This window comes from Onychostoma macrolepis, chromosome 03 (genome assembly GCF_012432095.1).
Source record: "Onychostoma macrolepis isolate SWU-2019 chromosome 03, ASM1243209v1, whole genome shotgun sequence".
NCBI classification, from domain to species: Eukaryota; Metazoa; Chordata; class Actinopteri; order Cypriniformes; family Cyprinidae; genus Onychostoma; species Onychostoma macrolepis.
This window is the reverse complement of record NC_081157.1, coordinates 3,018,518-3,078,385: the sequence shown is the minus strand read 5'-3', so window position 1 is coordinate 3,078,385 and position 59,868 is coordinate 3,018,518. Positions and strand designations below refer to the sequence as shown.

At 36.9% G+C, this 59,868-nt stretch overlaps 4 long non-coding RNA genes across 14 annotated transcripts; 3 read left to right on the top strand and 1 right to left on the bottom strand.

The window, feature by feature from the left end:
- The first annotated feature begins 23,515 nt into the window (after nt 1-23,515).
- Nucleotides 23,516-32,441, top strand: LOC131536790 (uncharacterized). 3 transcript variants are annotated; one of them, XR_009270079.1, is made up of 7 exons: nt 23,516-23,593; nt 23,999-26,017; nt 26,470-26,559; nt 26,810-26,867; nt 28,818-28,891; nt 30,130-30,230; nt 30,318-32,441. It is a non-coding gene; the product is annotated as an uncharacterized LOC131536790 (long non-coding RNA). The 3 variants fall into 3 exon arrangements; XR_009270080.1 differs by lacking the exon at nt 23,999-26,017 and having other exon boundaries at nt 23,539-23,593; nt 30,318-32,437; XR_009270078.1 differs by lacking the exon at nt 23,516-23,593 and having other exon boundaries at nt 23,618-26,017; nt 30,318-32,436.
- Nucleotides 32,442-41,267: 8,826 nt separating this feature from the next.
- On the top strand, nt 41,268-44,507 carry LOC131536793 (uncharacterized). Its single transcript, XR_009270085.1, has 3 exons — nt 41,268-44,102; nt 44,218-44,396; nt 44,494-44,507. It is a non-coding gene; the product is annotated as an uncharacterized LOC131536793 (long non-coding RNA).
- Nucleotides 44,508-44,511: 4 nt separating this feature from the next.
- On the top strand, nt 44,512-47,701 carry LOC131536789 (uncharacterized). 9 transcript variants are annotated; one of them, XR_009270073.1, is made up of 9 exons: nt 44,512-44,623; nt 44,726-44,779; nt 45,060-45,096; nt 45,204-45,250; nt 45,336-45,521; nt 45,649-45,756; nt 45,943-46,024; nt 46,209-46,343; nt 46,539-47,701. It is a non-coding gene; the product is annotated as an uncharacterized LOC131536789 (long non-coding RNA). The 9 variants fall into 9 exon arrangements; XR_009270074.1 differs by having other exon boundaries at nt 45,209-45,250; nt 46,539-47,700; XR_009270070.1 differs by lacking the exon at nt 45,204-45,250 and having other exon boundaries at nt 46,539-47,621.
- Nucleotides 47,702-55,996: 8,295 nt separating this feature from the next.
- LOC131536794 (uncharacterized) lies at nt 55,997-58,707 on the bottom strand. Its single transcript, XR_009270086.1, has 3 exons — nt 58,332-58,707; nt 58,031-58,242; nt 55,997-56,895 (listed from the first exon to the last, which is right to left on the bottom strand). It is a non-coding gene; the product is annotated as an uncharacterized LOC131536794 (long non-coding RNA).
- Between the last annotated feature and the right edge of the window lie 1,161 nt (nt 58,708-59,868).

Genomic DNA, 59,868 nt, shown 5'->3' with positions numbered 1-59,868 from the left:
TTAATATATACACTGCATTTATTCGCATTAGCATTATTTCTTAACCCTCATAAGACCTGTTTTTCCTGTTTACACCTGTGTCCTTTGGGGTCAATATGACCCCAAAATTGAAAGAGTAATTGTTAAATATTTATAAATTTTTAATCATAAAAATAATATTTCATTTTCTTTGTTTACTTCTCATCTATACATTAATGCTGTGTTTTGGGAGATATGAAGTACTTTTGTACCTGTTTACCACAAAAATCCTCAACTACACCATTAGCTTGCATGTGAAATATTACATTTTTATGAATAAATCTCTTAAATGATGATCTAAATTGAATTTAAACTGTTTCTTGATATTGATCTAGGTGTTAGGTGTACAATACTGCCATCTGGTGGTTAGAGAAAAACTTGTAGAAATCACAGTTTTTGAAAGAATAGTGTAATGACCATATATATCCAGCAGAGGCCCATAGACAGCCATTCATTTTTCTGGAAGTGGTCAACTGCTCCTCTCACAAATTTTCTGATATATATTTTGTAATTATATATTTAAACATTATAAAATACATTAAAAACTGTATAAGTGCTCGCTTTTGCAGTAATGCCACATAAATGTGCAGAAATGCCACTCAAGTTGTCACTAAAACTTGATTGCAGGTATATATTTATTTCAATCCAAAAAGTAAAATAAAATATATATATATATTTTTTTTTTACATAAATGTAAATAAAATCAAAACGGAAAAAAAAAAAAAACTAAACTAAAAAACAACTGCAATAAGCAGATAGGAATGGTGGGTATGTGTGTAAGAGAGAGTGTGTGTGTGTGTGCATGTGTACGTACGTGAGTGAGTATGCTCGTTCCACATTGCATTTGTGCTCTAGTATCAGGCTTTAATTTTGTTGTGTGGACATTTTCAGATTTATGCAGAATTTATTGATTTTATTTGCCAATTTCTATAAAAATGCTCTTTGTTGCAGTCACACATGTGTGTTTTTGTATGTGTGTGTGTGCGCATCTTTTCTACATTGCATTTGTGATCTAGTACCAGGCCTTCATTTCTGTGTGAAAATTTTCAGACCTATGCTGGATTTATTATTATTTTTTGACAAATTAAAAAAAAATATAGAGATTTTTTCGTATTTCCCATTCATTTTCAAATGGGGTCATATTGACCCCAAAGACCATATTAGTAAAAAAAATAAATAAATACATACCTTCAGAACAACCGAATCAAGCCCTTTTTTTTTTAAATGTGAATACAGATAGAAAATGTTGAAAAGTCACAAAATCTTATTCCACTGAGATGAAGGGAAACATTTTTTAACTAAAGAAAGTTGACTGAGGTCATACTGACCCCAATACTATTTCTAATCCATTCAAACTCATCTATCTAATGTTTCTCATCTATCTATCTATCTATCTAAAGTCTATCTGTCTTTCTGTCTATCTATCTATCTATCTAAAGTCTATCTGTCTTTCTGTCTATCTATCTATCTATCTAAAGTCTATCTGTCTTTCTGTCTTTCTGTCTATCTATCTATCTATCTATCTACAATCTGACTCTATCTATCTATCATGCTAAACATGCTAGCGACATGCTAGTAACTTGCTAATCATGCTAGAAACATGCTAGTAACTTGCTAATCATGCTAGCAACATGCTAGTAACTTGCTAATCATGCTAGCGACATGCTAGTCACTTGCTAATCATGCTAGAAACATGCTAGTAACACCTTAGCAACCACCCCGGGTACCACAGCTATCGCGTAGCAGCCACCACAGGTACCCTAGCAACCACGTAGCAACATCCTAGCAACCACCCCGGGTACCCTAGCAACCGCATAGCAACACCCTAGCAACCACCCTGTGTACCCTATCAACACCTTAGCAACCACCCCAAGTACCTTAGTAACCGCATAGTAACACCTTAGCAACCACCAGAGTTAGCCTAGCAACCATCATAGCAACCACACTAAGTACCCTAGCAACCACTCTGAGGTCCTAAGAATCTATCTATCTATCTGTCTATCTAATCTATATAATCTATCTATCTATCTAAAGTCAATCTGTCTTTCTATCTATCTATCTATCTATCTATAATCTGACTCTATCTATCTATCTATGTATCAAACTTTAAGCTTTTAAAACTACTTTAAACTTCAAACTATTTCAGACTGAAATCAATAAATTTTCAAACTTTTCTAACTTTCTGGTCCGGCTTTCTCAAGCCAACTTAAAGTTTGTCTCGACAAACTTTTTTATCTAGTTAGTGGTGCTTGCCAAAGGCAAGGCATCACTATTGTTATCTTGCATACTTATTAGTGGTGCTTGCCAAAGGCAAGGCATCACTATTGTTATCTTGCATACTTATTATTATTCTGCTTCTTCTTCTTCTTATTCTTCTTCTGGACAAAACTTCGGTTCGCTACTCCTCCTGCACCATTTGTCACAGAGCCATGAAAGAGGCGTCAAATCGACCGGCTCATTGAGGAGATGTGGGCTATATCTTTTCTAAGCGATCGGACCTACGATCACACAAGCAGGCCCTTAGGAACCCCTTCTCTCTCTCTCTCTCTCTCTCTCTCTCTCTCTGTAACTCACACACGCTCATTTGACTCCTCTTTTAAGTAACCAATAAGTAATGACCTATGACCTTCATAGCCACACCGTAGCAACCACTTAAAGCACCCTAGCAACCAGCCCATAGACCTCCATTGAAAACAGATCAAAAAGGATATCTTTGGATAAAAGTGTCATATAAACATGCAGGTTTTGCTCTTTTGACTCGTGATCGCAAACAGGACTTCCCTCATGCATGCTACACATGCTAGCAGTGAATAGCTACATGCTAATAGTGATTAGCTAAGTGTTAAATCAGGCTAAGAACATACGAATAACTCTAAAAAACTACATAGTAATGATGTGTGACATCTACCAACCGCTTAACAACACGATAGTAACCACCCAGTTATAGAGGTGTGCTACATCTTTATAAGTAATTGAGTGTACGATGTTCGTCTGGTGGACGAAAAAATTTGGGCGAAAAAGTCCCATAGACTTAACATTGGCACAGAATTAGTGAGATTATATCTTTGGATCAGGAGGTCACAGAGACTTGGGGGAGGGCTCATTTGACTCGGCCTATCAAGCAGCCAATAAGTACTGACATGACAACTTCATAGCTATGCCCTAGCAACCACTTACAGCACCCTAGCAACCGTAAAAGGACATTAACAAACCATTTTTCAGCACCAAAACACTGTAGAAACATGGGGTTGGGCTCTGTTGATTCAGACTGTCAAATAGTCTTTAAATATCATTCCATAAACTGTATAGCGCACCATAGCAACCATTTAAAGTACCTTAGCAACTGAACAAACACATGAATAATCAATTTCTCAGCACCAGAAAGTGGTATAGATATGGGGCTGGCCTCTTTTGTTTGGGCTGAAAAACCAGTCAGTAAATATCACCATGACGACTGTGCAGCTACACCCTAGCAACCACATAGAGAACCCTAGCAACCGTATAGCAACATAAAGAAGCCATATCTCAGCTCCACAACATCATACAGACATGGGAGTTGGCTCTCTACAATCGCGCAGAACACTGTAGTATCTGCCCAGCGCCGAGTTTTGCCACGGCAAGCACCACTCACATTTTCTTCAGGAAATGTATATTCTAGTTATTCTTCTTCTTCTGGACAAAAACTTCGATTCGCTACTCCTCCTGCACCGTTTGTCACAGACCTATGAATGAGGTGTCAAATCGACCAGCTCATTGAGGAGATGCGGGCTATATCTTTTCTAAGCGATCGGACCTACGATGTTCGCACAGCGGACGAAAAAGCGGGCAAAAAATCCCATTGACTTACAATGGTGGAAAGTTCGTGAATTTGAATCTCAACTGTCACTTTCTCACACACACACACATGGAGGCCCTTAGGAACCCCTTCTCTCTCTCTCTCTGTAACTCACACACACTCATTTGACTCATCTTTTAAGTAACCAATAAGTAATGACCTATGATCTTCATAGCCACACCCTAGCAACCACTTACAGCACCCTAGCAACCACCCCATAGACCTCCATTGAAAACAGATCAAAAGGGATATCTTTGGATAACTAGCAGTGAATAGCTACATGCTAATAGTGATTAGCTAAGTGTTAAATCAGGCTAAGAACATACGAATAACTCTATAAAACTACATAGTAATGATGTGTGACAACTACCAACCGCTTAGCAATACGCTTAGTAACCTCCCAGTTATAGAGGTGTGCTATATCTTTTATAAGTAATTGAGTGTACGATGTTCGTCTGGTGGATGAAAAAATTTGGGCGAAAAAGTCCCATAGACTTAACATTGGCACAAAATTAGTGAGATTATATCTTTGGATCAGGAGGTCACAGAGACTTGGGGGAGGGCTCATTTGACTCGGCCTATCAAGCAGCCAATAAGTACTGACATGACAACTTCATAGCTATGCCCTAGCAACCACTTACAGCACCCTAGCAACCGTAAAAGGACATTAACAGATAATTTTTCAGCACCAAAACATTGTAGAAACATGGGGTAGGGTTGATTCAGACTGTCAAATAGTCTTTAAATATCATGCCATAAACTGTATAGCACACCATAGCAACCATTTAGAGTACCTTAGCAACTGAACAAACTCATGAATAAGCAATTTCTCAGCACCAGAAAGTGGTATAGATATGGGGTGGCCTCTTTTGTTTGGGCCGAAAAACCAATCTGTAAGTATCACTATGGCGACTGTGCAGCTACACCCTAGCAACCACATAGAGCACCCTAGCAACCGTATAGCAACATGAATAAGCCATATCTCAGCCCCACAACATCATACAGACATGGGAGTTGGCTCTCTACAATCATGCTGAAGGCTCTACTGATGGCCTAGTGCCGAGTTTTGCCACGGCAAGCACCACTCACATTTTCTTCAGGAAATGTACATTCTAGTTATTATTATTCTGCTTCTTCTTCTTCTTCTTCTTCTGGACAAAACTTCGGTTCGCTACTCCTCCTGCACCGTTCGTCACAGACCCATGAATGAGGCGTCAAATCGTGCGGCTTATTGAGTAGAGGTGTGCTATATCTTTTATAAGCAATTGGGCGTACGATAATCATACAGTGGGCGAAAAATCGGCCAAAAAATCGGCCGAAAAATCCCATAGACTTAACATTGCGGCCAACTTTGACGAGTCGTAGCTCAGAGCGAGAATTTCGTAGAAACATATGAATCACCACATTTAGAGAGGCTATCAAGCTGTGCGAGAACATACCCCGCAATGGGGCATAAATTGTACCCCTGGGGCACAAGAGCGCCCCAAAATTGCCCCATTGACATACTATGGTGAGGGACGGCCCATGAAACAGCTCACGCTTTTCCTACTATGGTAATTTACATAGGAATTTTGCATTGAACATAACTCTGCATCACAATATCATAGAGACATGGGGGAGGGCTCATTTTACTCAGCCAACCAATCAGACTCTCAGGATCATTATGAAGCTATCAAACCACGCCCTAGCAACCATTTATAGCACCCTAGCAACTGATCCCATAGACTGCCATGTTAAAAGCCCAGATGGATATCTTCGGATCACAGTGTCATAGAGACATGGGGGTGGGCTCATTTAACTCGGGGCAGCAAACAGCCAATCATGGATCACCATAGACACTTCCTAGCCACGCCCTAGTAACCATTATCAAGCACCCTAGCAACCCAAACCCAAATAGCCATATCTTTAAATCTGAATATCACAGAGACATGGGGGTGGGCTCGTTTGACTCGGGGCAGCAAACAGCCAATCATGAATCACCATAGACACTTCCTAGCCACTCTGTAGCAACCAATGTCGAGCACCCTAGCAACCCAAACCCAAACAGCTATATATTCAAATCTGAATGTCACATAGACATGGGGGTGGGCTCGTTTGACTCAGGGCAGCAAACAGCCAATCGTGAATCACCATAGACACTTCCTAGCCACTCCGTAGCAACCAATGTCGAGTACCCTAGCAACCCAAACCCAAACAGGCATATCTTCGAATCTGAATGTCATAGAGACATGGGGGTTGGTTTATATTATTCATACTGGCAAACAGCCTTTGGAGTATCATCATTGGCAGCTGCCAAGCCACTTCCTAGCAACCAAACAGAGTACCCTAGCAACCATTTATCAAGTCCTATATCTTTGCATCAGAATGTCGTATAGACTTGGGAGTTGGTTCTTTTGACTCATGCTAACAAAAAGGACTTCCAAACATGCTACACATGCTAGCAGTGAATAGCTACATGCTAATAGTGATTAGCTAAGTGCTTATTCAAACTAAGAACTCTATAAAACTCCATAGTAGTGATCTGTGACAACTAGTAACTGCCTAGCAACACCATAGCAACGACCCCAGGTACCCTAACAACCACCCCAAGTACCATAGCAACTGCATAGCAACACCCTAGCAACCACCCCATTTACCTTAGCAACCACCCTGGGTACCATAGCAACGGCCCTAGCAACCATCCTGGGTACCCTAGCAACCGCATAGAAACACTCTAGCAACCACCGCAAGTACCCTAGCAACCACATAGTAACATCCTAGCAACCATCATGGGTACCCTAGCAACCACCCTGAGTACCCTAGCAACCGCATAGCAACACCCTAGCAACCACCCCAAGTACCCTAGCAACCACCCCGGGTACCTTAGCAACCACATAGCAACCGAGGGGCGAGTTTTGCCACGGCAAGCACCACTCACATTTTCTTCAGGAAATGTACATTCTAGTATTATTATTACTATTCGCCCTGACAAAATTTCGGCATGCTACTCCTCCTACACCATTTGTCATAGACCCATGAATGAGGTGTCAAATCGACCGGCTTATTGAGGAGATGTGTCCTATATCTTTTCTAAGCGTTCAGGCGTACGATGATCATACAGCATGCGAAAAATTTGGGCAAAAAAATCCCATAGACTTAACATTGGCATAAAATTTGTGAGATCATATCTTTGGATCAGGAGGTCACAGAGACTTGGGGGAGGGCTCATTTGACTAGGCCTATCAAGCAGCCAATAAGTACCGACATGACAACTTCATACCTATGCCCTAGCAACCACTTACAGCACCCTAGCAACCGTAAAAGGACATTAACAGATAATTTTTCAGCACCAAAACATTGTAGAAACATGGGGTAGGGTTGATTCAGACTGTCAAATAGTCTTTAAATATCATGCCATAAACTGTATAGCACACCATAGCAACCATTTAGAGTACCTTAGCAACTGAACAAACTCATGAATAAGCAATTTCTCAGCACCAGAAAGTGGTATAGATATCGGCGTGGCCTCTTTTGTTCGGGCTGAAAAAACAGTCTGTAAGTATCACCATGGCGACTGTGCAGCTACACCCTAGCAACCACATAGAGAACCCTAGCAGCCGTATATAGCAACATATCTCAGCTCCACAACATCATATAGACATAGGAGTTGGCTCTCTACAGTCGCGCAGAACACTGTAGTATCTGCCCAGCGCCACTCACATTTTCTTCAGGAAATGTACATTCTAGACGTATTAGCACAAATGTAATTCTATAGAACTATTGGCGTTAGTTCCCAGTTTTTGGTGTGTTCGCACCGCAGGAACTAGGAACGGTTTCAGTTGTAGGGACGCTGTTTGGGGGAACTACTTCAGAGTAGGGGTGGGACAATAAATCGATATGGCGATATATCGCGATTCTTCTCAGTGCAATACGATAATCGATATCTGGCGCCAAATATCGATATTTTAATTATTATGATAAGGTGCTCTAAATAGGTTTTCCTGTTCACAGCTCTAAAAATGTGTGAAAATCGCGGCATTTCCAGCTTCTATCCAAAAGCGCTCTGAGCAACCATGATCCGCGTTCTCTATGAAGATGGGCAAGCACGAGGAACCGAAGGATAAACAGATTTCCAGCCACTGCTAAATATATATGTTTATGGAGATGAAAACTAGCTGCCCCAGAACAGCTATCAGCGTGGACCATAGGCACCGATCACGTTATTATTGCAGAGCGCATATTCAGCTAAAGAGTAGCTCGGATCGCGGGTGGATTTCCGTCACTATACGAGTATATGAGAGCGCGCCGCCGGTGCGTCCAGTTTTATGTGAACAACACTGGATGCTCTCCCTCTCTCTCAGATATTACAAGTGTGCGTTATGCAGTGTGAACAGTGGGCACCGACCGGCAGAAACATAAATCTGCACCCTATGGCATGGAGGACGAAACAAAACCTTGTCAGAGACGTAATGTGGCGCAGAAGTGTGCAGTGTGTACGCTTGCCGCGCATCTACATTTGAAATAACGAACCTGAGCAAAAGACGCGATGTGAACGGCTAATTTCTTCGTGTGGGTCTCCGTTTTTATGATGAGAGGAGTAAAGGTTGAGAAAGCACTCCAGGTAAATTTTGAAATGCACCAGGTTTATATTATATCGATCTATCTATCTATCTAGTTTTTTTTTTCTGTTTGATAAGCACATTGAGTCACACATTAGTCACATTGATAAAATGTGTTTCTTTACACACAGAGAAAAAGATAAGTGTACGCTTTTAATAAGTACAAGAATAAACTGATTCATTTAGCCTACTCAACATGTTAAAATTGATTTACATAACTTTTTTTTCTGTTTTCTAACAGAAAAAACTTGGACTTGAATAAAGAAAGAAAACTTGCACTTAACCTTTTCACAGGCATTTTGTTAGACAGATATCGTTATGTATCATTATAGGATTTTCTAGAAATATATTGATTATCGCAAAATTGCTGTATGGTGATATTATCGTTATCGTGAGCCATGTATCGTGATTATATCGTATCGTGAGGTACCCTGCGATTCCCACCCCTGCGATTTCCACCCCTACTCCTACAGAGTAGGGTCTAAAACAGTTCTACAGGAAGTGTTGTGCATCTCTGATCAATACAGCAGCGTTTGGTTTCTAAATGAATCAAAAAGAAGAGTGCTTACTAATGTAGAGAAGACCTTCCTTTCTTCTCTTTTTTCATGCTCAAACAGTAACTTTACACATATCATTTCTATATGATCTATACCTATATACATTGACACTTTTTACAAAAAATATATTATTGTTATGACCCAAACATCTTGTGATCCATGACCCTGAATAGCAAATTATTTGAATACTTAAAAATAATCACCATCTGAACAAACAAGACAACAACAACAACAAAAAAAAGACGACTTTGGACATCAAATTTAGCTGCAATTATAAAATCACCCATGTGTTTCCCCTTTGAATTAAGTTGGCACATATTTGTTCCTATAAGATATTACTAATATTTTCACCTCTTCACTATGACCTCCACTTGTGCTACGATGTCTTTGATCCACTCTTTGGCTTTCATCAGGTAACTCTTCGCCAAAACGGGTTTGTTCTTCTCCACAGCTTGTTGCAGTATTGGAAACAGGGAGGTGACCAGGTTGGAACTCGTGCCGACACACTGCGAGAAAACATCGATCACCAAGTTAATCATGTGATAGACTAGTAAGTCATGACAATTCACAGTGACTACACAACCGTACATAGTTAAAGACATCACCTGTCAGTACAGCGAATCATAACAGTATAGTAACTTCTGAAGTTATGTGACGCTGTCATGACTAATTGTGGTCATTTCTTATTTTCTAGTTTTCTCTTCGTGTTCAAGATCAGTCGTGTTGTGAAAAGTTTGAGTCCAGATATTGTCCTTAGTTCTTCTGTTAGCTGTGCGTTACTGTGTTGTCTTGTGATACAAAGCTGTCATGTTTAAGTTCAACAGTTGGATTATTATTATCTTCATGCATGGATCACATTGTTTTTAGACTGCTTCTCAAAGTTTCCCACCCAATTCTATGGCTCGCCTCCTCTGCTGATACTGTGTTTTATTCTAGCTTTGCCTTCTCTGCTACATATCATACATGATGATACAAAATGTCTTGGGGGTAAAGCTTTCGCTGCGTTCACCCCTCATCACACCGCAGCTGATTCCTCCAGCGAAAAATGTAGCGTTAGCCCTTACACATATGAATGCATACTTTATAAAACGATTTGTTGCCATTTCTATTTGAAAATGTAACTTTCAGTATAAAACATATTACAGTGCATGTGGCATTAACTAGGAAAGTTAAAGACTCAGAAATGATTAAAGACAGTGACAGAGAGCACCTTTTGAAAGTTAATCACAGCATTCACACAATCCACTGTCCAGCCTCATAGCTGAAGTGTTAATGCGGGAAAGACTCTTTTAGAAGAAACATTTAAATCAGAGGGCAAATAGCTGACATTGATGTTATGATGAATTAGGCCTCATACCTTCATCAGAAGGGCTTCAGAGGATCTGAACAGCAGTTGTGTTTCAATAGCTTGATCTCTGATCAGACGCTCCAGCTTTGGGAATCCTCCCAGACTCAGGAAAGCCAGGTGATAAAGGAGAGCCGTTCGCTCCGCAGATGGAAGAAGCTCCTGAATGAAATCCGCTCTCAATGTACAGTTGTCATCGACAATCTCTGAAATATTTCAAACATTTGTGATGGTTAACAACCTTTGGCATTTGGATGAATGATGCTAATGGATGAAAAAGGAGACTGTACAAATAAAAGGCTATTTTGGTTTGAACTTGTTTTAATTAAATCAATACACTCTAAAAAATGCTGAGTTGTTTTCAATCCATGGCTGGGTAACAGCAACCCAGCACAGGTTACATTTATAATCCGATGTGTGTTTTGTCCAATATTTACCCAGCCATGCATTTACCCAACCACTGTCTTAACATTTTAAAACTCACCCTATTTCCAAGGCCCTGGTTACGCCTGTTATTAAGATGCATTTTGGTCAATCGAATCACAGGTGGACGAAGGAGACGCATACGTGTTAACACCTGCTGTCTCTTTTGTCCACTTTCAACCACTTCTGCCCTGATTTCTTGGAGGAGAGGATTTATGGGTGAGCAAATGAATGGGCGCATACAATTTACATATAAACGTGACCGGAGACGGCAGAAAAACATACTGACAGCAGCGGTTTTCATTTCTGCAATGTGTTAGAAACCCGGAATGGTGAGAGAACGTGGCGCTTGGTACGTTTATCCTTTCCAAAACAAACTTTTATCTCTTAGCTGAAATGTTGAAATCCTGTCTGGCTTGCGTGCTTTCCATAATGTTTACGCGTTAAATCTGTAGGCGGTCTTTTGTGGCAGTTTGAACACATTCGACCACATGAGCATCTACTCCATGAACACAATCCCGTCGAATGCGTTTTCGACTACCTCTGGAAGCAGTTGAAAGTGGACAAGCTCAAAACGTTTTACACCCCGTGTTTAGCGTCGTCCACTTGTGATCTGATTGACCAGGTGTAAACAGAAAAACCAGAAAATGCTCAAATACTTCCTCTGTCCACTGTCGCCACTGGATTGACCATTCGTTTTTAATGAACTCTTCCTTTCATACAGCTGCTTTGAAATGCATTATGATTTGTGAGATAAAGTTTAAAACATGCCAGATAATGTTAAATTCATGTTTATATTGGGAACACAAACCTTTAAGAAACATATTAGATGAGTGTGAACTGATATTAGGCTAATATTGACCTAGCGTTATCGATGTGTTGGGTTTTGCTCAATATGATGTTAAGTGGCAGATCAGTGGGCTTGCTGTGCTTGAATATGTAAATAAGAGACGTCCTCAGTCCCAGACCAAACCTAAAATACTATCTGGAGGACACAAAATAATTTAATAATTATAATATGACCGTGTGGTGAACCTACGATCCGAACTCATATTTAAACATGGTCTCCGTGCTATGTACACATATTTATTTAACCTTACAAGTACAATTTTGCTATTATTTGTGTCCTCTTCAGAAATTGCTCGAGAAATTTTCTGTTTATTACCCCCACTGTTAGATTAAATTTATGCCCTTGATATTAAGTAATGATTAGTTAAACATTTTGATTTATTAAAGTTATTATAAAGTGTTATCGATGACATTTGTGATTGTGTTTGCTTTGTTTCAGAATAAACGTACCTAACTCAGCCTTTACCAGCTCTCCAGAGGATTCTGCAATAAAAAGAGAAAATCCAGAGTGGCATCAACAGTGAAATTAACAGCTATAGCTACAAATAGCACATATTCATAACTACCAAAAAGAGACTACCATCAGAGTTTCTAAATGAGCAGCATGCACTGCAGCACTGTCGTCTTATATATGTTTATCAGCCCAACGCAACATAGCTGTAAGGTCTGTGCCAAGGTTTCCGCACCAAAAGACCACATTTTATGTAAACAAAGAATCTATATTTTCAGGTTTCATGTCATTTGATGTGATTGGTAAAATAATCTCATCTCAACAGTAGAGCAGATCATAATAAAGTTGATTTTGAGGGTGTGTCCTTCCTGAGGTCTTTCATGTAAATACTGATTTGTGACCTGATCAGGTCCAGGGTCCCTTTTAATAATGTCTTAATGTGGAGGAAAGGGTATTTAAAGGAAGTTTGCAAAAGATTCAGAGGGGTTCTGTATAGGCACATGAAGCCCATAGTGCTGTGTGTTCTTCATAAACACCATATTTCCCTATTTTCAATGGGAATCTGTAGCCAGATCTGCTGTGTCTCATCTCTTGCCAGGTATGCAATATTTCTCATTTCTGTATTCTGTAATTGGACGTATAAAACAGCTGTTTGTTTTGAAATGGCAGGAGTTAACAGATGTTCTGCCCAAGCCATCAAACTGACATCAGAGAAGGATCTCCATGAAAAAGTGCATCTTCCGGTTTTGATTAAAGATTATGGGGGCACTTATATATATAAAAATAATGATACACACGGATAAATTATTTATAATAAACACTGCAATATTCTGCGATTAGGTTAGTAACAGACTAAAATCTTGTTTAGGTGGCACACTGGGGAAAGCCAACTGAGATTTTAGATAAATAAATTTTTGTATAAATAATCTAAATAAGGGGAGCCTCAACCCAACCCCTTTAAATCTAACCAAAGTTAATCAATATTAACAAGATGCGCCACTGTCATTACAATTAATGGTTGAGGGAATGCAACGCTCAATATGGCCGCACTAGCAAAGCTGGTCCCACTTTCCAGTAAAAACCACCAATCATCAATCGATATCGGTTTTAAATGTTGTTTTTAAATATGTTTTTAAATGGGATTTTAGCTGGTGATTGTAGAAACAGCAGTCTTCCCCAGTCACGTCTTGCCAGTATGACGTAAATAACTGCCCAGAGACGTTGCAAACATGGCCACCGAGTGGCACAACTTCTGTAAACAGACTTTGATGCAACCTCGTGAAATGTAAGAAGGTTTTGAGGTTCTCAATTATTAAAGGTAAAATAAAACAACGTGTATTTATGGGATGTAGTGGAGCAAAAGGGATTATATGTTTTATCTAAATTTTATGTAGTAAAATGTTTCCAAAGTAGAAACTACAGATGCTTGAAAATGTATTTTTGATTGAGTAAAAACACTTGAGCACTGTTCACCTCTGCACAGAACTGTTATTTCAGGCTAAATGAGTGAGTTTAAATTGGAAGGTGTCTTACCTGTGGTATTAGCCATGTTTTTTAATGAATGTTCACTGACGAAGCGTCCAACTGTAAGGTTTCCAAAAAAAAGAGAAAAGATGTGATCAACAGAATATAAGCCTAAAACAGTTTTTGTAACCGAAGGTGTGAATCACCTCCTTTTGTATTATATTTTCATTAATCAGATAAGGTTTCTTAGTACACTGAAATAAATCTGTTAGATTAACATAAAAAATATGTACATTGGTAATGTTTACTCAGCATACTCAGCATGTTAAATAAACATGATTTTTATATGAAAAAGTTTCACATTTTGATGCAAGTTCTCATCTTATATTTTTAGTTAATCTGACTTTCATTTATCTCTTACACAAAATGTTTAAAAAAGTAACCGCACACAACCAAAGCAAAGGCACTACTCTGAAAAGGGGCGCTGTAGTTAAAAACAATTCTATGTTAACAACAAAAATGATTCATGCAATCCCAGCTTGAATGGATTAAGTTACATAAATCAAAAATATGCAAGAAATTCTACCGAAATTCTTTGGATACAGGATTTTTTAAATTCATCAGAAATTAAGAATGCCAAGGCACTCGAAGATATAATGAAAAATAAAAAGCACTTTGACGTTCTCAGTTTGTGTAAATCCACGTGGGGTTCAGAGTATAATTTTTCATCAGCATTAATTTCACACTTGTCTAGTACAAATATTTCACTTTGTTTCATAATTACACTGAAAACATTTTTCTTTATTTAACTCAAAAAAATGGAAGTGAAATGTGACAACATGCCCCGTAGGTGGTGTACATTGTAACGTTGTAACATGACCATATATCACAGCTTAAAATGTTATCTGATCTAATTAAAAAAAATAAACAAGACAAACTAAAATATTATGTCAAGAAAATAAAATTATTAACCTTTCAAATAAAATAATGGCTTTTTTTTTATTTTTTTAATCTAATTAAAAATAATCTAATTTTGGAGTTTGACAACGAACAGATTGCAACCATGCTTGAGACGGCCCTGATCACAACACACGGTTATACAGTATAGCCTAGTTTAAAACAATGTGAGCAAATATATGAAGAAACACATTCAGAAAAACACAGACATACACTCCCCTCCCTCCACACACAGCTCTCACAGAACACCAGACACACAAATGCTTTACATTTCTTGAAATAATAATTTCTGAACATTAAACATCGATTGTCAGTCTTTATTCACCTGTTTCTCGTGGCTTCTCTTTAAAACTCATATCAGTAAATAGTGTAAATTATATCGTTAATGTCATAGAATAACATAGTTTAATAATAGCGGGGCACATTGTAACGCAGTGTTAAAACGTTCCCCATCTGCACAACTGGAATTAAAACTGGTTAGTGTCTTCTGCTAGTTAGCAAAGCATCTAAACTGATAAATAACAGATTAGAGATTAAAATAATAGCAGATTTGTCTCATTTTAAATTAACACTAAAATTTGAGTTGAAAAATTTACTTCAGCCAGAAATTTACTTTTACAAAATAAATATTCAGCGATATCTTCAAAAGATTTTTGAATTTTGGTGCACTTTTGTTCTCTATATAATCTTGATATTGTAACTAGTAAATGCGGTAAATTTGGTTATGCTAGCATGTGTGGAAATATTTAAACCACACACATTAAAACTAACCCCATTAAGTTTGTGCCCCGCGCTCCCCTACATCAGTCTTAGTACATAGCAAATCTACTCAGGTAAAGTTTTTAATAATTTATACATTTTATATGCAATTTGATCACTAATTATAAGGTTTCTTTTGCCTAATGACTAGTTTTTTAGTCTTAACATACCCTTCCAGAACATTGCAGGGAGGGTTTTGTTTGATAGTAGTAATGCACAAGTGGTTTTCTGATGATTACACTTTTAATAATAACAAATAAAGTATATCAATTTGGACAATGACTGACAATAGTGTACTAATAGTGTTCTACTCACCTATCGTGTTTTCAGTGTCCTTTTCCAGCTGTCCTCCAGCAAACTGCACCAGCCTAATATACAGTAGTGCTGCACTATAGGGCAGGGCCTGCTGGGGCTATAGCCCCGCCTTAAATTTGCATAGCACCAGAAGTCCTCCCAAGAATTTCCTGTTGTTTTTACTTTCCTCGGTGTGACTTTCATTAAATCTAAAAAGTCATTTAACCCTTATGTACTGTTGGGGACGTTTTCGTCCACTATGGGGTGCTGTTGAGTCTTAATTTGGCCACAACTTCCTCTGTGTTTCAGCAAATGGAATGATTTTCGGTGACAAATCTTATTTTGACACATATTTGTTTTTCACATGTTTTTAGTTAACTGGTATCCATCTCAGACAGGTTTGTTCAATAGTTTGCCAGTTCTTCTTAAGTAAATGGAAACCCTACTTAAAGAGGTTGTTCCACATTATTAAGCAAGTCACAGTTCTCATGAAATATGGTGAGGAAGAAAGATCTTTCTGAAGATGAAAAGTATGAAACAATGCAATGTCTTGCAAAAGGCATCAAATCAAACAATATTTCGCAAAAAGCAAATAGAAATGATTGAACTGTCAAAAGATTTGTGAGTGACTTACAGCACAGAAGATCTTGGTCAGATAAAGATTTATTAAGGAAAGTTTTTGTCAAACAAATGAACTGTATTGTAATAGCAGCTGAAAAAAAAGCCACTGCGGAGCAGCAAACAGGTGTTTGAAGCTGCTGGAGTCTCCAGATCCTCTTCATGCAGACTGCAGTTGTGTGTAAAGCTGCGTTTCAGTCGCTGCTAACCAAACCTCACAAAGAGAAGCCTGCACGGTGTTAATAATGTGGAACAACCTCTTTAAGTAGGGTTTCCATTTACTTAAGAAGAATGAAAATTCTGTCATTAATCACTTTTCCTCATGTCGTTCCAAACCTGTAATAGCTTTGTTCGTCTTCAGAACACAATTTAAGATATTTTGGTCCAGAAAAGTATGAAAAGCATCGTCAAAATAGTGCATCTGCCATCAGTGGTTCAATCTGAACTTTATGAAGTGATGAGAATACTTTTTGTACACAAAGAAAATAAAAATAACGACTTTATTCAACAATTCGTCGCATCTGCGTCACAGTAGCGCCATTTTGGAGAATATCCGCTGAACGCAAACTGCGTACGCTGTTCTGTGTCAGCCGCACCACACGGATACGCTGTTTTTGTTAAATAACGACTTGAATAAAGTTATTTTTATTTTCTTTGCGTACAAAAAGTATTCTCATCACTTCATAAAGTTCAGATTGAACCACTGATGGCAGATGGACTGTTTTAACGATGTCCTTATACTACGTTTCTGTGCCTTGACCGTGTAAGGACCCTTGCTGTCTATGGAGGGTCAGAAAGCTCTCAGACTTCATCAAAAATATCGTAATTTGTGTTGCAAAGATGAACGAAGGTCTTATGGGTTTGGAATGACGTGAGGGTGAGTAATTAATGACAGAATTTTCATTTTTGAGTGAACTAACCCCTTTGATTATTTTAAACTAAACAGCAACACAACAAAATGCTTTATACACAGTTTCATTACATATGTTCCTTACATTTGTATGAATTCCAGCGTAGGTGCTCCTCATCTCCTCTGGATGTTTTATGTTTAAAATAAAATGAAGAGAATGTGTAGCTCAAAGAGAAACCTGCACGGTGGCTTAGTGTGCTATATCTTTTCTAACTGATTGGACTTATAGTTTTCATAAAACATGCTAGTCACTTGCTAATCATGCTAGTAACATGCTAATCATGTTAGAAACATGCTAGCGACATGCTAGTCATGCTAGTAACATGCTAATCATGTTAGAAACATGCTAGTCACTTGCTAGTCATGCTAGCAATATGCTAGTAACATGCTAATCATGCTGGAAAAATGCTAGCGACATGCTAGTCACTTGCTAGTCATGCTAGCAACATGCTAGTAGCATGCTAATCATGTTAGAAACATGCTAGCGACATGCTAGTCATGCTAGCAAGATGCTAGTCACTTGCTAATCATGCTAGTAACATGCTAATCATGTTAGAAACATGCTAGTCACTTGCTAGTCATGCTAGCAATATGCTAGTAACATGCTAATCATGCTGGAAAAATGCTAGCGACTTGCTAGTCACTTGCTAGTCATGCTAGCAACATGCTAGTAGCATGCTAATCATGTTAGAAACATGCTAGCGACATGCTAGTCATGCTAGCAAGATGCTAGTCACTTGCTAATCATGCTAGTAACATGCTAATCATGTTAGAAACATGCTAGCGACATGCTAGTCATGCTAGCAAGATGCTAGTAACATGCTAATCATGTCAGAAACATGTTAGTCACTTGCTAGTCATGCTAGTAACATGCTAATCATGCTGGAAAAATGCTAGCGACATGCTAGTCACTTGCTAGTCATGCTAGCAACATGCTAGTAACATGCTAATCAAGTTAGAAACATGCTAGCGACATGCTAGTCACTTGCTATTCATGCTAGTAACATGCTAATCATGCTATCAACCTTTTTCTGTTTTTTACCTTTTAAAAACTAGTAAATGAACACTTAACTAGCCTATTTCAAACTGAAAACCTTTAAACTTCAAGCTTTCACAACTGCTTTAAACATTCAGGCTAGGCTTTCTCAAGCCAACCTAAAGTTTGTCTCGACTAACTTTTTTATGTTCTATCTATCTATCTCTTTAGAGCCAACCTACTGATCTATCAGATAGATAGATTCTGACCAATTTTACCTCTTCCCAACAGAGAAAACCACCAACAATCAAGAATGCATGATTATATGGTGTCATAGCTTTGCAATCAAAAAATGTCGTTATAATGGAAGTCAATGGGGCAAAAACAGCCACGAACAGTAAATGAGGGAGAAAAAATTAAAATCTGATGCTGCACGAAAACTAACAATGCATCAAAGCCAGTGTTGTTACTAATCTTTGACATGCCCAAGACTGTGATAAAAGGTAAAAAAAAATCTAGTCCTCAATCACTTTTTATATTGAAAATAAGTCATTTTGTGTGTGTCCCCCCCCCCCCCCCAAATCAGTGACATCATTTATGAACTTGGCAATTGAACAGTAAAAATCCTGGATTTTTTTAAGAAACATTTAGTAGTTTTGATCAGGACTGAGGTTGATTAATAGATTTATGCAAAAAAAATTGAAAAAAAATATTTGTCTGATACATTTTTACAGCAGTTTAATTTAGTTCATGTTTTCATCCCGAACATAACGAAAGGGTAGTGAATTTGCCCACAGTTTATTGTTGAGTTTTTGAACATTTTCAAAGCATTTTCCCAAAATATGTGTTAAAATAACATTTGTTACCAAAAATCATTCCATTTGCTGAAACACAGAGAAAGTTGTGGCCAAATTAAGACTCAACAGCACCCCATAGTGGACGAAAACGTCCCCAACAGTACATAAGGGTTAAAGACCCATCTCTTTAGCCTGGCTTACACATAACACATTAATACGCTTCTATTGTTCAAATCCGTTAAAGGATTGTTGGGCTGCATTAATTAGATCAACCGGAACCGGGAACACTCCCCATAACACACGATGTACTCGTTACATCGTAAGAAGAATGGCATCTACGCTAATATTTGTCTGTTTCTTTCCTATTCTGTTTCTCAGTCCGTATCTGATCAGATGGTGGATCAGCACCAAGAGATGATGTCTGCAGCCCTGATCGTCAGCGGAGAGCCCCTGAGACATAAATTTTAATTATAATAAACAAACAAATATATATTATAAAAATAGACCAATAAACAATAAATGCATTACAATTATAGCAAATGAATAAATCATATAAATGAAAAACTTCAAATGATGAATAAAACACAAATATAACAAATACATTAAATTATAAATTAAAATGCTCCATCGGGACGAGACCACGGGAATCAGATAAGCCCTTTACACAATCTGACATGGCTGCGGTTGGAATTGAACTGCGGGTTTCGTCTGGTCAGAGGAGAACTGACCCCCGACTGAGCCTGGTTTCTCACAAGGTTTTTTTCTCCGTTCTGTCTCAGAGGGAGTTTTGGTTCCTTGCCGCTGTCGCCTCTGGCTTGCTCAGTTGGAGACACTTAATTTCTAGCGATTATTGTCGATTTGATTTCACAGATACTATTTAAACTAAACTGAGCTAGACAATGACATCTCTGAATTCAATAATGAAATGCCTTTAACTGAAAATTGAGAAAGTTGAGTGTTTAATCTTATCATTATACATTACTGACTCTATCCTCCAATTTGATACTGTTAAGTGCTTTGACACAATCTGTATTGTTAAAAGCGCTATATAAATAAAGATGACTTGACTTGAAAAAAATAACATTTTTTAAAGTACAGTGAACATCCATTGATATTTGAGTAAAATTAAATATTTCAGTTTAGTTCATTAAATAAGTTAATTTTACTCTAAGTATATCATACATATCTCTTTTTTTTGCCAACTAGTAAGCTGACCAAACCGATACATTCATACAAATGATAAACAAATTAGACTGTTTTGATGCACAGATAGCTTACCGATATGAGGTACTTTATATATAATAAGTTTGTTGAGATAAGAAAGAGTTGTTTAGTATTGTATTATTATCATTATTTTATTATGTGTGAGATCATTTGCCATTCTCATGCTGGTTTTATCACTGTGGATTCACACGTGGGAGTAAAGAAAAAGATGAAGAAGTAAAGAAGAGCATCTTTAAATGTGTCTGCATTCTTCTATGATTGAGTAATCTTTCGCAATTTTTTTTTTTTTTCTGGGTAATTTTGGCCACACACACCCACATCCTCAAACTTAACTCAACACTAGACGTACATGTGTGAGAACATTTACCATTCTCATGCTGGTTTTACCACAGTGGATTCACACGTGGGAGTAAAGAAAAAGATGACATGTGAGAACATTTAACATGCTGGTTTTACCACTATGGTTATTAAAAAGTAAACAAAGTAAAGAATAGCATTAAATTATCATTCATTATAATGATTCTACTGATTTTATGTGATTACTTTGACAATTTTTAATGCATTTTTTACATCAAAATGTAATGACTTATAACAATGTGGCTTGTAGTGCATGTTTTTCTTTTCAGGTGGAAAGATTATCACTTTTCTAGTTTTGATTTACCTACAGTTGATGAAATAAGTGTGTTCAAAAACCAAGGCTACAGCTTGTCAGTTAGATCCTATTCCCACATATCTGGTTAAGTGTTGTTTACCTTCTCTTTTAGCCATAACCCCTAAATGAAGAAACCTGGCATGGATTATAATCGCTTAGAAAACTCTCAACCCATCTCTAATTTACCCTTTTTTTTTTCTAAATGATCAGAAAATATAGTTGCTCGACAGGTACATGCTCATCTTGCAGTGAATGACTTGTTTCAGCAACTTCAGTCTGCCTATTGTCCATTTCATAGCATGGATTATTACATTAACATCTTCATTTGAGCACAGGTCTCCAGTTCTTACACAACTTAACCAGCTTGCAGTTTAATATGGATATCCAAATTTGTATCATTTGCATCATGTTCATCTGTTCATCAAAATTATAAGTGTTGTTGTGATAAGGAAGAGTTATTTTTTTTCTTCAAATTTACATGCATGAGAACATTTTCCATTTCACACTGGTTTTAGCACTGTGGTTTCACATGTGGGAGACATTTACATTTACATTTACATTTCTGTAAACAACAAGCATCCATACTACAAACCGCTTTTTTTCTTTTTTAGTGTATAATGTATTTATACATATTTTTTTATAGTCAACATATAATTTGAGTAAATAATTAAATATAAATATTTCAGATCAAACAACAATTTATTTGTAAGCGTTCAAAGTAAATTACAGACATTTCACACATTTTCTGATATTTTCTTGAGAGGTTGATATAAGTTCATTTAATTGATCATTGTCTGTCATGATTGTTGTAAGACAGATTGTATTTTGTTTTTTTAATTATCTCACTACCACCCAGTCAGCAAACAAATTTGGCCCAGATTTGGCATGCATCTGGCGCATCTGGCACAGCTGGCATTCGTCCGGCACTGGCATACAGCATGTGGGCCAAACATGGCCCGGGTTTGGCAGAGGTGGTACCGGGTTTAAGACGGCACACAAGACATGGGCCAGATGTCAAATACAGATATGTGGGCCACATAAGTATTGCCGATCTTGACCCATATTTAAAATCCATTTCAAATATTTTTGAGTAAAATGCCAATGTTTTCCCATACAGAAAGGTAATATATTCACATAAATGTGAAACTGTGAAATATATTTTGAAAATATATGAAATGAAATGCATAACATAAAGCTCATACTGTGTGTTGTTATGTGTTTGTATGCAAAATTATATTCATGCCTCATATGATATTATATAATATATGATATTATATAGTATATTATAGAATAATATATTCTGTTGTTTTATATATATATATTCATATATTCATCTGCCATTCATCCTGCACTGGCATATAGCATGTGGGCCAAACATGGCCCGGGTTTGGCAGAGGTGGTACCAGGTTTAAGATGGCACACAAGACATGGGCCAGATGTCAAATGTAGATATGTGGGCCACATAAGTATTGCCGAACTTGACCCACATTTAAAATCCATTTCAAATATTTTTGACTAAAATCCCAATGTTTTCCCATACAGAAAGGTAATATATTCACATATATGTGAAACACTGTTAAATATACTGAAATACATTTTGAAAATATATTTTTAAAATGCATAACATAAAGCTCATATTGTGTGTTTAATTGTGTTTACATGTGAAATTATATTCATGCTTCATATGACATTATATGATATGATATGTTATATTATAGAATAGTATATCCTGTTGTTTTATTTATATACAACTGACTTCAAACAATGTTTTGCATTCACTGCTTTCATATTCTCATTCAATTTACAGTTTAATGTAGGCCTACTAAACAATACATGATGAAGTTTCAGGACATTTTATTTGACTTTTGTACTATTTATGTAAATGCGTAACTTTGATGTGTTTTAGGCCATGTTGGCCAATCAGAAGCCTGAAAAAGTTTCCAGTAGGCGGAGATAACAGCGCAGGCTCCGACGTCACAAGCCAAAAACTCCGGTTTTGCTGTCTACACCCAGCCAACATTGATATGTGGGCCCCATATGGGTTATACCTGGGCAGCATGGGTTCCATGTGGGCATGGGCTGAAAATGGGCAATTTATGTGGGTCCCATGTGTGTTTCACAATCTGGGTCCCATATAGGTTTGAACATATGGGACCTTCATGGGATCTATGTGGGCATGGGCTGAAAATGGGCAATTTATGTGGGTCCCATGTGTGTTTCACAATGTGGGTCCCATATAGGTTTGAACATATGGGACCTTTATGGGATCTATGTGGGCAAAATTATTTCACACTTTAAATACATCCTTATACCTTTAATTTTTTTGGTTAATAGTCACTTTTTAACAAAGAATATAGATTTTATGGATCTGATCAATATAACTACTTTTTTAAATGAAAATGCATTATTTTCTATTGTGATGTTTCATTTTGTTTGAATTATCAATATTACAATGTTAGCCTGCTTATGCATTTATCAAAATGTATTTGTTTTCTTTTACTGTAGCCTACACATTTTAGCAGGGACGATCACAAATTCCAGAATTTAAATGGGTCTCACATACACGCTCAACATTCGTCTCTGACAACACCTTCCGCTTGACAAAGTAGTCCTGATGAATTCAGCGTTTCGTTTCGAATTTATCCACATAATTTAATATCATAATATCATAGATCTTTGTTGACAATAAGCGGACATTTAAAATGTAAAAGATTTAAAATGTTCAAAGTAGAGGAATTCCCGCCGCGGCGCAAGGATACAGTTTCCTCCAAGCGCAGTGGAGCGGCGGCGCCGTCGAAGCGGGAGACGAATCACCTTCAGTCGTTTCAGCAAATCAAGGATGTGGATGCGGAGCGAAAATATGCAGGTAAATGCAGATTTTCTAAACATGTCTTTGTTAATATGTGTTTAAGCATAGGGAACTTTGTTTTTACAGTTTAAATGACCTTTAAACTATCTGTTTTTTTTGGGGGGGTGTAACAGTTAATAACGTAAATGTCTCTGAGGTTTAAAATTGAGGGGTCATTTTTGTTGACTCTGACATGTAATGTCCCAGATAGCAAACTGACATAGAATCAACGTCGATTTTTGGTTGTAACGGTCAGTATCGATCGTCAATCAAATTTCGATGTTGAATCAACGTTCATTATTTGGTCGGTACATCAGAACGTTATTACGTCGAAAATAAAACATCGATTCAACGTCGAAACCACGTTGGCTTATCAACCGACACAGCCGACGCATCTGATCGAAATCATAACGTCTGATACAGGTTGAAACTTGGTCAGAGGAATCGGAGGAGATCTGCGCCTGCACTCTCACAGAGGGGAACAGGCCTGTAACTGTACCCGGGTAACTAAAATAGATTTTTATTTCTCTAAATATTAGCGGAAGATGAAAGTTTTAAACAATGAATGACAAAACATTTTAACTCGAGCTTTGTCGAATGTTTTGTTATTTTTTTCTGCAGTCATTTTTTACACCGCTGGCATATATAGACTATAGCCTACCCTATAAATTATAAAAATGAATTTCTTTTTCCTTATTTTTCTTTATTACACCTCTTGTTTGGTTTTATTTCATATAATTGCACGTTAAAAATAATTTACTTTGTTATGCAGGCCCAAAACGTGAAACTGCAGTTTTATTCCCAGCTAGGCTATTTATAGCATTTACATAAATATTTGTAAGATATAATCAGCATATTTTCTTAAAATGTTTTGTATCTTAATTATTTAATCCATGAATTAAAACAAGTTTTTATAACGACATAATCTTGATCAACAACAACTAATGATAAATTTGTAGCGGCATCGGTGCATTATCATTTTTAAACTCAAATAGCTTCAGTTTTAAGTTATAACTGCATCTGTCTCGGGTGTAGACTGGTGAATTATGTTAATAAACCTATAAATATGTTCTAGTAGGTCTACTGGCCCATATTCAGATGTTTGTGCGGAGTGTGGAATGCAGGACGGGGCGGCCGCGAGATCACTTGCATTTTTTTTTTTTTCCTAATAATGAAACAACATCAGTTCGAAACTCATAATAGGCCCAACTTTAATAAATAATTAAAATTACTACTTTTTTCCCGACACATTCATAATCATTTGGCGACTTTTTCCTGTGCTTTGTGGCAAACTTTATGCGTGTGCTTGAGCGCGGAATTAAGGCTCACTGTGGATTATAAACTTTGGATAAACATGCGATTAGGCCTAGTTGGTTTAAATGAACGACTAGTTAAATTGTTGGGGGCAGCTCTATTAAACACGTCTCTGCTTTTAGATCTGTCAAGTCCGTAACGGAGAGATCACGTTGACTAGGCTACATTGATTTTCCCTCTGAAACACACACACACACACACACACACACACACACACACACAAATGTATGAATAGACAACCTTTCTACATCCGGCAGATATTGCTGCTTATGGCTTGTGCATTGTAAATCGTACAAAATAGCCTATGTTATCTCCCCAAAAACTCGTATATAAATAAATAAAATAAAACACGTTTATAGACTGATTCTTTTTTGAAGTCTGGACTCTATTTTCGGAAATTTAAAAAATATAAAGAGATGGTTCAACACAGGTCTAATGAATAGCCTATTTATATGAGAATTTGTGTTTTGACTGCGAATGTCACGTCAATAACGCTGGAATTGCTCTAATGTGATGCTGGTCTTTGAAATACAGGTACTTGCTTTTTTTTGTGCAAGTTTTTGAAACACTGCCAAAAAAAAAAAAAAAACACAATTTCATAAAATATTGTGCTTCACATTTTCATTCATTTACTGTTTTTTTTTTTGTTTGTTTGTTTTGTTTTTTTTGTTTATTTATTTATTTATTTATTATAAAGAATAGTTAGGTGTATTAATCTGGCCCTCTTAACTGCCCAAGTTTCTCTTGGACCCTTAGGGGAATTAATTGCCCACCCCTGGTCTACATGCAAGCAGGCTTTCTAATAAAATAAGGTGGTTGAGTGTTCATTAAAAAATAAATATATATAAAAGTGCTGCTTTATCCGACAATAACGTGCAGGGTGTCATAGAACTACATTTAAATGAATTAAATGTATAGATTTAAGTTATTTATTTATGTAATGTTCTAATTTTATATGATTATTTATGTAAATTCTGCGTGACTGTGACGTGTTTTAATGCGTGCGTGCTGAACGTTCGAGCCGCGTTCAAACGCTGGAGCGGAGGGAGTTGCCATGGAAACGGAGCGGTAACACAACGACTGACAAGCAGGAAGCTCCGTTTCTCGCTACTGTTTGTACTGTTTTCGGTAAGTTTAGTCCCTAAAATCTCACAAATATTAAATACAGCTATTCCTGACACCTCTCTTGCTTGTATTTGACTCGTTTCTGGTGAAATTAGTTCATAGAAATGGTTTAGTGTCTTCGAACAAGTCCGTTAGCATCTTAGCCGTTTTCAGAGGACCTAACTTTAACGTTAGGCTAACTCCGTAGACTGAGCTCTTTTTGAATGTTTGGGATTTTATTCACATCTTTATGTGTAGATGAGAGGTTTTGACAGTTCTGTAAAAGTTTTGCTGGTAATTTTTCAGTGGGTGATTGGAAATAGGCTCATTTATTTAACCTAAACATATAGCCTACACTGTACCGTTAATCGGTGACGTCACTTACATCAGCGGGACAACTAACTGAATCTAGTTCAAACGTATTTTGATCTCTCATGGTAAACAAATATTGATAAAAAACTGTTCTGTTATTTCAGGAGAAAAACAAAAGCACAGCAAGATGGGAGGCTCCAAGATTTCACAATTTCTGAAGGGAGCCGGAGACGGAGAGGAACACAAGTGAACAGGTGAAGCTTCTTAAAGTTTTAAGAGGGCTTTGACATCCACAAGTAAGAAGTATGAGCAATATTAAATAAGCAAATTATGTTATGTTAAAAGAATGTTTTCTGTATATTCTGTATTTTTCTACATTTCACCTGCTCTAGCTTGGTTCCTTGTAATAAACCTGGCTGGCATTGTATACTAAATATTGTTGGCTCTGTGACAAATTGCTTCTTATGTTCCTACATTCTTCCATGTTGATGGCCTGCACCCCAGACTCAGAGCGGACCTCCTGTCGGACAACATCTCCCAGGCACAATGAACAATATGGTTGGTAAGTTAACCTCAAACATGCACTAATGTTCAAAATTCAATAAAATACTTTGTTTTTGAAAAGAAGTCTGTTATGCTCACCAAGCCTGAATTTATAAAAAAATTCTGATAAAAAAAAAAAACAGTAGTATTAAAATTTAAAATATCTGTTCTCTGTTTGAATATATTGTAAAATGTAATTTATTTCTGTGATCAAAGCTGAATTTTCAGCATCATTACTCCAGTCTTCAGAGTCACATGATCCTTCAGAAATCATTCTAATATACTGATTTGCTGCTCAAGAAACATTTCTGATTATTATCAATCTTGAAAATAGTTGTGCTGCACAATATTTTTGTGTGTGTGTTTTTTTTTTTTTCAGGATTCTTAGATGAATAGAAATGTCAAAAGAACAGCATTAGTTGAAACAGAAAACTTTACACTCATTTTTTATTAATTTAATGCATCCTTGCTGAATAAAAATAAGAATTTCCTTTAAAAAAAATCCTGATAAAAACAAACAAACAAACAAACTTTACACTGTTAAAACATTCACACAAAAATACAACTCAGCACAGGTTACATTCATATTTGGGTCATTCTACAGAAACATCGACTTTTGGTACTTTTGGCAAGATGTCTTAAAATGTATTTCTTTTTTTAACATTTAAACTTAGACCACATTATTAGATTACCTTTTTACATTATGAATACACATAAATGACAGCTAATGATTTTTTAACTATTTTAATAATATTTATTTAAAGACAATAATAATAATTTGAACACCTTCTTTGTCAATTTTAGAGGTTTTTATGAAATATTATTTCTCGATTTATTTCAGCACATGTAGTCAGTTACAGAAAAACAATGATAATGCAACAAATAAGGAGATTATGTTTTATTTACTTTAATCAGGTTTGTTAAAAGTGTGATTGAATGATGTTAGTACATTTGCACAACCATGTATTTGTTATAACAATGAAAATATTTTGGGGGGAAAAACAGTAATAAACAAGTAATGATGCAATCCTTTAAATCTTAACTCTTGAGTGAAGCAGAATTCAATGGATGTAAAATTATTATCGTGCCACATGTGACACATTTTATGTAATGTTACAGAAAAAAAATCACGGTAACACCAGTGACACAATGAATCACCAGTGACATACATTAGACCAAAGATACTTATTCTTCAACTATAATTAATAGATGAGACTAAATTGTTACATTTGGCAATTAGTGAAAGCAGTTAGTAAAAGAACATAAACATAAACTGATCTTCACTGGTGTAACCCATAAAGAAGGTAACACCAGTGACAGTTTTCATGAAAAATGCATTTTGCAAAATGTCTGCTGCAAGATATCAAACCACATGTTGTCAATCATGGTATACTCACTAAATTAAGTAGTTTAATCCATTTGTATTCCAGTTTTTTGAGTATTCTCAAAATAAAGCACTTTCCCTCTGTACATGGCTGTAGGGACGAGCAGTTTTGTGGTGCTTGGAATTCTTTATAATTAATTAAAAACAAATATTGCCACATTGATGGCTCAAGAAGGTTTAATTGATCAAATAACATATTGTTTCAATTTAAAATATATAAAACAAGTTGTAACCCTAAAGTGTTTTTCAAGTGTTATATTTCTGTAAAGGCTAGGGACAGAAAAAAAATGGACATTTCTATAGAATGACCCATTTATCAGAAATGCTTCTTTGGTAAAATCAGCATATTAGAATGATTTCTGAAAGATCATGTGACACTGAAGACTGGAATAATGATGCTGAAAATTCAGCTTTGATCACAGGAATAAATTACATTTTAACATTCACACAAAACATCTCATAACCGTGCAATTCAGTTATATTTGATTAAATAAATAATCTTTTGTCTGAAATAATATGAACAGCAGCTATTCTAATCTTTCTCCTTTTGCTTTCCTGTTTATATCTCGGGATGTCCATCCCAAGGTTACTAGAGATTACACCAGTTCCAGTTTGGATCCAGCCTGGCGTGTGAAGAACTGATTTAAAGTTTTCTGAAGGTTCCAAAACAAAATCACCAACATTAATTCTTTCCTCCCAATTCTTTTCTTAATAATCACAATATAGCTATTTTTTATTTTATCTTTGTTGTTATTAATATGAACCAATGCAAAAAATAAAATAATTATATATATATATATATATATATATATATATATATATACAGGAAAGAAACAAGTAATGTATTACTTTTTAATTTTACATCTAAACAAAAGCATTCAAGTAAGTAAAACAAATAATCAAATGTAAAAATCACTTTAGTGGGTTCATTATGAATGAATTGATTACAAAAGCAGTTCAGTCAAGAGCAGCGAGTGATTCTCTTTTCTTTTATTATTAGATTAGAATTGAGACAGACGGCCTGTATATTAGACCTACTGTACTGCACGGATATAATGTCACACATCTGATGTTTTTACCCAACATTTCCCCAAACGTTCACTTAAGACATAACAGATTATTTTTGCATTACTTAAATACTGTAATTCCGTGTATGTGTGTATATTTATCGTGATCGCACGCCGTCAGAAGCGCCGTTATGCGCTCGCTTCGGATGACAGTCAGCGCGAGATGCGAGCGGAGAAAAGGTACTCCTTTCAGAAAACATGCAAATAAAGATATATTTTGATGTTTAAATACTATTTGAAGCATTGGGATCGCTAGAAGAGGGCTTAATGAACTCATTTTTGTGAAAAACTCAAATTCAACCAAAATCAACATCTTTCACTTCTTTTGCCTGTATCTTGAAATTAGCTCGTGTGCATTCCGACTCATTTTGCCAGCACAGGTCACATTTATTAATAAGCAAAACTCTGCTAGATAATGCAAAATGTTAGGAGGTGATTGTATGTCTCATTTCTTTTTGCTGTGTACTATAACTTCTGAACAGGAACTAATACTTGAGAAGATTTAGATGGAGGGTTTAGCTGTGTTTCTCCCTTTTCTCTATTCTATTCTATTCTATTCATTTTTTATATACTAATTATTAATCAGTTTGGAAATCTTTTTTACCACGTTTACTAAGGAGCACTTTGGGACTGAGTATGTATTTACGATGCAAATGTAAATGACTGTAAACGAACCTAAAAAGCTGTTACATGCCTTTCTCATAAGGTCCCGCCTGTTAGCAATGCTAATATTATTTAGCGAAGTTATTAATGAGATCATTTAAAAAGTAATACAGTGACTTCATTAAATGATCCACTATGAAAAAACAGTTTTATCAATGTACTTTTAGGGAGGAACTTGTCAACAAATCTACCTCACAGCACATCAATGAAAGCAGTTTGACGATTACAGACGGGTGTGTTGGATCAGGGTGAGATCTGAATTCTGCAGGTGGGTAGATCTCCAGGAACAGGATTGGCCGGTCCTGTTATATTGGTTATGTATGATGGATTTTGAACTGTACTGTTTGTATTGCAGGTTTTCTGGATTCCCAGTTGAAGACATCAGTACATCAGATGTTGGCCTGGACAGCTGTATCTACAGTACACCACACTGACCTCTCTGCTTTTGCATAGATGGCTGACTAACTCAAGTTCAGAGGCCAAGCGGGCCGCATTTAAACTACATATTGCTATAATATAATATAATATAAACCACAAATTACAATTTGCATCATCAGACTTTAAGACAATATTTGCAGATTTACTGATTTAGAAATACAGTTTATTACTTATCTAAGTCTTGCTTGTCCTTGTCCTATTTAAAATAAGACTGAGCATGAAATAAATATAAATATATATATTTTTTTTTTTAAAGAGTAAAAATCTGGAACAAAAAATTGGATTAAAAGTTTGTTTTGCTATATTGAACAGAGTAGCCTATTGAACAAACTCAAAATGCTAAAACTAAAAACATTCTTGAGCAAACATATTTCACAAAGTACTTTAGGAAGAAGTATTATTTTTCATATTTATATTTTTAAAATAGAAATCACTATTCTCCCACCATGATTCTGAAAAATGTAATTTACTAGAGTTTCTAGAAAAAAAATTGCTGCTGTCTATTTATAGAATACAATATTCAACGAACTGATAAAGTGAAACAAATGATTAATAACTCATAACTTCATGACTTGCTCATGAAGACTTCACTTGTTTCATTCCTGAATGAATCGGTGTTTTTTGAACGAATCTCAGTTTAAGTCACTTGTCTCCACCTGCTGGCGTTATGTTGTAATTGATACAATCTTTATTAGAATAAATCACCTTTTTGAAAGTGAAGATGCTTCAATTTTGATCGCTTCTGTATAACGATACAAAAGACTTTGTAAAGATGTTTCACATAAGTAAACTGCTCTCTGGATCAGCGCGAACGCAGATTTGAACGTTACATTGTGATTTAAGGCTTTAATAGACATGAATCCTGTCATTTATGAACAAGATTGCGTGGGTGATTGAATCTGTTCGCGATCTGACTATTTATTTAAATATCCAACAGTATACGACAATAAACATACGACGCGATATGGTTTAACTGTGTTCTTCAAGCCATCTTTGGTATTTTCATAATAAAGTATATTTATAATCCAATGATAATTGACATTGCCTTTACTGTATAGTAGGGGTGGGAGAAAAAAATCGATTCTCCGATGCATCGCGATTCTCCCTTCAACGATTCTGAATCGATTCAGAATATTTCAGAATCGATTCTGAGCTTGTTTATTTTTCCTGCATATGGCACGTGTGCGCGCTAGAGATGCGGTGGGCTTCATTGCACAGAATTTGTGCTGTGAGACAGACTTTCACGTGCGCTTTGTGTTTGTTTGTCCTGAAGCTCGATTGCGGCTGCGGTTAAATGCACTTGCATTTTCGAATACTTTTATACGAAATTGATGTACACACAGTCAAGTTATGTTTTCAGAGCAGGACAAAACATCTGCTATATCGAAATAGATCTGTGCATTAACTAGCAGTCATTAGAGTATTAGTAGTATGTCTGCTAAATATATGCTAACACTTTCTTTTGATGATTCCCCAACAGACAAACTGACTATAAGTAACTTTGCAAGTACGTCAACATTCTACCGACCCTAACCTTAACCTAAGCCTACTAATACTCTAATGAGAGTTAGTTGACATGTAGTTGCAAAGTTGCTTATAGTCAATAGACTAAGGGGACCATCAAAATAAAATGTAACCTAACAAATAAACACTGCATTTTTTTTCAGTTGAAATTATTAATTAGCTCACATTAAAATTAATATTAGCCTCACAGGGAACACTCAAATAACACTCCACACCTAACCACTTACAAGATGTACTGTAGTAAGATACTATGTAGATCTTAAATAATGTCAAGATATATAGTCCATTATAAATGTAAAAGTAGATTTAATATGGTGTTCATTGTGTTATAAATAATCATTAATCTTAAAAGTTATAACCACAAATGCATAATCATTATAATGTATTGTAATTGTTATTATGATTATTTATAAGACGATATAACATATTATAAGGTTTTTTATAATGCATTATGCATTCATTATAATGCCTTAAGAATATCCTTATAATGTATTATAAATATGGGTTTCAAAGAAAGTGTTACCGTAATTTTTATTTTTATTTTTAAGTAGCCTGCTTATATAATAATAAAAAAATAAAATAAAGTAAATTTTGAACAAAATAAAATTGATATGAAAATGTAGCCGTGTGCAGTAATATTGAAAACTGAGAATGTGACGCATCGTGATATTAAGTTGATAATGATAATCGTAATTGAATTGAATCATGAGACCAGTGAAGATTCACACCCATATTTTTAAGATGGCAGTACTGACACACAGAGATTCCAACTATAAACAAAAAGCATAGAAACTGCAATTTTGGTTAAGATGTAAAGCTGTAAAGATTAATTGGGGAAAAAATGTAGATTGCCGAGTGAAAGTTGAGTTTTATAATGAAGCATTTATACACATTTTATTCAAAAGGATGAACAGCTCGTTCCGCGCACGTCATACGTCATTACGCTATTTCTGCGTCATTGCACATGCGCAGTCCTTTCAGTTTCGGTTTTCAATCCGATCGAGTGTTTACATGCACACTCAATCGGATTAGAAAAGGAATAAACCACCTCCTTCAATCCGATTGAAATTTCATTCCGATCGAGCTCAATCGGATCGATTAAGGTGTTTACATGAAGCCTTTTCAGTCCGATTGAGCTGTCAATCCGATTACAAACGGATTATTTGGTTGCATGTAAACGTAGCCATTTTAATCTGGAGTTATAGTTTGGGAAAAGTCCAACTAGTAATTGCGTTCAAGTTTGTGTCACAACAACACATTATCTAATGCCAATAAGAAACATTACTTACTCGGTATAAAAGATCTCCTCAGCTGGCTCCAGCCGCGCTCGTGTTCTGTTTGTGAGGTAAACAAAGCTTTTTCCTCTCAGTGCGTCTTCATCTGTAGTAAATACAAGGCTGTTTCCTCTCAGCGTGTTTCTGAGGTAAATACAAGGTTTTTTCCTCTCAGCGTCTTCTTCCAAAAACGAAAAGTATCCGAGATGAACATGTTGCTGCTTTGTTTACAGCATTGGTCTCAAACTCAATTCCTGGAGGGCCACAGCTCTGCACAGTTTAGGTCAAACCCTAATCAAACGCACCTGATCCAGCTAATCAAGGTCTTCAGGATTACTAGAAACTTGCAAGCAGGAGTGATTTGGAGCTGGTTGGATCAAAACTGTGCAGAGCTGTGGCCCTCCAGGAATTGAGTTTGAGACCACTGGTTTACAGTGATGTGGGCATTCACATGCTGCGTGTCTCACATGGTGATCTGTAATATCAATAGCGCCAGCAGCGCATGGGCATGACCTAATTAGAGATAATGAGATCAGCAGGAAAAACTGGACCTGTCATTGGTTTCATACGGATTACTTTATCACAGAATATTTGTTTTCGGTAAGACTTACTTCGTTTAAGAGCCAAGCTTTCTATAGATATATTTCTCATGTCTCTGTGTAAAGTATTTGCTGAGTTTCAGTTCATTTTAGTGACGTGTTTCAAAAAGCAGTTCACGGAGAGAGTGAAGACTGAGAACGCACCCTGTTTGTTTTCTTTATTCTTCAAAAGCACAAAGTTTAGTTGTTAGTATGAGTGTATACAAATAAAAGTAGACCCCTTACAGATTCAAATGGTGTATTGCTCTTATCTGTACGATCAAAAATGGCAGAGTAATTCAAGCTCATTTCAGCCTTATCAGGAAAATCTGCCACAAAACGCGTATCCGCGTTTGTCGACCCCAGAGGGTTAACGAGACCGGACGTCTGACTGATGTGAGGTGTGAGCCTTTAAGGTGCTTGGTGATGAGGTGCTGATGGTGTGCAGGTGCGATCCATTAGTGATTAGGTGGTATCAGGTGCGGGCGTGCGTCGTGATAGGAGGAAATACAAACAGATCCGTGACATTACCTCCCCCTCCCAGAAGGCGCGTCCCGCGCCGCAACAGCAACACCGGGAGGGGAGGGCGGAGGCTGGTGCAGGGCAGGGACACTGGGGAAGCCTCCGGCGGCCATGGCGGGACAAGAGACTCGGGAGGCCATGGCGGGACAGGAAGGAAAGTTTCCTTCTGGGAACCGCTCAGGAGGAGAAAGTTCTGGTGGGCGCTCGGGAAGCGTGAGCTGGAAGGAACCAGTGGAGACGAAGGAGGGCTGGACGGGACCAGCGGAGACATAGGAGGGCTGGACGAGACCACCGGATTCATAGGAGGATTCATGCGAGGAGCTAGCACGGGCCTTGGGTGAACAATGACCGGCAGACTTGCCATATTCTTGCCATATTCTTATTTTTTTGAAAAGCTGGTTTAATAAGGGTATTGTTTTAGTATCTCACTTATTTAACACTCAAGGGTATCTTATGACTTGTGATGAGTTTCTTGTACACTTTACAGGTGCATCTCAATAAATTAGAATGTCGTGGAAAAGTTCATTTATTTCAGTAATTCAACTCAAACTGTGAAACTTGTGTATTAAATAAATTCAATGCACACAGACTGAAGTAGTTTAAGTCTTTGGTTCTTTTAATTGTGATGATTTAGGCTCACATTTAACAAAAACCCACCAATTCACTATCTCAACAAATTAGAATACTTCATAAGACCAATAAAAAAAAAAAACATTTTTAGTGAATTGTTGGCCTTCTGGAAAGTATGTTCATTTACTGTATATGTACTCAATACTTGGTAGGGGCTCCTTTTGCTTTAATTACTGCCTCAATTCGGCGTGGCATGGAGGTGATCAGTTTGTGGCACTGCTGAGGTGGTATGGAAGCCCAGGTTTCTTTGACAGTGACCTTCAGCTCATCTGCATTGTTGGGTCTGGTGTCTCTCATCTTCCTCTTGACAATACCCCATAGATTCTCAATGGGGTTCAGGTCTGGCGAGTTTGCTGGCCAATCAAGCACAGTAACACCATGGTCATTGAACCAGCTTTTGGTACCTTTGGCAGTGTGGGCAGGTGCCGAGTCCTGCTGGAAAATGAAATCAGCATCTCCATAAAGCTTGTCAGCAGAAGGAAGCATGAAGTGCTCTAAAATTTCCTGGTAGATGGCTGTATTGACTGTGGACATCAGAAAACACAGTGGACCAACACCAGCAGATGACATGGCAGCCCAAATCATCACTGACTGTGGAAACTTCACACTGGACTTCAAGCAACATGGATTCTGTGCCTCTCCACTCATCCTCCATACTCTGGGACCTTGATTTCCAAATGAAATGCAAAATTTACTTTCATCTGAAAACAGGACTTTGGACCACTGAGCAACAGTCCAGGGCCCGTATTCACGAAAATTTTTAGAAATGTGGGTGTTTCCCCTTAAAATTAAAGAAAAGATCCTAGTAAAGAAAAAAGTAATTCAGAAAGTATCTTAACCCTTAAAAGAGGTCTTAAGGTCTAAAATTGTTAGGAGTACGGACGAGGACTTTTAAGAGGCTTAAGAGTTTCTTTAGCAGTGGAGAATATGGACGAAACATGAAGAGGAAGAACTGTGTTGCACACAATGCATGACTGAGTTAATAAGATGCTACACATTAGATCGTGCAGGGATCATGTTTGTGAGCGATCTTATTAGAGACACGCGAACATCTCAGACACCGCGCAGAAATGCCATAGCGCCAGAAATGGAAGTAAATCACTACATTAACTACATTAACATACTTGGCAACTGGAAAAATGCAACTATGCAGCAGCAATGATTTAGGTCTGTACCTAACAACACTTTCAGAACCTTATTGTGTCGCTGTTCATTTCCAATAAAATACGTTAAGTATGACAAGTAAATAAAAAATAAAGAATATATACACATATATAATGTGTGTGTGTGTGTGTGAGAGAGAGAGAGAGAGTAAGGTAAAACAGGAAAAAATACGCCTGAAGGCTTAAAATAAACCCTACTCTTAAAAAGCTCTTTAATTTTCTTCTTGAACAACCAACCAATCACGGTCTTCAAAAGACTGTGTCATAGCTAGCAACGGGGTCAGCCCCGCCTCCTCACTAAGATAAAAGTTTTTGTCTTTTCCTCGCTCAGAGTTGCTCTCAGATTGGTCCTGGATCACTTTTAAGCTAAGACTCCTAGTTCGAAATTTTTAAGCTAAATTAGGAGCTCTCTGAGAGGAGAGTTCTTTTTCTCCACAGGCCAGGTAAGATGCTTCTGACGTTGTCTCTGCTTCAGAAGTGGCTTGGTAGCCCTTTTCCTGAAGACGTCTGAGCGTGGTGACTCTTGATGCACTGACTCCAGCTTCAGTCCACTCCTTGTGAAGCTCTCTCAAGTGTTTGAATCAGCTTTGCTTGACTGTATTCTCAAGCTTGCTGTCATCCCTGTTGCTTGTGCACCTTTTCCTACATAAATTCTTCTTTCCAGTCGACTTTGCATTTAATATGCTTTGATACAGCACTCTGTAAACAGCCACACCTTTCAGTAATGGCCTTCTGTGGAGGGTGTCAATGTTCGTCTTCTGGATCATTGCCAAGTCAGCAGTCTTCCCCATTATTGTGGTTTCAAAGAACAAGAGATATCCAGAATTTATACTATATGGATGGTCATTTATTGAAACTCAAATGTAAATATTCTAATATTTTGAGATACTTATTTTTGACTTTCATGAGCTGTAAGCTCTAATCATCAAAATTAAAAAACTAAAAATAAAAAATAAAACTTTTGAAATGTTTTACGTTACATGTAATGAATCTAAAATATATGAAAGTTGCACTTTTTGAAGTAAGTTACAAGAGAAAATGAACTTTTTCACGACATTCTAATTTATTGAGATGCACCTGTAATTTTCCTGTGACTCCCAAGGAATTCTCTCTTGTTCTCTCTGCAATTAATTTGGGTATTGTTTCCTTATTTAGAGATGTGATATTGGTTGATATGCCCATAATCAAACTGATACAATATGTGATAAAATTTGTTTTTCACAGACTAAAAATAACAAATCTATTCGCACTCTATTTTTAAAGGAGGTTACTACTAAGCCTTGCTCTTTTGCTTATTGGTCTAAATTTGTTAGAAATCCTGAGTGGGAAAGTGTTTGGTTATTACCTCATAAGTTTTTTGTTACAAACAAGGTTTGTGTGAATAGAATTAAAATAAATTTCTTTTAAAATCATTAATAAATTCCATCCTGTTAAACATTTTCTTAGTAAGTTTAAGAAGGATATTGATGTTAACTGCTCTTTTTGCTCTTTGCACTTGGAAACTGTACCCCTCATTGTCACATGTTGACCTAGTTTCTTTAGTTCCCTTGATTAGTTAATTAGCTCACCTGTTTCTGTTTCCCCCTTGATTACTTCTAGTATTTAAAGCCTGTGTTCTCCCCTGTTTCTTTGTTTGCTATTATTTGATCTACGTGTTTGCTACTCCTTGCTCCTGGATTATTTCTGTTTCTTATTTGTTTTTTCGTTAAAAGACTGTTTTGTTTATTCTCCCTCGTCGTGTGCTTTATTAGCTAAGGCTACGTAACACTCATCTTCTGGCACTGTAGTTTTGTTAAAAAGATATGGTTTGACGTCTCTGTGTTTATCACAGAAAAGGTACTTCTTAATTTTATTTTGCATTTTGAAAATGTAGTTTGGATATTTTATTCAAGATAATGTGAATAATGAAGCTTTTGTCATTAATCTTTATTTTATTAGTTAAGTTTCACATTCATAAGTGTACATTTTCTAACAGAAAATCCTGTTGCAGTGTTTTATAAAGAATTGGAAAGCTATATTTGTACTATTCAAAGTAGCACTAATAGAAGGGCTATCAAAACTGTCCATTTGTGTTCTGTCTTCAAAATATTTGAGTAATGTAAAGGTCATGCATGTTTTTAAGTGTATTTTTCTCTTCTTATCTTTAATTTTTTTTTTCTCTCTCCTTTATTTCCCTGGCTTTATATTGTCTGTTGTATTGTTCTGTATATGTTGTTTAAGGCATAATAAAAAGAAAACAAAAACCAATCATAAAGCCCCACATCTCCATAAGCACAACTACCTGTAAAACATTTACACAGTAAAACATTTGACATCTTATGTTGTTAGCTTTCCATTTCATGACCAATTTCATAAAGTAGTGAACACACACACAAAAGCACGCACACCCTGAACACACACCCCGAGCAGTGGGCAGCCATTTTTGCTGCGGTACCCGGGGACCAGTTGGGGCTCCGGTGCCTTGAAGAAAAAAAAAAAAAAGTAAAAATATCAATTATATAAACTGCATATACAGGTGCATCTCAATAAATTAGAATGTCGTGGAAAAGTTAATTTATTTCAGTAATTCAACTCAAATTGTGGAACTCATGTATTAAATAAATTCAGTGCACACAGACTGAAGTAGTTTAAGTCTTTGGTTCTTTTAATTGTGATGATTTTGGCTCACATTTAACAAAACCCCACCAATTCACTCTCAACAAATTAGAATACTTCAGAAGACCAAAAAAAAAACATTTTCAGTGAATTGTTGGCCTTCTGGAAAGTATGTTCATTTACTGTATATGTACTCAATACTTGGTAGGGGCTCCTTTTGCTTTAATTATCGCCTCAATTCGGTGTGGCATGGAGGTGGTTTGTGGCACTGCTGAGGTGGTATGGAAGCCCAGGTTTCTTTGGCAGTGGCCTTCAGCTCATCTGCATTTTTTGGTCTCTTGTTTCTCATTTTCCTCTTGACAATACCCAGGTCTGGTGAGTTTGCTGGCCAGTCAAGCACACCAACACCATGGTCATTTAACCAACTTTTGGTGCTTTTGGTAGTGTGGGCAGGTGCCAAATCCTGCTGGAAAATGAAATCAGCATATTTAAAAAGCTGGTCAGTAGAAGGAAGCATGAAGTGCTCCAAAATGTCTTGGTAAACGGGTGCAGTGACTTTGGTTTTCAAAAAACACAATGGACCAACACCAGCAGATGACATTGCACCCCAAATTATCACAGACTGTGGAAACTTAACACTGGACTTCAAGCAACTTGGGCTATGAGCTTCTCCACCCTTTCTCCAGACTCTAGGACCTTGGTTTCCAAATGAAATACAAAACTTACTCTCATCTGAAAAGAGGACTTTGGACCACTGGGCAACAGTCCAGTTCTTCTTCTCCTTAGCCCAGGTAAGACGCCTCTGACGTTCTCTGTGGTTCAGGAGTGGCTTAACAAGAGGAATACGACAACTGTAGCCAAATTCCTTGACACGTCTGTGTGTGGTGGCTCTTAATGCCTTGACCCCAGCCTCAGTCCATTCCTTGTGAAGTTCACCCAAATTCTTGAATGGATTTTGCTTGACAATCCTCATAAGGCTGCGGTTCTCTCGGTTGGTTGTGCATCTTTTTCTTCCACACTTTTTCCTTCCACTCAACTTTCTGTTAACATGCTTGGATACAGCACTCTGTGAACAGCCAGCTTCTTTGGCAATGAATGTTTGTGGCTTACCCTCCTTGTGAAGGGTCTCAATGATTGTCTTCTGGACAACTGTCAGATCAGCAGTCTTCCCCATGATTGTGTAGCCTAGTGAACCAAACTGAGAGACCATTTTGAAGGCTCAGGAAACCTTTGCAGGTGTTTTGAGTTGATTAGCTGATTGGCATGTCACCATATTCTAATTTGTTGAGATGGTGAATTGGTGGGTTTTTGTTAAATGTGAGCCAAAATCATCACAATTAAAAGAACCAAAGACTTAAACTACTTCAGTCTGTGTGCACTGAATTTATTTAATACACGAGTTCCACAATTTGAGTTGAATTACTGAAATAAATTAACTTTTCCACGACATTCTAATTTATTGAGATGCACCTGTAAATAAACAATCATAGAAAGGTTTCAAAGAAAAATGTAGGAGGATTTCGATATAAACACGATAAACTGGGTCATGTACACAGTGATTCTACATTACTCATGTTTGAGCATGATGCATAACCTAACTAGATGAGTCAAGTTTGCAAACGAACTTTGAAAAAGCCTTGTCTGAAATGCATTGCAATGAGAGGTACCATACTCTCAAGAACTATAAACTGTCACCTAGATACCTGATTGGGCAGATAGCTGGTCAACTGATCAAAAAATAGGCACATGTATTTTACTATGGCACAGTAATATAGTAATAATTTACTACTTTACTCTCCTGTTTTATTGTTGGTTTCCTCTTTTCTGATCATTTGGAATGAGGATAAAAAGACATAAAAAAAAAAAAACAAACAAACATGCAAATAAGTTCAAACATCAATTCAATATCTACTATTTCCTGAATATTATGAAATTCAAGAGGGCCGCCCCCTGATGACGTCATAATATGCAAATTAGAAATTTACATATATTTACACCCCACATAAACTTTCGGTCATGCCCAACATTTTTCTAATTTACAGTAGATCTCTATCTTTAAGCCCTTTCAAGCCACAAGCTTTTGAAATCTTGATGTCAAAATTCAGCATTTTTTCCAAAAATCCCTGGCACCTAAAGGGTTAATTTTTAATCCTTGAGAATATGAATTATATTGTTTGTTTGATGCTAATTATATAGTCGTAGCAGATATGTATTTTTATTGTAGAAATACATTATAGAAAATGCCGATCCATGTGTGAGATGATAATATAAAATTTAATAAATATATATAATATAAAAAATTAAACATTACCTTGTCATAATGGTGTTTTATAATTTATACAGATAACTGTTATATATGGCAATAAAATAAATATAATAACCATATTAGAATAATATTACCTTATTTATTACTTGCATTAGCGCTTTATAATTAACATATCATTCATCATATATGTGTATATATATATATATATATATATATATATATATATATATATATATAGAAAATAAGCTGTATTACATAACTATATTGTAATATTATATAATGTGCGCTATCGGTCACGCCCACTGAAGGCTTGTCAGTAGGTCACGTGTGCGCTGATAGCGATATGATATGCTGAAGTGAACTAACCCTGGAACATAACCTGCTCCGGAGCAGGTTATCTTCAGAGAGCAAGTTACTATGGTTACTTACATACCCTGAAAGTAACCTCCGATTTTGGAACCGAAAGTTGAGGTTATCTGCTCACTTATCCTCAAACATACCTGGGTATGTCACATAACCTGCTTTCTGGAACACACCCCTTTTTCATTCAGTCATGCCCTGTCTATTTTAGCCCTGTGCTTTCTCACTTCGTTGTCCAGTCTCGTCTATGAAATATGTAGTTGTTTTTCTCCTGTGATCTCCTGAGTTTACAGTTTGTGGGTTTATAATAAATATTGTTTTTCTTCTCCATCTCCTTCATCATGTGCTTTACTGCAGCTATACGTGACAAACCTACGAGCAAGTAATAATTAACTCACATTATGGTACTGTAAAACAAGTCAATGTAAACGTGATCTTGATTGCCACAAAGTGCACTCCACCCCAGACTATTGCCACTCTGTCACGGACTTCATCTCCCATAATCCATTGCCCAGGTTCATCACCATGATTGTTACCAGCGGTTACTCATTAGCCTCATTACCTCTGCCTGTATATAGCATGGTTTCTCAGTCACTCTTCAGTAAGTCTTGCTTGTGTTAGGTATTGCGTCTCTGAGCCACTGTGTCTTGGGATTCCCGTGTCTTGGTTACTCTGCTCATTGTGTCTGGATTACTCTGCTCATTGTGTCTGGATTACTCTGCTCATTGTGTCTGGATTACTCTGCTCATTGTGTCTGGATTACTCTGCTCATTGTGTCTGGATTACTCTGCTCATTGTGTCTGGATTACTCTGCTCATTGTGTCTGGATTACTCTTGTTTTGCTGACGTATGCTCTTTGCCTGTTTTTGGACCTTGTTTGTGGATAACACTTCAATAAATACTGCATTTGGATCCTCAGCCTTCGTGTCTCGGAGCAGTTCATAACGGCAGTTCACATTATGGTACTGTAAAACAAATCGCTGTAAATGTTACCTTAAGTCCATAAATCATTTTCACAGAATTTAAAGTATTCTAAAATGTAATTATGTCATTGAATTTACCTTCACAAGTTTTGTTGAATATTTTTATTAAAAGGTTATAAACTGTTTGGTGTGTTTTACACACACAGCCTGTCATCCTAAGTATAATCTGTATAACTTGGTTATATATTAATAGCAAGGAAATAATTAAATTGATTTTGTTCTTTATGCATTAATCCATGCACTGTTGATACAGGATGTTGATGCATGTGTGGTGAAATAATATTTTAACAACAAAGTTAAACTCCAGCAACATTTGTGGCATGATATCAGCCACCACAGAAATAATCAACTCATTCTTTAAAGCAAACATTAAATCATGCTCTATTTCAGTAGTAATGTCACAAGGCTTCAACATTATATATGTTAGCATACCTCCGTGAAGTTGGCCCCCCACCCATCACAAAACGTCGCAAAAATAGTCTCAGTCGTTTGTGCTCCGTTTGTGCTGGTTTGTGCTGTAAAATTTTTCGTTTGTGCTGCTTTGGTTTGTTAGATATAAAATATTTATTTAAAGGTCATTCTCAGGTCACTCAGCCCCCCCGCATGCTCCAAATTCACCCCGAATAGTCTCGTTTGTTTGTGCTTCGTTTGTGCTGGTTTGTGCCGGTAAAAGTTTCGTTTGTGCTGCTTTGGTTTTTTAATTATTAGACATTGAATTATAGGCGATGACGTCACCAGCCCCCCACATGCTCCAAAATCACCAAAAATAGTCTCAATCGTTAGTGCTTCGTTTGTGCTGGTTTGTGCCGTAACAATTTTCGTTTGTGCTGCTTCAGTTTTTAAAACATTAGACATTGAATTTTACGGTCGATGACGTCACCAGCCCCCCACACGCTCCAAATTCTCCCAAAATACTCCTGTTTGTTTGTGCTCCGTTTGTGCTGGTTTGTGCCGTAAAAAAATCGTTTGTGCTGCTTTGGTTTTTTTAGATATTAAAATAATATTTAAAGGTCATTCTCAGGTCACTCAGCCCCCCGCATGCTCCAAATTCACCCCGAATAGTCTCGTTTGTTTGTGCTTCGTTTGTGCTGGTTTGTGCCGGTAAAAGTTTCGTTTGTGCTGCTTTGGTTTTTTAATTATTAGACATGACATTATAGGCGATGACGTCACCAGCCCCCCACACGCTCCAAAATCACCAAAAATAGTCTCAATCGTTAGTGCTTCGTTAGTGCTGGTTTGTGCATGTAGAAGTTTCGTTTGTGCTGCTTTTTATTTTGCTTTTTTGTTTTTTTCAACAATACAGTTGAAGTAACAAGGTCAAAAGGATCCTAGTTAATATTCCAACTTATAACAGACACAGGCAGGATAACAGGATGTGTGGAATGTAACACCAACTCCAAGGTAAATGTTTTTATTTGTTACTGTATGTCATTATGTGAATAAAAGTAGTATGTCATAAATACACGCACCATAACATGTTTGCTGCATCTCTGTGCTTATACATACACAAGCTATGTGTGTGTGTGTGTGTATTATATGCATGTATGGAAACTCATGACTCAATTAAGTAAAAATTATTTTACTTGTGAAACTGAATTAAAGTGTACTATCGAACATCCATTAGCACAAATAATGGACCTTTAAAAACTTAAACTTAAAAACACTTAATACTGACAAGCCATGGCACACTGTCATGCCTTCAAGGCAAAAGTGCCACACAGAATAATAGATTTAAGTGCAAACTCCATCAAGCCTGACTTCCAGAAGAGCAGAAACAACTTCTCCAAACAGGAGTAGGAAAACAAAGGTGTGTGGCATACAACAAAAATACTTAAATGTAAACAGTGCAATCAATCTTTTGTGTATAACACTGCATGTGGGCATATTTTGTTTTCTGACACTCCTGTCACTCCACTTCTCAGGTCGTCATACATCTCCCAAACACATGGAGACCTCCTGCAGTAGGCCACATAATGTCCAAGAGCATCCTGGGTTAAGCCTCCTTTGAAAGCAATGACTGCCCTTAAAGTAAATCTCTCTCCTTGGAGCATCAGATTTGAGGAAACTCACTCAAAGGAAATTCTATGGAGTTGCTTCCCAGGTCAGTGTCAATCCACAGAAGTTCTCCCAGACTGTAACTGTGAGAAACTTTCCCTGCACAGAGCATTTTCCTGATGTAGAGTCTGTCTTGAATGCAGAGGGACACTGTGATGGACTTTGGATTGGCCTGAGGCAGGGGACTCGGAAGGTTAAGGCCTTCTTCCACTGCGGTCTGAAGATGAGCGATGCCAGAAGCCTGCAATACAGCAACAGAAGTACAAACAAATGGTATTTCCCTTGTGACTTGTGTGCTGTGACTGCAATACTGTGAGGAGCACTGTTTTGTGAAGTAAACACATGCATGTTTTGTCATTGATTTTTCAATGATAGTGGAGATGTGGCACTGTGCATCAATTTCGAGAGCACCAAACTTCAGCTGGACAGGTTTGAATATTCCACTCAGCAGTTCTGCCCTCTGTATGTAGGCATGTGTATTCAGACCCTTTGTGCTGATGGTTTTCACTAGCTGGAGGAGGTTGTTGGAGTCCTCACCACAAACAAAATTTGCAAAGGTGACACTATCACAGAAAGCACAGCATAAGCATTGACAAAAAGCATCAAATGCACATGTGTTCAGCACAGAGATTCTTGACTTCCTGAGTTTAACAGGCTGTTGATTATTTCCATTTTCAACAGTTCCACTTTCAGTCTTTTCCTCTCACAGATGGATCTGCATGGAGCCATTCAGGACAAGGAGAGAGGTATGAATTCCTCTTTCTCTTTTTGGGTGGAAGAGCTAGGCCTCTCCAGTTTTCAACAGGGTCTTCCTCTGTTGGATTGATGTTTGTGACAATGTCAGACTTCCCAGAACAGGAATCATCCATTTCTGGTTTTACATCTACACTGCAATTTATGGTTGGTAGTGGATTGGCTTCTTTGACGATCACTGTTGCAACAGCTCCATCTTCTTCACCTTTTTCTTCACTTTTTTGTTTTGCAGAACAAATGCGCATGTTGCCTTCAATGAAGGACAGATGTCGAGCAATGAATCGATCCACCCGAATCGGCAAGTTTTCATGCTTGAAAAGGCCATGTTTAATGTTTTTGAACTCTGCTTCAACATTGGCTGAACTTGCGATGATGTTGGTGCTTCGGAAGTGAGGGATCATTACCCCTGTCCAAAGTGGTAAGTAGCTTGCAAGCCAGATTATGTTGGGAATAATCTCAGGGAGGAAGTGCATATTATCATGATCCCCATTAGCCACAGCAAGTGACCTGCTTTCCTCACATATTTCTGTCACCCACTGCCGTAGGTCTGTCTGCGCTTGGTCACCCACCCACTGCGTTTGATCTGCTTTTTCCAGGTCCTCACCCTCTACATCTGGAATGATGACACACTCTTCTGCAATTCGGCCTTTCAGGTATTTCTTGCACCTTTCTGATATGAGGGAACTCCAGAGCTGTCATTGCCCTCTGTTTCACTGAGAGCCACAATAGTAATGCTGCGTAGTAGCTCTCTAGCGTCGTCCATGGATTGTGACTTGAGAAGCTGTGCCATTGACCTTACAAAGAAATCTTTAATGCGATGTGTTTTTTTCTTCAAGCAGTCCCACTGGCAGATCATCTTGATGCAGTGTGCAACATCAACCCGGACAAAACAAGGTGGCACTTTAGCAGACTGATTACCAAGTAAGACGCCACAACACACATTGATGTAGGTCTTCAGATCAGGATGAGGAGTAAAAGCCTTGACCAAAGCTCCGAGCAAAGCAAGTGAAAAGTCACTTACAACCTCTTTTGGAGTTGGTGCACCTGCACGTATCCATTCTGTCAGCCAATGTGTTATTGCATTAACATCATGTCTCTCTGACAGCATTTGCACGACTGGGACACTTGAGCTCTTATTACCTGCCAGAACTCCCTGATATAAGAAGACATGGCCAGACATGCCGTTTGGTCTCTGTAGTTTCCTCACTACTGAGCCAGTTGCATCAAAACTCACAGTGGGGTTAGTAGATGTCTTTGATAATGACTTGTACATATACATTTGTGTTTGACTCCAATAGTGACAGAAAAACTTGTCCAATCCAATGTCTTTAATGCTACCACTGTGAGGTGCGCTGTGTTTTAACATCTGCAGTGACAAAATAGGATCCTTGTCACCTAGTTCTAAGGCATTTCTCTCTTGCTTTGCTTTGCGCAGGGTGGCCAAATTAGGCAGATGGCTTGGCTCAGGATCTCCAAAATCCATCAGCTTTGTTGCCTCTGATGCCCTCCATACATGGGATTCCATTCTACCCTCACACAGTTCTTTGGATATCTGCACACGCAAGTTACCAGACATCGGACGCTTGGAACAGCCAGTGTGCAGGGAGTCATCTGTGTTTTTAATGAAACACTTTAGCACCATTGGGCTGTTCATTTCAGGCTCTCGGTCACATTTTATGTGAATGTGGCCATGACACTCCTTACACTTGCCTCTGATTTCTATGTATTTCTCTGTGGCTGATGGATAAACCTTGGCTCTTTTAAAGGCAAATGTGCAGGGGCTTTTCACTTCTTGCCAAATGTGATGATTTATCACATGCGTCCAGATGCCAGGCTTCAAAATTGTGTATTCCGTTTTGTGTTTTAGAGAACTTGTTTTTGTATTGAACTGTTTCAGGCATAAATTCAATCCATTTCTGAAATGGAACTTCAAGATCAAAAGTCCAGCTATCTTTTGGTTTGGGGGAAAGGGACCCTGGCTCTAAATCAGTGTCATCACTACTGCCACTTGTTTCATGATCACTTTCATCACGAATAAACTCTAAAGCATTCCAGATGTTGTGTCTGTTTAATTTAACAAAAGTGTATAGAGCCTTTGCGGTGATCTTGTTCTCTAGCTGCTTACTAAGCTCTGTCCAGATGTTCTGATTAGGAGTAGCTATGTTGCCATTTTTGACTATGGCCTCTTTTGATGAACACAGGACTGTGAAAATGGAATCCCTGTCGACTGCTGGTTTCTTGGGCATCTGGCATAAGCAAAACATAATTAGTCATTTAAATAATCCTGACTCCAAAAATGTCATGTATAGTGTAAACCTGTATGACTGTATTGGACCGAATATAAGGATAATATGGATGTTATATCTTATATTACTAACAATACGGTAATGTTGATCCCTAAATGCACAACATATTCTAAAAACTAACATGGGTCATATGTGCAACTGTATTTAGCATTTAATTGCTAATGATACGAGAGATATAAGTATTAGCAATGAGTTTTCTGTTCAATAAACATTGACAATCTTAGCTCACTTGAATGCTGTACCGTTGTTCTTGAAGTTACCATTACAAAAATTAACCATTGTTTTAGTATAGTAAAAGTGTAGTAACCAAGATTTTCTTGTTTTTATTATTTGGCATATTCATTACCATTTGTATAAAAGTTTTACTACAAATACCATGGTTAAACTATGGTTAGTGTAGCAAAATCATGGTTAATTTATGGTTACCATGGTTTTATTTGTAGTAACACCATGGTTAATTTTTGTAAGGGTTACTAATAATATTGTGAACTGATATTGTTAAAATATTGTACTTACATTGGCCAGAAATTCGAGTTTGTAACTGTATCAACTTTTCCTCTACTAACTAAATTTCCACAAGAGCATCTTGAACAGAAGTGTCACCTCGTGGTGGGAGTGAAGTGTATCAAATGATACCCCTTGTAAATAAGTTCAATCAGGTGAGAACAAAAACGCTGAAGTTACATAAAGCTACAACTTGATGGCGCTCGTGCACAAAACCATTTTAAGTGAGAGAAAGTGACAGAAAAAGAGTCCGACAGCAGATGAATATTGAGATGCTTTTAATAAACACCACAACGACTACAAAAAAACAGTGATGAAGAGTTGTTGTTCTATTAAAACATCACTAGAATCCAACAATTTGGTAAGAAATTGAATAAACGAGGAACCCAAAATAAAATGCTAAATAAAAGCAAAATAAAAAGCAGCACAAACGAAACTTCTACATGCACAAACCAGCACAAACGAAGCACTAACGATTGAGACTATTTTTGGTGATTTTGGAGCATGTGGGGGGCTGGTGACGTCATCGCCTATAATTCAATGTCTAATAATTAAAAAACCAAAGCAGCACAAACGAAACTTTTACCGGCACAAACGAAGCACAAACAAACGAGACTATTCGGGGTGAATTTGGAGCATGCGGGGGCTGAGTGACCTGAGAATGACCTTTAAATAAATATTTTATATCTAACAAACCAAAGCAGCACAAACGAAAAATTTTACAGCACAAACGACTGCAACTATTTTTGCGACGTTTTGTGATGGGTGGGGGGCCAACTTCACGGAGGTTGTAAGCATTACTTGCTTATTTTGTCTCTGTAAACTTCCATTCAGTGTTGCTTCATTCCAAATGCTACAAGCTGGACACGAACATCAGTGAAGAATGAAGGGTTGGTTATGTATCCTGCTGCTGTTGGAAACCTTTGTGTTTATTGTACAGCAGCAGGTAGATGGAGGACTCGCTGATAATGAGATCAGTCAACAGCTCAGCAATGAGGACAGAAGACAGAATCCACCTCAGACAGACTCTCTGAGAGATGAAGCTTCGACTGACAGCCAACAATACTGCCATGTGTGCTTCCCTGACATCCACGCAGCACTGAGAGAGCTGACCGCCACCGTTACAGAGCAGAAAGCCAACATCAGAGCCTTAGAGACGCGACTGAGGGACGCAGAGAAAACTGCAGAACAACAGACGGTCATCCTGGAAGAAATGAAAAAGAAAAATGATGGTACCTCATTAAAACATTCACTCTTTTATCAGTTGTCTTCAGAGTAAAACACAACTGTAATACACTGCACAGTGTAAATGATAGTGTAATATTGAGTGTGAACTCTTATCTCTCTGATAAAATAAGCCTTAGAGACGCGACTGAGGGACGCAGAGAAAACTGCAGAACAACAGACGGAAGAGCTGAACAAGAAAAATGATGGTACCTCATTAAAACCTTCACTCTTTTATCAGTGATCCTCAGAGTAAAACACAACTGTAATACACTGCACAGTGTAAATGATAGTGTAATATTGAGTGTGAACTCTTATCTCTCTGCTATAATAAGCCTTAGAGACGCGACTGAGGGACGCAGAGAAAACTGCAGAACAACAGACGGTCATCCTGGAAGACCTGAACAAGAAAACTGATGGTATCTTACCAGAACATTCATTCTTTTATCAGTTTCTCTCAGAGGAAAACACCAGTGCAATACACTGCATAGTGTAAATGTTAGTGTAAAATTGAGTAGTCACTGTGTAAATCGTGTTATCTATCTATTATTATAATAAGTAGGGATGTCCCGAGCCGATCTCAAGTATTGGGATCAAGGCAAATCAAGCATTATTTTAACTGATCAGTATCAGCTCTCCTAAACCTGATCCTTATTTTATGTTAGCTATCATGCCGGTGACGTGCAGTAGGTGGCAGTATTCACCTTCCAGTAGATTTGCCAACCGCCATTAAAAGGAAAAGAAGGCACTCAAATCTGTGTGTTTAGATGCTATTAAAACCAAAATAAGAAGAAATGTGCGTCACGTGTGAGAACCAGTGAGGTCTGTTCTGGCGCGTCACAGAATTTGAGCTTGTAATCTTGTAAATTATATTTTATTATACTGTATATACAGTACATGCATATTACTTTTACTTTCTGCTCAACTCTGTATACATTGGATTGATTTTAATAAATTTAATGTACTTAATGTGCACCAGACACTAAGATGTATCAGATACAAGTATATGATTTGGACTTGGTCTCGACAGATAATAGCTTTTTAAGTGTAGCTTGTTACTAATCTTTGTTCTGTATATCTTCATCCTACATTAATAAGAGAATCAAGAGACATAAGTGTTCCATTTTCTTTTTCTCATCTTCTCAAATATTTCCCTACAAACCAGTAGTTCAGTAATATTTTAGATCAACAATGCTTGCTTTGAAGTCATGATAGCATATGTATATGTAACAAGTAATTCATGATATGACATGTAGTCTTCATATAATTTACAATCTTTGTCTCTAAAATCCAAATTATTTTGTATTAAAAATAAACAAGTTTATGTTTCTGTCACAAACTCTTTATTCTTATCAAAAGCTCATTGTACATTGATCTCAAGTCATGAAACTTGGCTAGTCTCCCAAGACCCAAAACATCTGTTTACCTTTTCAGACCAGTATGAGTGGTGAACAGGTGAGTTTCTGTCTTACTATCTCCATAATTAACCATTTAGATGTTTTCACAAAGCGACTCTACTACAGTGTCAGTGAAATTCACAACAAGTGCTGTAAAGTTGTTAACATGATTGATTAGTTCAAAAATCAGTGACATGGCTAAACATTTAACTAGGCAGTCTTTCCCTATAAAAACTGATCCATTCTCTTTACCTCTTATTCTCTGTTGGATCGCAGGATATATAATATAAAGCCTACGTATGTTGATATAGTTGTTCAACATTCACAATATATTGTAATACTAAAATGCAAATATATTGTGGATAGCGATAATATTGTGTACCAAAAATGAAAGCGTTTTGAATTTTATTTTTGCGTTAGGTCAAGTAAGATTTATTGTCATTCTGCTATACATGTTGAGACATAGCCTCCAGTGGAGAGAAATGTTGTAGGCTACCTCTGCAGTAAAAGTTTAAACAAGTATAAAACTACACATAGACAACCTACTGAAAGGAGTAGGCTAAACTAATTATACAAATAGGCTACTATAATCAAACTAGTTTAAGTTCAGGTGAGCTTTATTGTGATTCAGCTATATAAATGTACCAAAATATAATCTAAACATTAATATGCCTTATGAAAATGAACCATGGTTTTACTAAATAAATACCATGGTATTTGTAGTAAAACTGCCTATATAGGAATGGTAACCAGCAAAAAAAACATGGTTACTACCAGTGGTAGCTGGTGAAAAATATTTGAAGTGGGGCTATGGCACACTGGCACAGCAATCAATTCTTCACAATAAATCAAAGCAATATGATTTATTGCAATGCAGACAAAGTTAAAGAACATCTGGTTAACTGTTTATTCATTAAATCATCTCTGATCAGTTATTTTACCAGTCTCAGTTAAATTTTGGATACTTCCTTGACTGATGCAAATCTGAGGATAACCATGTACAAGAAAATCAATGTGGTGAAAAAAACCTGCATGTTTTTTTTTTACTTATTTGTACAGGAATTGTGCTCTTCTCTTCTTCTGATTGACAAACTTCTCAATGACTTTCTTATTGAAGTCAGGAATGTCTCTGACAAGTTTCTTCTCAATAGAAAGCATTGCCAGAGCATTAAGGCGATCCTGGGTCATTGCATTTCTTAGGAAAGTTTTGATCCTCTTCAAAGTAGAAAAGCACCTGACTCTGCTGTTGTGGTGATGATGATCTTGAGAAGACTGACAGTCTCTGTGAAAGTACTTTGAAGATTGTTCTCAATGAAAACTGGTACAGAGGCACTGCACCACACCAACCCTAAACTCAGGGTTCTCATAGATGAGGGACAGTTCTGCTTTGAGCTTGGCCTTGTTCAGCATGGGGTATGCCTCCACTGCTGTTTCAAGTGCTGATTCAGGAAACTTCACACTGTGTTGTGGAAACAACTCTCCATGCAGCAATGTTGCACTGACGAGGTGCTGGGTGAAGGAGAACCGCTCCTTGGAATGAATCAGGATGGTATCACATACCTGTAAAACATTATCAAAGTGATTCTGAGTGAACATAACATGTACATTATATTATTACTAATGTTTAAACTCCAGTATTCCTCATTGTACTTTACAGTGATTACTTCTCCTGATCTTGAACTTGCTATTGGTTTCCTAATCAAAACAAGGTCTACAGTAGCATTTCAATAAATAAACCACCTATTTTCTGCTACATGTAAGGATATTATGTACTTAATTATTTTCCCATTTGTGTGGATGACAGAAACATCATCATGCTACTTGTGACTGATCAGCACTTTTTTGGTACTGTACATGACTTGGCCCATCTGTGATCTATACGTTTTAAATACCGAGGCCAGCTACATAGTTTTCTTAGACTAGTCTTAAAGGTTAGTGATGTAATTATTTTCTTCTACAGTTCCTATCTTTTTTAGTCAGTTAAATTAAAAAGTAGACTGTTAAGTTTACTGTTTGGCTGACTGCTAGTTGGTCAAACTAGTGTTTAATATCTCAATACAGTAGCTAGGTTTATGCTACTGGACTGGTCTGATATAAATTCCTTTTATTTGTCACTAAAAGATGTTATATCCACTTACCCACAGAGGCAAGATAATGGCATGTGTTGTGAATTTCTATATTCTGAATGGCAAATACTATATTCACAAAATAAAACATTTACAAAGAGTCACAGCAAGAATGTTTATTATGAATAAAAAATTAATTTACATTTTTATGTACAATTATTTACAATATAACACCCATACTAAACAACCTCAAACATTATGGATTTTGTTTTTGGGAAAACATAATACTTTTCACTCTCTTTCCTTGTTGGTATTTAACCATCTGTTTCTTTATAATTATAATAATTAAAATCTATATGTCATCTTTTGTCTGTGTTTTTGTGTGTGTGTGTGTTACCTCTGTAGCTAGCCACCGTTGTTCTCCTGGTCCCAGTGTCCTCGGTTGCTTGTTGGGCTGGTGCTGCTGGGCAGATGATGCACTGTCCCCACACAGAAAGGGAATTGAGTCCCTGGTCCAAAAAAAGTTAATAAATAATCTTTTTTTTTTAAATTGATGTGCTCTATGGCAATCATTCACTTTAATGGCAAGGCACAATTAAGATTTCAAAGACAACGAATCTTTCTAACAACAACAGCTTTATCAGCCACTAGTAAATAAGGGTATTTACCTGATTGCTTGCATGTTGTTTGTGAATCCCTGGACAGCTGCTTTAATGTAGACAGGGTCGATGTTCCTCTTCTGCAGCTGGTTGAATAGCATGTCTACATTTGGCATGATCTTGTGAAACAATGCCTGAAAAAAACAGAAAGCCTTGTCTTCAAGCATCCTCACAAAACCCCCTGACTCTCTGACAGTTGAGGAATCAAAGTTCCCTGAGTCTCTGATGATCTGAAAACATTTTAAAAGGTCATCCTGGTGTTCGTACAGTGTTTACAGCGCGACTTTGGAAGTTCCACCGTGTTGTCGAGGCTCTGGGAAGTCTGTGCGCAACCGCTTGATCAAGCACGGCGATTCGCTTAGGTGACCTGGAGAAGAAGGCAGAAAACCCACCAAGGTCAGAAAAAAAAAGTGCAGATTCTGGGGATGTGTTTTGTCGCCTGCTGCATGATGAGGTTTAGCTGATGCGCGTAGCAGTGAACGTAGTGAGCATTTTTGCAGACGTCCATTAACTTATCTTACGCTGCACTCCGCCGGTGCTTCCTCTCATCACAGTAGTCCCGTCATAAGTTTGGGCAATTACTTTGTTTTTTTGTCCATTTGGTAGTATGGTACTCAGACTGTCCAGAAGTTCTGTAACAATGGAGTCGGCGTTTGCGTTCTGGATGGTAAAGAACTCAAAAAAGCGCTCTTGAATGTTACCATTGGAATCGATGTAACGTAGCACAAGCACCAGCTGACAGCGGGTGGAAACGTCAGTCGTCTCGTCAGCTTGAGTGGCTGATAGCATGGAGCCCAACAGCTGGTTTAGTGCCATCTTTGATGTGCCCTTAAAAACGGTTGCCGTCTTAAGGTGCTCCTCTAGCACATTGTCTAATGAGGCAACAAAATCCACTAAACCCCTAAAAATGCCAGGGTTGTCTGACGAGTCAGTCTCATCGTGCCCACCCAAGGCCAACTCAAAAGCTCCACAAACTTAACAGAATCAATTATCTTGGATAAAATATACCTGTTTTTATCCACCTCCTCGTTGTGTTTTCTTATCGCAATCCTGTGACTGTCGTCTAACTGAGTAGCGATGTTTATCCTTCCCAAAATGGCTAGTTTGACAGAATTATCCATGTGTGCCCTGGTGTTCTCATGTTTTATTTTGTTCCAGCGCGACGATTTACAAACTGACCTGGATAATCCTTTCAGTCAAGCTGTATTACCTGCCAAACGCGAGCTTTCGCCACCACGCAACGGGCTGTTCTTCCGTGAGTAAGCTAACACTTTCTTTCGGACTGTCGGTCGTACGCTAGTTTTGGCGGAGGTGGTCTTACAAAGAGCTGCCTTTCCATGTACTTCCCAGATAGCACACGTATGTCGCGGGGACGTCTGTGCGATGTGTGCGTTTGCATCTGGGAGACGTATTTTTAAGGGCGTTTGCTCATCTGGAATACGTCGCATAGACGTCCTTTCCCGACGTTCCAAGGACATCTGGTGGACGTATTACAGACGTTAATTATTAGAATGTTACGTCTATGAGACATCTGATTTACATAGCATAGACGTCGTTCATAATTAGACGTTTTAGACGTTTATTCATATTTACTGTTATTGATAACAGCTGCCACTACACTGATTATACTTGCGTCTACACATATTTGATAAGTATGATAACTAAACCCGAGTATTTCCACTCAGAATGAAAGAACACAACAGCTGTTGAATGATTTGTATCATTTTATTAACAGTGAATGAAAATAAGCAGTCATTTGTTTTATTATTATTATTATTATTTTAATCCTGAAACAAAGAAACAAACAACAAAAAAGCAAGTTGATTAAGACGGCGTTCTCGCTGGAGCCAAGCGGAGATAATCCTTATGTTTTTCCGCCTCTGCTTCAGTTGGCGAGGGAAGCACGGGATTCTTCATAGCTGCTCCTGTATGTTAACAAGGTAAAACTAGAATAAGTTTAACAAAGACAACTTTTTTCACTTACTGGTTACTTAAATCCGCAAAATAGGTTTTATTTAACTGGGTTATTATAAATTTGGACAATGATATACATAAGCAAAGCATAAAAAATGTTTGCAACATCCTTCCTTTATTAAAGCCATAATGTCTCTGTGTCAGTATCAATTAAATGATCTCGAATTAGTCATATTTTTCGTGCTTGTATAAAGTGTACGCCGACCCATACAAATCCATGCATTAACTGCGCAAAATAATGTAAAATAAGACATTTATTTAGTCTCATACGTCTATTTAATTGTTCATATGATCCCGAGGGCCGAGTTACTGCCTGAGAATGATCAGCCTATGTTAATAAAATCTAATTAATATAGAAAATTGATGTGCAGTTAATGCTTGTCAACTGTTTTACTGTCAGTCAGCGTTTTAGGTTGTAATATAACATGTGCTTTCAAACTGATTGGTCGCTGTTCATTGCCAATAGTGCTGAAATTCTGCTTCAGTCATAAAAACTTTAAACTTCGCTATGCTATTGTCTCTCATGTAATCGGTTTCAGGTTCTTTTAGTGTGACTCCCAAATTAGTGGGGAGACAGCCTGAGTTGAATATTAATAATTTTAAAGTCTACTTCGAAAACTGGGTTGGTCAGATTCAAGGAATCGACTCTTTTGGAGTCGACTCCTCATCACTACTGCGCACGTGCTTCCACAGATCATCACATCGCACGTGGAAGACCTCGCCGCGGGAAAACTGAGGTAAGTAGCCTGATTCATTGTCATTAATATACGTGGTGGTCAGCCAAATATATATTTGATTTTATATAAAGTAAATCGAACAGATGAAGTATTACCTTAATTTTGACAGATAGGTGTTTCTGTGGTTTAATCAAGTCGCGGTAACAGCAGATTTTGTAGTTCATCAACAGTTCTCGGTCACTTAGCCTAATTGTGTTAATGTTAAAACAAAAGTTTCCATTTCTAAAATGCTCTTGTGTGTATGAAACAACATTTTACACTGTTTAAACGGGATGTATCTGCTGGTAGGCACATGCATCTTAATATAAAGATATTATGTAGGCCCAAGTCTGTATGAAAAGCTCACGAGGAGTAATCATGCTTTATGAAGCTGTATCAACAGTTCCATCTTTAAAAGTACTGCATGCACTGGTAACACTTTACAATATGGTATCATTTGTTAACATTAGTTAATGCATTAACTAGCATTAGTGAACATGAACAACACATTTGTTACACTATCACTATTTATTCATCTTAGTTATTGTTTGTTAATAAAAATACAGGCGTTCATTGTTTGTTCATGTTAATTCACAGTGCATTATCTAATGTTAACGAACAACTTATGATTTTAATGCATTAATAAATGCTGAAATTAGCATTAACTAAGATTAATAAATGCTGTAAAAGTGTTGTTAATTCTTAGATCATGTTAACTAATGTTAACTAATGAACCTTAATGTTAAGTGTTACCCGTACACTGTACATTGGAAAACGTTTTGGACGTATCTATTAGGAGTGCTCCTATGTTTGTTTTCCTGATCCCTCGCTTTTCTCCCCTTCCACACCAGTTCAGCTGTTTGGCTACAGGACCAAAAACCTTGGAGCATATTCTCCATATGGTTTTCTTCCGTGTGTGTCCTCCGCTGATGGATAACCTGTTCACCTTAAAAATAAAAGGTAATTTCAAAACATTACAGACAAGCACAAACATTATGGCCCTGTTTCACAGACAGGGACAGAGCTGGGTAGTTAGCAATGAAATCCATTACATTACGTATTTTAAATAATGTAATTAGACTACTTTTAGAATGATTTTAGATTACTTTTGACCTAACTCGTCTATCACATTGATTTAAACAGGATAATCAAAGTACCATATGGACATAAAAATACAAAGAGTAAGTAAATATATTTTAGCTGTTGTTATTAACAGCATGAAGTGCATTAAACATTATATTATATCAAGATTTCCCAAACTGGTGTTTGTGAAGGAACTGCAGGGGGCTAATGAGTTTAATGAAAAGCTAATAATGATATAAATCACAAAAAAAAAAAAAAAAAAAAAAAAAAATATATATATATATATATATATATATTAAATGTTACAATTTAAAAAAAAAAAAATAAAGCATTTTAAAATCAGTTGAAAAAAAAATCTATATTTTATTTGTTTACCTGCATTTCATGTGACCATAACCAATGTCAGAGAACCAATGAACATGCAAAAGTGATACTTAATTATTAAAATATTTATTTTAAAATCTCAGGAGTACTTCAAGTAAATATATTAGGTGAAAGAGGATCAAATGACAAAAAAGTTTTTGAATTTGTGCATTTTACTGTTTGAAAGACAAAAGCCTTCCAAAGACATAGAAATACATGGTTAAACAGCCTACAGGGTAATGATTCAAATAAAAATTTATGTGTTCATCATCAGTAGATGCAATGTTCTTAAACCTGAAATTATATCTAATTACAAGTACTTAATTTTTGGAATCTGATTACGTAATCCAGATTACATGTAATCAGTTACTACCCAGCTCTGGACAGGGATTGGTTTAAATCAAGACTATAGGTCTTAGTTTTGCTTTTATAAAAATGCTGTGTGCATCTTGAGACAAAACAATGGCACTGACATGTTGTAAGGTATGTCATTGCAAGTTATTTTCAGTTAAGACAGCTCACACTTGCATTTTAGTCTGGGACTAGCCTTAAGCCTTGTCTGTGAAACCGGGTATATAATAGACATTATTTACTTCACTACAACTGTTAAACCTACAAATGTCAATGATTTTTACCATCTTTTGCATAATTGCTTTTTCTGATAATTGTCTTTCCAGTTTGTCTAGTTCCTCCATGGTTTTGAGAGGAAAGACATCATCCTCACTGTCCACCAGCAGCACTGGAGCATTGGAACGGCTGTTAGCTGCAAGGGACTGGACCACTGAAGTTAGATGATTGATCTTCATGTCCAGTTCGTTGAGTGCCTCCAGAATCGCCCTCTCAACAGCTGCAACACAGCAGGTTTATCTGGGAGAGAGTTTTTATTAAACTATAAAATGTATAATTTTACAAATTTAGTATTTCAATTTAACGTACGTGTACATTGATTAGTGATGCAGCTCCATCGTCTCACACCTGAAGCACCTGCAAGCACAAAAAGTTTTAAATGTGATAAAACTAACACGTCATATGAATGATGTTGCTAAAGATGTGGCTACATGCTTAAAGCCTTGGGCTGATGATACACCGGGCAACTTTTTGGGCAACGTTGCTGTCAACAGGCAACCAAGTGAGACACAGGGCCCACGACCGATCTAAAGTATCCAAATAGAAATTTGTTACCCATTCTCAACGGGAAAGTGTCCAAGCAACATTTCTCAAAAAAGTTGCCCATGTGTATCATCAGCCTAACAATTTTATTTTAATTTTTAAAAACTTGTAACTATATCCATTTGATTGCACGTAGTTTCCATGATTAAGCTGGATTAAACTGTAAATCACAGGATCCAGAAAAGTAAAAAACAGAAAACTAAATTTAGGGAAAGTAAAACTGAATTTAAAAAATGAAACAAAACAAAAACAAAGCAGGCTGGAGCCGGTAGCGTCGTGGTCAGTGCTTCCATATTGTGGTCAGAGGCATCAAACCACGGGTCCTCTCAGTTTTCTGAGCAAAATGGAAATGAAAATTAAATTTGTAAAAATGTTGTAGCTACAAAATTATTAGTGCCACAAAGTCATTGAATTTTGCAAATTTAGTCTTTTTGAACCCAAAATATGAAATTTATGTGATTTGTGCAGAACAAATTTTGGTAACACTTTAGAATACTGCTCCGTGATTATTGGGTCACTAATTTCTTTAGAAGGATTTGTTAATACTTTAGTCATTATTAGTGGGTTATCATGATCTGTGCTAAATTATATACAAACATTATTTACATTAATACCATATAGTATAGTAGTTTGTATAGTCCTATAAAAAAATAGTAGTTATTGATTAGCTATTAGTGAACTACCTCATTTTCTTGAGCACTATGCTTACTTTATAATAAGTATAAATAACACTAACAAAGCACTTCTAAATAATTTTCAAACCATTGGTTAATTGGTAATAGTTCATAAACTGTAATTAATACATTAATACTGCATATAAATAGCGAGTTCTTCATTCATTGTCATTGTAATTAACAATGTGTTATTGTTTAATTAGCTCATATGTAATGCGTTAGATAATGCTTTGTTAACAACTTATTAACCATAAACATTTCTCACTTTAGATTGTTACAGAAAATTGGAAAATGTCATTAATTAAGTGCTTATTTATAAACATTTTAAGGAACTCCTAATACCAATGCAATTATTGTCCAAAATAATTTAAAATATGAAATAATGAAATCTTCCAATCTTCCATGACCATTAATCTAAAGTAAAAATGGTAACACTTTACCATTACAATATACATACTGCAATAAATGTATTGATCATTGTTTTTTCATGTTAGTTAAGTGATTAATCCACAGCTAGATGTGCATAAGTAATAATTCACTCTGCAGTAGTAACTGCCCATTAAAAAAATCAGTTCAGAAATTGTGTCCTCTGATGGACTGTACAGAAAAATGTTATGTTACCTAATGTT